General features: G+C 38.6%; 2 protein-coding genes across 2 annotated transcripts in view; both read left to right on the forward strand.

Moving 5' to 3' along the window:
• The first annotated feature begins 1,926 nt into the window (after positions 1-1,926).
• rbm20 (RNA binding motif protein 20) lies at positions 1,927-39,033 on the forward strand. The gene is made up of 15 exons (XM_066693874.1): positions 1,927-2,117; positions 18,041-19,151; positions 19,378-19,439; positions 19,912-20,009; positions 20,195-20,295; positions 29,734-29,877; positions 30,172-30,303; positions 30,385-30,464; positions 32,305-32,590; positions 32,709-33,083; positions 33,167-33,259; positions 33,554-34,181; positions 35,096-35,203; positions 35,855-35,976; positions 37,919-39,033. The coding sequence occupies exons 1-15, from the start codon at positions 1,927-1,929 to the stop codon at positions 38,030-38,032; spliced, it is 3,645 nt and encodes a 1,214-aa protein (XP_066549971.1). The 3' UTR covers positions 38,033-39,033.
• Positions 39,034-43,756: 4,723 nt separating this feature from the next.
• The window catches only part of pdcd4b (programmed cell death 4b), a 14,329-nt gene continuing 3,996 nt past the window's right edge, over positions 43,757-54,089 (forward strand). Inside the window, exons 1-6 of the mRNA XM_066692897.1 lie at positions 43,757-43,840; positions 44,630-44,725; positions 46,769-47,071; positions 49,556-49,650; positions 50,176-50,289; positions 52,807-53,028. Of these exons, the coding sequence (XP_066548994.1) occupies positions 44,683-44,725; positions 46,769-47,071; positions 49,556-49,650; positions 50,176-50,289; positions 52,807-53,028 (777 nt within the window). The 5' untranslated portion in view covers positions 43,757-43,840; positions 44,630-44,682. The remainder of the gene's footprint in view (positions 43,841-44,629; positions 44,726-46,768; positions 47,072-49,555; positions 49,651-50,175; positions 50,290-52,806; positions 53,029-54,089) is intronic.

Genomic DNA, 54,089 nt, shown 5'->3' on the forward strand with positions numbered 1-54,089 from the left:
CAGCTTTAGGCCAGACGACTTCACAAGTAAGGAAAGGTGTCCATGTTAAAGACCTAATTGAAGACAACCTGAGAATCTAAGGCAGGTAATTCTACCAAACCCTCAGAGAACCTTTACCATTGAGTAACATGCAGGATTACATTGCCAAAGTCAGGTGGGGCATACGCAGACATCACATTCAACTGCCGTGTTCTAGTGCTCCCCAGTGGATCTGGGCACAATTCTGGGACTTTTGTAATGTGTCTGTGTCACAGACTAAATTACAAAAATAATTGTGGATATGAAAGGAAAATTGGAAACACAAACAAACAGCCTTTACTGTAAAAATGACCTCACATTGAGTATTGATAACCACGCTTTCCTACTTCAAAATAGAAAACCATAGCACTTGTTTTTTCACCTCTTTTTGTGAACAGAGAACGTATGATCTGTAAACCATCATCTTACACAGGCCTTCCTCTGGACTGAAAAACTTGTGAAATGTTATCAGAATGTTTACAATGTATTTACAACTGTATATTAATTACCCAGTTGAAAAACAATGGTACACTAAAATGTCGGGATGGTTAACTCTGTATTTTCAGGACACCCAATACTTTAATCTTCCTTAATGTAGTGCTACATGTTTATTTTACTGCTGGGACAGAAAAAGTTGAGCAGTTGTCAGCTCGCGCCTTCTCCATAAAATGTGATCCCTTCTGCCTTTTTTTTATAGTCCAAACAGAGAAACATAAGCTGTCTTCTATCAAAATAACCTTAGGTGATTTAAGCCCTGTCTGCACTACGTAACAGATGATGAGAACCATGCTTGGATATGATCAAATTAATTCAGCTGAAAGTGCCCACCCAGAAGAGCAATTGTAGGTTTAGTCGGCATTCCTGCATTCACATATAGTTGGGTTTCAGTTCCTCACAGTGCAATGCTTCACTGTACAGTATCCCATCATGCACTTATGTTTACATGATGGAGTCCATGGGTCCAGAACACAGGCTTCTCATAGATTTTACCCTCAATCTGCAAGAAAGCTGAAAAGGAGAAGACAACCCCGGCATATACAGGTTTTGCGTTGGCTCCAGCAATTTACAATGATTCTCATTAGGGTGCAACTTTCATTTTTATGTAGGCCTAGTTTTCTTTCCTGTTGTACAGTATGTGCAGTGACCATGTGCCAATCATAACCGCATTTTGGGATTGTGGAGGACATGCACCAACATGAGTTCAGTATGATGTCATCCACACTTCTAATTAACTACACTACCTGATACGATCTAATTTAGAACCGGACTGCAGCCTACCCCCTGAGGTCGTCTCGAGTCTGGTTTTCAGTCACGGTATTAAATTCTCTTTAGTGTAGATGCAACCGTATTTAGAACATTTAGATCGGTTAAATGCCAACTGATACAGTTTAAATGTATAGTGAAGACGGAGCCAAAATCTAAGATGTAAACCAAGAAGCAATCAGAACATAATGTGGTAGGAAATGGAAAACTGTAAAGCACATAACAGAAAAAGTAATTGGCCTGAGAACGGACCAGTTGACAGAAAAAGTTACATTTTTATGTTTAAAGCAACTGTAGGTTAAACAAAAAATGTATACTATTGTAACTAATCAGTCAAGGGGGAGAAGATAACATACCATCACTGACTCATAAAAGCATGAGAAAAAATCTGCAGTGAGCAAGGCTATCCTGCATTTTATAGATATATTAATCCAAGGAGCATTTCAGGCTGTTTCTGAAATCCAATTAGCAGAGTGTGGCATGGATTAAGTATCGCATTTCTGTCCCTCTTCTTAACCCAGAAATAAAGTCCTCTGGAATGCTTATCAAGTGGAATTCCATGAATCTACATAGAAAGCTGCAGTTTTGGGAGGACATACACAGCATCTTTAATATTTATACTGAGGAGACGAAGTCACAGTTGCCATGCTTCGCGATAGTTTGCACATTCCTTCTGTGGTTTTCTGTGTGGACAAGGGGAACAGGGCCTGGCAGGTGCCCGGCAAGCCCAAGTTCATCGGCTGCACTAGAGTTGTTGACGGATGTGTGATTGACAGCCACAGGCCGGCGCTGCAGACAGATGGCAATATGCTGTGCTTGCTCCTGTACCCCGCTGGGTGGGAGGAGGTGGGTGAGTCACTGTGCACCCAGTACCAAGGTGGTCAATCCGGCCTACACACAGAAATAAACAAAAAAAAAACTTGGTCACTGCCTAGTGGGAAAATAGGGTCACCACACTCCAAGACCACGCCACCTCCTTTGATTTACTAGAGAGGAACTCGTACTACCCTCTCTCTCCCCGGGCAGGCTTGACAGGACCCCAAATAGTACTAAAATAATAATGAATCAATTAAGTGATATATTGCCCATCACGCCCCGCCCTTTACATCTCAAATTCAAAGGCAATGCTTTGATACCTCATGTAGGAAGAACCTTTTTGTATGTATAATTTAAATATGATCCCATTTTGCCTGATAATGGCTGATGATCCAACATTACTAGCTTGGAATGTTTAGAGATCTGTTTTTGTTTTATTTTATTTTACAACTGTAATTAAATGTATCCAAGGTAGCAAAGCTGGAGGACTCTTATGTCTTAATTTGGCTATATAGAATGACTTTATTTGAATTGAAAATTGTACATTGGTGTGCACATTATTGAAAACCAAGTATAGATCTTTAAAAGTATGTGAATATAGTATTGTTTTAATGAACTATATTGTTTTGGTAAATATTTAACTTGGTTGCATTTGTATTTGAGCTGGACAGTTCATTTTTTAGATGATTTCGAGTTGATGAAGCATTTGAACTGAAAGTTGTAAGAGACTGATTTTAGGGTGCCTTCACCCACCCTACCACTGCAAAGGTCCTGCTGTCCTCCAGGCAGAACTATAGCCGTGTCTTGTACTTGTATTTGTTCCAAGTCACACACAACTGTAATCTGTCCCTTTGGTTTCATAATACAGCCTGACAGAAACTGTCAGCAAGTTCCAGGTCATTTTGCTGCTTTTTCTAGCTTGTCACCACACCCTAGATGAATGGATTTTGAATTGTTTAAAAAAAAAAAAAAAAATGTATTTAAGTTTTCCAATGGTAGCAGATCGTTAATCATATCACAGATTATTGCACTTTGGTAGGTTATTTTGGGACATAATTTGGCAATCCCCAAATTAACAGAGCTGTCTGCATTTTGAAGTTTCTATTGACAAAATTAAATAGGGCGTTTTCTAATGGAGCACTAGGATTGACAAAATGTCCACTGTAGTCGCAGCAAAGAGAATGTCATTGGCTACTTGTTCCAGTTGACCAACAACACACACTTTATTTCTTCTTCTCCTCCTGTGAAGTTTTGGAATTGACAATCGCATGGGAGAGATGAAGACCACATGCATCCTCAGTAATGTGTGCTATCAAACAACAAGACCCTCATCAATTAAACTGAGCTAAGATGTGCCTTCACATTAGACAAACAGTGAATTCCTATGCTTGAGTTTAACCATGAACAAGAGAAAAAGAGACTATTAAAAAAAGAAATCTTTACTTTTCCAGCAAATCAGATGGATGTCCTTTCCCCAACAGAAGTTTGAAAACAACTCTATGTGTTAAATGTCATCTCTTCATAATTATGACTAACAGTTTTAATATCTGATAGGTGACGACTTACACATTCTCATTTATCATCTTTAAGTTCTACGTGGACATTTTATTCAGGTGGACTCTTTCCTTTTTATTTGACCGAGACGCTACTGTAATTGCTGATGAGCTCTGCGATTCAATTAAAATCCTGAGAAAATAGTCTATTTACAGCGATGATAAATGAGAAGCTGTGAAAAGCCCACATTTGAGTAGGTTTGAGATTGCATAACCTTTTATTATCAGTAGCCCTAACTGGATCATGCCTGAAGTACGGGATATTATATCTATGTTTAATAAGAGCAGACAGTACATTAATAATTGTACATAAGCATACCAATGAGAGACTGTAATAAAGACATTTCCTTGACCCACTTTTATATAAAAGATAAGGATCCAATGCACAATGTAAATGAAACATGTTATATGATCTGATATGCATCATTGTGCGTTTGTCCTATGTTCCTATTCACAATTAGTTCTTTATATATAAGGGTTAGCAGTATTGTGTAAGCATGGTTGTAATAAATGTGGGTTAGGAATCATGGTTACATGGATTGAAGTATTACAAATGAAGAAACAACATTGTAACAAGTATATTTACATTATACGGTACCTCTCAGATCACTGTCATCGAGAATAGCATGTATTTGTAAATCTAAATGCCCTGAAATTGATTATACTAATGACAATGTCAGTGTGCAGTGGACACATTAAAGTTGTGTCCTCTGTTTCCTCCTGGTTTTATGCTGCTGATTTGTCTGCCATATTTTTTTACCATTTACAAGGAGTTGTGCAATAGTAACGGACTAATTGCTGTTATAGTAATGAATTTTCAGCATGGCCTCAAGTGAACTTTTGGGTCAGTGTAGCAGCTGCAAACGTACAAGGTTAGTCTTCTTGCTCACATTTAGGGCAGAACTCCTGTGGCTTCCTTGAAACCATGGGAATCTAGCCACAGGCTGCTTCATCTCAGATTTAATATTTCAGTCTTACTTTTCTGGCTCTGGCAACTTTCATGGTGGTTGATGCTGAAAAGGAATGTAGCATATCGCTGCATAATTTTGGATCCTCCATTTAGAGAATTTACATGACTTAATATTTGAAGAGAGAGCTCCCCTGCCTTTTTTAATAAACTTGACTGCACTGACAGGCCTATGTGCATTAGATGTTTGTGCACACAGAATCTCTCCTGAATAATTCATATGCGTATTTGAACTGAAAGTGTGAGATTTTATTTTTACTCTTACGGTCATATCCTTGTACTGGAGTGATGGTACTTCCACAAAAATTACATTGAACCCTTATTAGTTTAATTAAAGATACACCGTTACTGCACTATAAAAAAGAATTAAGTTGACAGTTGATAAGCTGCCATTGACTTGTTAGACTGTTGCTGAATGGTTCATTCAAAATTGTTCAGTTTGCTGAGTCTTCCATAGCCATCTCTAACCCAACTGAGATTATGGACATCCATTGTTTTTTAGTTTTTTTTTTCAACATTATGTGGCTCGTTTAAGAACAGTTTATAAATATTAACTCAGGTCTCATTTTTAATGATGTCCATATTGGGGACAAGCCATTTTGCCATGAGGGCTAAGTTCACACAATTGCTCTCTTCTTTCCAAGGGGGTCCCCTAGGCTAAATCCATGAACCTGACACTGTGTGCTCTCCCAGTAATAAATCACTGACAATTTCAGCTGTGCCGGATACCATTTGGAAACCCGTCTGTGAGAAGCTGATGCAGTTTGCCGCGTCCATTGTTGACAATTGAGTAATTGCACTGAATGCATTAAATGTTTTACGATACTGGAATAAAGAGAGGCCCAGTGGCTTTGTCATGTAAAGGGTCAGTGTCCGAGAATATGAAACTAAGAGTTTTAAAATATAAAGGTTTACAATTGTGAGTGCCTTTTTCTTCATATCTGGGATAAGGTGTCTTTGTCGGTCAAGTGATTTTCAAATACATTAAATTTACCCTTCTGTTGTTTTGATTTGTAATGCATTGTCTGTTTTTCAAAGAATGCAGGATCAGTGAACCATTTCCAGATTGTCTGTACATACAGTAGTTTAAAATGCACATGTAGGGCTGGTATGGTAAAGACAAAAAGTCAATGCTGGGAGTGTGGCTATCTTGATATTAAAGTCTATAGTGCCCTCAGATGGATAAAAAATTATTTAAAATGTTATTGAGTTTAATATTCTATTAGCACCACCTAGTGGATCTCAAGGAATCTCCATCTATAAGTCAGTCATAAAATCTACCATTTAAAACGGTATATTTAATGCAGTGAAACAAGAAGCTGGATGATTTGTGAGCAGTCCTCAGTGAGTGGTGGACTGGGCTATATTGTATATTATATATCTGAACTTCAAACCTCAATTCCCTGAGAGCATTGTCCGTATCCATGTGAGATTGTATAGTGAGTGTTCAGGGGACAGGAAGACTAGTGGTAATAAATTATCTTTTAAATGGGAATAGCGCCGTGCTCTTGATCTCTTATGTACACAATCGTGCTGCCTTCCACTTCAGTGAAAATGAATAGCCCCAAGGGTCTAACCGTATAAAATGCTAAAAGCCCTGGACTGGAGGTTGACGTGTCGCAGGGCTTCGCACTGGGTTAATTGCAGCTGTCAGCTGAGGGGGAATGTGGTAATGGCGGTGGGGGGGGGGTGGACAGATCTCCGTAGCCTGTTTTCCCTTCCCTTTAATGTGGTTGTTGAATGTGTGGATTATAGCTTGAATATTGAAGTTTAATAATATGTAATACATCAGACGAGTGTGATCTGGTCAGATAGATTGTATTTATTCATTTGCCAGATGCCATGTATTCAAGGTGATTTCCAGCATTTTACATGAATACAATATATTCAGTGAGCAATGCTGTATTTACAACATGGGACAACACAAGTCACACATCATATTTGCTGGGTTTACAGTGCAGACTGGACAGAGATGTAAGTAGGTATTGCCTGGATTGTATATCACAGTAAAGTGTCACTCCAAATTTGCTGATTCTTCTGCATCCACTGATGTTTCTTAGATAGTTCAACTACATGAACTGCAATTCAATGGCAGAATTACATTGCACAGCTTGGTGTTTTTTCATGGTTTTTGTCTCACTAGGCCTCAATTGAATACAGTGTGGGTTTTGACAATATGCTCACCCTGTTACACGTCTTAGTGGACATTTGCTGTTAAGAAAGTGCTGCCCATTCACGAGACGGGCCCTCACGTTGTGTCTTTGTATCAATCAATCAGTTTTTTATTGTGTAGTGCCCATTGCAAGCTAGCCACAGAGCACTTTACAGATTGGAAATCAACAAAAACAAAATAATCCATTAGGCACTCCTTACACTTCTTGTATTCCTTAAATTCTGTAAAATATAAACATGAATTAGCCTACTTAATTAGTGACTAAGCACAAACGCAGAGATCATAGACATCCACAGCACTGAGATGTATCCGGTGTTCCATTCAAGCACAAATGAGCCACCGTCCATTTTTTATCCAGCTGATTTTGACCTACACAGCAAAAAAGCTTCTTGTGAAATATGCTGACTGACATTCAGTTTCTGTGATAATGCCCACATATTCTCTTAGACTCTGATATTTCTGTGCCACACAACATTTTATGTGGGATTGAGCTCCTGTACGGCCTTTACACCTCTTGTGATTGATCTACGTCTGCCGAAATCATATGTCACCTATTTCCGCTGTATTGGTCACGTCTTAACAGATGCCATCGAAGCTGGGAACCTAATTGTGGTCATTTCCAGTGTTAAAAGGTTTATAGCCCAGCCGTCCATGGATCTAAAAAGGGCGAGAATCTGATCACAGGTTGTTCAGTCTCCTGCCTTGAATGCCAACAGATGGGGCTGCTGTAAATCTGTCAGATTGACGCCCTGCAGGGAATTAGATGCTTGTGCACTTAGGTAGAGAGACACTTGTTTATGAGAAGTGGAAGCAGGGCTTTGGCAGTGTTAGACTGCGAATACACTACATGGCTCAGGAATGTCAGCTTGCTTTCCAAACTGTAAACCTACAATACTGGCCCAAATAAATCAGTCAAATAAAAGCATTAACCCCCCCCCCCCCCCTCCAAGTAAATATTTAGTAGTAATGTAGAAGCATTATCATTCAATAACATCTTTATTATATAACACTTGAACAAAGAGAGATTTGTAGTCATGTGATCTGTTTGATTACATGTTGATCACATGTTAACAGTTTAATACACATTTAACGTAGCAATTGAGAGCGTTGGCATTAAAGTACCGTTAAAATGCAATATGATTAAAAACAACAGACCAATTAAAAGCAGTATTAATAAGAAAACTAAAAGAACAAATGAAAAACACAGTTAAATACAGAAATGACTTTTACCACACAATATATTTACACTTTATTGACCAAACAAAACCCCCAACAGAGGACAGCTCATTTAACACACTCCAGATGGCTGCAGTGATATTCCGCAGTGAGAGAAGCTGTCCCTGCTGTCTGTACCTGATTCGCCATTCAAGTTCATTTCAGAGGTGAAAACTATTCACCTTGAAACAATATTTGACACCCTCAGCTGGGTGAGATGGTGTTATCTTGTTGGTAGATGCACAGGCCTCACCATTTGTCACCCACCAATGCTGGCAGTAGTCTGTTGTCCGGAGTATCACAATACATATTGGGGGTTGTGGTACCCTTCAAAAAACAATTAGAATTTAATTAGAAAGTATCGTGTAATAGCGCCATCTGGTGCTGTGTGTCTATAATGCATTTAACCAATATTGTTTTCATTTACCGCAGTAAGAAAAACATATTTTTCTGTTTTTAATTACAAAAAAATAACAATTAAAATAAAACAAAACAATGCAATGATGAAACTAAAATTGAGTGAATGGGTATTTTGCATCTGTCTCAAAGAAAGTACAAACGTTTAGCTACAATATCGCTAAAAGGGACATTGGTGCTATGGTATCATCCTGCAGCACAATATTATTATAAAAAAACTTTTTTTTTCTGGTAATACATATTTCATACCTAATTGTTATTTAATTATCTTATACGTGTCTCATTAAACAAACAACAACAAAAAAACGGGTATCAATGTGCTTATGCTGTTGTTGCTACTTGTGCACACTCAGTGTGTCACTTGTTAATACATGTAAAAACCAACAAACAAAAAGCAGATTTTTAAATTGACCTTGAAATTGGTTGTTTATTAATCCAATGTCGTTCTGAGACTCCACTTCTTTAATCACTCAGTTGTTGGCTGCAGCTAAATTCCAATAATAGACTAAGTATAATATTTATATGAAACTGCTCTTATATATCCTTATCCTTATTCGTATTATTTGTCTTCTGACAACGCAATACCCAATCCGTTTTGCTTTCATAAATAGACTTTGGTTGAATATATGAATTGATTGATTTATTAAAGTAATCAAACGCGACCCAACAGTGTTGACTGGTCCCCTCCTTAATTTTACTCCCCAATGTTTGCCAGACACTTCTCTGAAAATGATCGTGTCGTGCGGAGTACATTGAGAGGGCAGGGACTCGACTGGGTGGGGAAGTTGCTCAACTGTCCACAGGGGTGGGGATAAAATATCTGTAAGAACATATAATTTCCCCCATTTCAATCTGGTTTCCCCAAGGTTAAAAAAATGTCCTCCTGGGCACTTCAGATTCCTCATATTTGAGGGGAACTCCCCCAGTCTGGCAACCCTGGTTTTGACCCAAATGTCTGCAGTATGTAATGTCTGGTGCGATGTGGGTCATCCTTGCACATGTGGTCCAAACATCTCTGGGCACTAACTGGTGTGCGAGTCGGCGAGTCGGTGCGTAATGCGCTAAGAACTGGCGCTCAGAAACATGTGACTCGTCTGCTGCGGGTCTGGGACCTTTCTTTTTTTAACGTCTTCCCCCAACCGCAGCTGGGAAAGGAGTTGGACGATGTGGTGTATGTACTGTGTGATCTGTGCCCACGAAACCAAGCGCAATCATGCACACTGATGCGTTTTGTGAGAAGCGCAACGACACACAATGATGGACACTGCGCCGTTTTAGGAGACGCGCAACATTCATTTAGCGGCTTCTTAAAAAAGAGAAGGCTGAAAGGTAAGACGTTTGGCATGTGGGTTTATGACCAAGGCTGTACTCTTGACTGTTGATATAGAGTTCATTTTAGGTGTCAGGTGGAAACTTTAAATTATGATTGGTTTTAAATTAACTAAACATGCAAACACTAACCATCCTATATCCTGTATCCTTTGACGTTTAGGCGCTGTGGGGGGAATAATATGAAATCTAGCCATGACACTAAAATAAATAGGCTTCGATTCCAATTAGAATCGGGGATGATAATAATAATAATAATAATAATTACTTAATTTATTCAGCGCTTTTCTTGCTGGTGCGCAAAGGCGCTTTACAGACATTTTAACCGTAAAACAAAGTCACACTCACAAAAGAAAACACTGATAAATTAAAATAAGTTATAATAAAATTCCCAGGACAACAGTAAAATGACTTAAATTGAGTAAATGGAATAAAAATGGAAGTGGTTAATCCCAGTTAAAAGCAAGTTTATAAAAAAATCTTTTTTTTTTTAAAATAACTATAGTTGCTTTAATCTCTATTTATCAATGGTCTATAAAAATACCCCTTCTAATATATAAAAAACAACAACAAAAATATATTAAAGTATAATTTTTTCTTCTTAGTTTGATTGTTGCTCATAAAATGTAGACTACCAAACATTTAATTTAATTGTACACCATGTGAGATTGTAGTTATTCCTCTACATGTTTCTTCTATGCGAGGCCTTTTTAATTCAAAGTGCGAACAACTTTCTTGAAGTTTAAATTGATAAGTGCTATTAAGCAACGTTTTAAATGTATATATGTATTTGTTAATTTTACATTGATATGCTGTTATAAAAACAACAATAAATCACATCAGTCGACGTAGGCCTGTATTTTGGATAAACACTGATCGTTAGTTTGCTGTGTTTATCACTAATTTATACTCGTTATATTTCAATGTAATTTATTCGCAATTAATTTGCAATACTAATGCCATATTCAACTTTGACGGAGCCGGTTACGTAGTTTAGTTCTTTTGCTGAAAACGTGATCCAAATTAGCCTGTTTCCAGCAACGGGAAGATCATACCGATGACTGATTGATTTAAATGTCTTAATATGACTTATTATTATTATTATTATTATTGTTGTTATTATTGTAATAACTATTATTAACAGCTTTATTTGTATACAGCACACTGGAAAGAATTAACAGAAATATTAACTCCACGTAATCCTTACATTTATAATAATAATCATAATAAACATTGTAATTATCATAATCTTTGTTAATGCAAACATAACATGAAAATACTTGTAAATTAAGTTAAGATTAACTTTTGGAATACCATTTGATATAAGTAAATACACTTCTACAAGTTTTAATAGTGTGAACATATTCCTTGTAGCACTGGCGTCTATATATTAGGTTAGTCTTCAGGCTTCCTATACCGAATTGTAGAGGTCAACACAGTTTTTTATTTATTTATATTATATACAATTATTCCATGTTAAAATATATTAAGCTTAATTATGAAAAAAAGCTTAATTGTTTTAGGATCTGATGTAAATTATTGAATAGTCATGTGTTTGTTATCCTGATTTTATCATTCTTTCATTATAAATGTATTTAAAAGCATATATATATGTGTGTGTGTGTGTGTGTGTGTGTGTGTGTGTGTGTGTGTGTAACCATAACTATGCCAAAAGACAGCTGTCCACTATGTATTCAACAGAGTGAAGGCCCACCCTTGGCCTTAAAGACCTCTGTAGTCCTTTTAATAGATGGCTGGAGGAACACTGGCCATTCCCATCGAGCACTACTGAAGTGATAGGAGTTGGCCTCTAGCTTCACTTCTCAGTGAATTATTCCAGGGTGTTCTATGAGACTCAGATCTGGACCCAGCAGACAGGGAAATGGTTTCAGTGCATTTCTTACTGGTTGGTGACATGGAGTTTTCTAATGGTAACCATACAGCTCTCACAGTGAATTCTCTCAATGCTGCCACACACTGTTGTCCAAAAGCGGCACGTACAGACTTACTGTCGCGTTACTATTCAAAAGAATTCCCCTACGCAGCACATTACAAAGTGAATAAGTGTGTGTGTTTTTCTATTTCTACATCAATGTATAATAATTTTAACTACAGCTATATATATATACACACACACTCACACACAAACACATAAATATATATATTTATAGATAAACACACATACAAATTTAGTCAAAGGTGTTCATATACAGTATTTCATTTGAAACAGTGGTGGGTTTTACACAACCACAACAGCAGATCTCTCACTTGTTTAGGCCTGAGCACTGTGTATTTGTGAATTTTTAGAAATTGAAATTGGCCTTCCAAATGCAAATTACCTAATAAAATATAATTAATGTAAATAGCACAGAATGCACTCCAACTTGTAGAGCATGATATAGTATATTGTGCGTATAATAGACTGGGTTTGTGTACTGGATGCAGAGGGCTTGCAGTCAAAACAGTGTGAGATTTATTAATACCACTGATATAAGAAAATATTAATAATATGGTAATAATAATACATATTTTACTATTCTTTTTATTACTTTTTGTAGTAGTATATGTACAAAAACACTTGTCACTTTCTTCTCATAGTAGTGGCTATGTTAGCCTATATAAGCCCTCTGTCTATTGAAGTTTACTGGGACAGAGAGGGAATGTGTTTAACCAGTGTGCTCAAGGTGATGCTTTGACACTGTGGTGTTTTCGAATCAATGTATGATGAAGCACAACATAATAAACATGATGGCCTCTATGCCAAAGTTGTTTTTTTTTTTTACAGTTTTTTTTATAGAAATTCAGTGTGGTTAAAGTGTAAATGAGCGAGGTATATCTTTAGAACAAATTTATCACAAATGAGTAAATAGTGAAATAATGTGGACACTGGTCTGGTGAATCAGGTGAACTACAGGAGCTCCAGGACCCCATGTGTCTGACAATGTGCCAACTCTCACAACAGTGTGGGCGGTTTATGACAAGTGGCTAAAGGCATTACTGAAGTAGCATATCTTTCCAGGCTGACCATAAGTGGTAGTAAATATGTTAAAACACAAATTATCAGATTTTGATAGATTTTTTAATAGTGAGTACATAACTTCTGGGATTCATAAAACTCTGTTGGGAGGCAGTGGAGGGGAGTCGCACAAAAAAAAAAAGTTACCTATTTTTTATTACACCTTGCCCATATATCAAGTTTTGGGAGCTTTTGGCTGTGTTTTCATTTATTGAATAGTTAACATTGTGTCAATTTTATTTAGTTATCTATTTATCTACTCTAAATTCATACATATGTTTCTTTTAAATATTTGACATTGTTTTGTTGTTTTTTTAATCATGCTAACATCTCTGCACTCTAGGTTATCTCTTGAGAATAATCAATTTCAGTTCGGGACACTTTCAGATATAGATTTTAAGTGAGGAATTATAATTAATCAAAGTATTAAGTGAGCCGACTGTCAAATCAACATTCCAACCGTTTGGTGTTCGCAGTCTTCTTAACCACTTGTGACATTTCATCACTCACATCACATCTGCTGGTAAATGGACACAGGACACAGGCAGGGTGCTGGGGACTGTGGTGCCCAGTAGCCAGCCTGTTACAGTGGGCTGCACTCACCTCTGCGGCCATGTTTGTGGGTATTACAGACCAACTTCACAAAAGTTTTTTGGGGAAACAAGGTCGGTATCGGTTTCTGTTTCTACTGGCATTTTAATAACAGAAGTGAACTGTAGACTTGTCAGTGTATCTCTTTACCCCATGATGGATGGGATTTACCAGAATTTGCAGGGTCCTGCTGCAGCTCTCCCGTTGGCTAGTTGATGACAAGATCTAATGGACCCCTGCTGTATGATTGCATGGTGTTTCAAAAGCACTTGTCGCTTTCTGTTGGTTTGATATTTACCTCTGATAGCTACTTGAACATTGCCAGCTCTGGGCAAATTAGCTTAAATGTATATTTGATCATATGGTTTGATTTTAACCGGCTGATAAGTGTCTGAAATTAATTAATCTGGGTAAGATATTTTACCCATGTGGGAATCTGTTTTGTGATGTGAAAATTTATGTTAGCTAAAGCGGGAGTAGAGTAATTTGCTGAAATCAAGTGGTTGGTGCCAGATGGTATACTTTAGAAATGTTATCTTGTCATGGTATTCATGTCTGTCGAAAATAGTTGGTTTGAGAGACATTTTTAGCTATGTTTTTCAATGTGGTATCACCCGAATACAAGATTCGGTGGTGTTTATAATTGTAAAGCTATAATTCAAATTAAAAATGTAATGTAATTAAATTAATTTAATATAATTAATTAGAGACTTTTTTTGTAGAGTTTAATTCTAAAATTCTGTAATGTAAAGCATATTTATGTACATTGTATTTGCTGACTGAAATCAAAGGATAAGCATGCCAACCATTTTTTTTCATTTTAATTTAAGTACAGGACCTGGACCTGTGCCATCACTATTGCTTTTGGAAAAAAAAAAAAAATTGATATCAGTGTTCAGCAGTGAAATGTTTTCTAGAAGAGATCAGTGGCATACATAGACATAGACAACAGCAACATGATTTCACTTCCACAGAATGCTGAAATACATAAAAATAAATTATATGAGCCTTTATTAATCTGTTTAACTGTAACTTCAAATGTAAATGTATTTATTCTAATCTATTACATTTTAATTGAAACAATCAATTTACAAGGTTAGCATATTGTTTTCAGTTGCAGCAAAATATGTAAGCTGTAACTTAATGTTGGTCCTTGTTGCAGTATAGTGTAAATGCTCACTGCTGTTAAACAATCAGACCTGGGAACACAGTGTGTGTTGTATAAATGAATTATAGTAATGAATTATAGTAATCAGTTCCGTATGTCCACCAAATAATACTGAAAATAAATCGCTGTCATTTGAAGAAGATGTTCAATGTCAGGGGTTAAACCAAGAATGATTCATTTTTTTCCACATAGCTATTATTTTATGTACAGGGTGTCTGTTTTCAATTAAAATAACTTTTTCCATTCTCTGGCTGTTAGCAGATACCTATAATATTTTCTGCTGACCACACATAAGTATTCATTTTAATAACTCTGGCATACTTCCGCTCCACACAATGTATCATCTGATCATCTTCATAAAACCCACATAGAATTAGTCTTTCTTCAGCCCTGACTGTAGAAATTTCGATTTTCCATGCTTTTGATTTAAAAGAGTCCAGTCATCCATAATTTCAGTTTATATGACATCCCTGATTATTGCAGAACAGATTGTGTGTCACGGTGTTAATGTTCTGACTTATTTTTGTTGATAATATTATGACTTCAGAGACCAAACAAATCAAATTTTATTTCTCTTCATATTTCAATATTACGACTTCATATATTATGAGGTATACTGTGTTCAACATCCATGAAGATTGAAAACCTGTATATTAATATACAATATATATTATTAATTAATTGAATTAATTGAGTGAACAATCAAACTAAAACATGATTTTATGGGGATGGAAATTTTGAGACATTGCAAATGAGGCATGCTGTTGTGTATATCAGAACCAAGTTTCATTGTTAATATATGATACACTGTTTCAGATTTGCTTTTCACTAATTCGTTTGAAACTCAACTGTTCCAATTCAATTCTACTCTATTCAAATTTCACATTCAACAAACATAATTTTTTTTTTTTTTAAATGCTCAGTCCCTTACATATGCAATCACAATCTTATTTCCATTTGTTCCACCACTCTTAAAAAGTTTGGTACACCTGTTATTTTTTTTTTTCCATCAAGCTTCTTTTTAATTTTTGTTTTTCTGCACATGCGTTTTTTGTGGGTTAATCCTCATATTTGGAATATGCCGTTTAGATCACTCAAACACTTAGAGGAACATGCCACCCTCAGTATTCTGATTATTCAGCACTGGAATATTCCAATTAATATTCAGAATATACTGTTTATGTGGTGGAATATATATTTGCAATAATCAGTATTCTGCATAGTGGAATATACTTGACCATGTAAACATAGTCATTATTTTAAACATATCCCTAATGTTGCAGCTGGGTTTTCTGAAAGGTTTTATTTTAGATCATTTCTAGCAGCACTTTACTTTACCATGGCTGTCTTCACTTTTTACCGTCACACTTAAAATAAATGACAACCACCTGTCTATAAACATTCAGTCCCACATCTAATGACAAAAGATTCACATTCATCATCTATATAGTAAACTCATGCTACATATTGCTAACACATATTGCTAATGTGTGTATAAAATGTATGTTGTACTTTTATAATCTATTTTCTCCACTTATGAGTATAAAGTGAGTTGTTTAAATTGAATTTTTAGGTCTTCATTGGAACAGAACCACATGAAAAAGTTTGTATTGCTTTTTGCTGAAGAATGTGTGGTGTGATTGTGCATCAGCTAAAGTGTTCTTGAACAGTAGCCTGTAAATGCAATTACAGGGTCACATGGGCCAAGCTAATGTATTCTCACTAGCAAATTTGAGTATTACAGTAAAATACACTATACTTTAATTATATTTATACAAAGACCTGTCCCTGATTTACAGGTTGGTGCAGAAAGCTATGCAGTCTGGGTGAGGCAGATGCATAAAATAATTTTTAGCATGTTTTCACCAAAAAATCTATTAGCGTGGTGGAATCAATTTGTTGGAAGGACTTAGCACCTGAATCTACTAAATCTAGTTATATCATGGGACTCATTTCATTGGCCACAGTCAGAGCAGTCTGCCTTAAGACACATATTGTCTTTCAGAAGCCATATGTCAGTGTAGAATATTTTTAGATCAGAGTCATCCCCTTAAGATGTGACAAACCCAAGCTTTATAAGTGTGTTTACTCAGTATAGAGTTAGATATAGTGTATGGTTTGATGACTCCACAGACTCTTGATTTTAGTTTATGCAGGAACAAATTATAAAAACAAATCGATATCTCTTTTAACAATGTGTTTTAAGATGCAGTTTTTAATAATGCACAACATCACATACATATGATTATAGTGAAGACTGTACTAATCCAGTAATCCCTTCAAATTAGTACTGGGTCTTTAATCTTCTGGTGTTTACAGACCTTTTTCCCCTGTTTTATGGCCTGTGGCCATTAAAAAATACTTGTTGTCATCTGCAAGAAGAGGAAGCTCCTGTTTCCTATGTTGTGCACTCTGGCCCCTAATGTTTGATTGAGGTCTCCTAGGTTCTCTCTTTGAAGGGGACCTCCTGTCACAATTGCCATTCTTTCATTCATTCAGCTGTGGTGAACCGATAGCATTCTTTAATTCTAAATTCTTGGGGAAAATTTTGATTGTCCCTGAAAAATTGTGTATAGTGTTGAGCAAATCTAATGAAATGCCACTGTGTAAGTGCACCTTACTGGTTGTAGTATTAAAAAATGGTAATTTAAAAATGTGTGTTGGATGGCTATTACTATAGGCTTTGAACTGCAAGTGAAGAGAAGTGTCACATTTCAGTCAGCCTTAAATGTCAGTATTTTCATCACTCACTTTTGATATAACGGTGAAATAAATAAACTGCTCCAGCTGTTTACCAAAATGTTTATTGAGGTATAGCATCAATTCACATTCAATAATACAATGATGTGTGTAATTTTGAAAGTTCTGAGCATGTACTGCTGTTGGCGTAGAAATCAGCTTCTTTATTGCAAGTTTTTAAGAGTAATGCATATCTGAATTAATGATTTTATGCTCAAGAAGCACAAGAAGAACCACTAGTTTGTGTCAGCAGGGATACCATAGCAGCTAACATTCATGCTAAAGTTCATGGTAGACGTAGGTCACTTTGTACTTTGCTCTGTTCCTATGAGATGCAAGCTGGAATACCTACTTTTCACACATCTTACAGATTGTGCACAGAAAACATCCAATCATTTTTCTAAAGGTTTTCTGTTGATTGGCCATCCCTGACAACGAATGGATTTCTGTTTTGATCAGGCCCTGTGTGGACCTAGCAATCCCTTTAATAAAATGATTAAACCTCATGGCTGGATCCCCTGTGACTAAAACAACTTTCTCCTTGTTGGCTGCCACTTCTAAACTAATTGCTTTCGCAGCTTCCTCTGTGTGAGGAAAGGGTTTGAAGGGGTGGGGTGAGTGATGGCAAGCTTGATGTTTTGATTAATGGTGACAAACCCTAAATTTAGCTACCATGTGAGAGCATCCATCAGGATTGGGTACAGGCATCCCAGTGAAAAGGGTTGTAAAAACTGTTTATGCATTAGCGCCAATTTCTTTCTTTGTTTCTCCGCAGTGCCGCTTCATCGGGGCATCAGGAAAAGAAGCCCTTCCCCATTGGCAGTCAGCTTAGCGGGGGAGGCCATAACCCCCTGCTCTTGTCCCCAGCCAGCCTACAGCTTGCTCAGCTTCAAGCACAGCTCACTCTGCATCGACTGAAATTGGCCCAGACGGCTGTAAACAGCAACACGGCAGCAGCTGCCACCGTTCTGAATCAGGTTCTCTCCAAGGTGGCTATGTCTCAGCCCTTGTTTAACCAGATAACTTCATCCATGGTCAGCACTCCTCACAACCACGGTGGTGGGACGCAGCTGTGCTCCGGGATGTCAGTGGGCAGGTTCGCCTCCAGCGGACTGCCCTTCCCACATCAGAACTCGGCTCTGGGGCCTCTAGTGAGTGGAGGCCTAGGATGCAGCGGCAACCTGCAGAATCAAACACCCGGTGCCGTCGGACTGCACCCTTACGGAGGTGCTTTGTCTCAAGTGTCTGGCCAGCACACCTCAGGATACGGAAATAAAATCAGCCTATCCACTAATACCATGTTCCCTTCGGACACTGACAGGCGCGGCCAGTATGGGTTCCTGAGTGGCCCGCCCAACACAGCAGGGAAAACCGGCGAGGGGCCCTTCTTGCCTTCTGGTGCTCAGTCACAGGCAGGGAGCCAGGGTGGGTTTCAAAGAGACTTCTATGGATCTGGCACTCAGGGGCCGCAGGGCATGGGGAAACAATCTACCTTCTCTGGAGAGCAGAACATGAATGCCTTTCAACCAGGTGTCCACAATGACCAGTGGCAAAGCCAGGTCAGGTTCCCCAACCCCACTAAGCTGGAGGCATCTAATCAAGGGAGTGCGTGGGTGACCTCCAGCCAGCCATTCCACATGAGGGGCGAGCTGTACAACCCAGAGGAGCCCACCCCTGACTCCAAGTTCAACTCCACCACCGGGACGCCTTATAGCAGCAACACTCAGGGGTTTGTGGGATACCAGCAGCTGCAGCTGGGAGAGGACACCCCCTCTGGAGGCCCCATGCCTCTCCAGCCTCACCAGGTCAACGATTTCCAAGCAGTGACTCCGGCACACCTGCCACACCAATGCACCATCTGTGAAAAGAAGGTCTTTAATCTAAAGGTAGGCCAGCAGTTGTGAGTGGTAATCGTTTGGTTTGGTTTTAGTAAGCACTGCCTACTTATTAATAAGATGTTGGTTTGAGCCGATTCTTTGATAGTGTAAGGCGCCTTAGTGCCACAGTGTATTTCATCCTATTTCATCTTCAGCAGAATGTCTTCCTTTTCAGAATATCCAGATCCACTCTCAGTGACTAATTAATAACACACTTCAGTGCTTGTCTTTATAGGACTGGGACCAGCATGTGAAAGGGAAGCTTCACCTCCAGAATCGAGCTCTTTTCTCAGAAGGGTAAGTATTGCAAAATAATAATCTTATACAAAATGTTTACATTCTAGTAACAATGTCTCTAAGTTAAAAAATATCATATCAGTGGCAAAGCTGATGTAGCATTTGTGCCTTCTGCTGAGATTAGAAAGAGTGCAGAATTAAAATACCAATTTGCACTTTCATAAGATTGCTCCAGTGTTTTATTACATGCTGCTTATTCATACAGCTTTTTATGTAAAGTGGGTTGGGCCCTTATCATTATTTATAGTGGAAATAAAAGACATTTACCAGCAGGTATGCATTTTATGGAAGGATCTCTGTCAGTAATTGCTTGCACAAAGGCCGGTTTATTTCTACAAAATGCACTGGATCGGAATGACTTACTCTGGCATCCTATACACAATAACACTGGACTTAATTTAAGTGCTGACCTGTGCATTGTAAGCTGACAGTGAATGCTAAAACCAGTCTTCTCTGTGTCTGTCGTTTATAGCCCTGCACTCGTACCTGCACAGTTTTCTACATTTTCTGAAGGATGTCTAAACTCTTTAGCAAATAACTCCTTGGCATATCCATCGTCTGTAAATCAAGGTAATTAACAAAAAACAATTATTGTTTTAAGCACCAAATTTAAAAAAGTACATAGAAATTTAAAAAGGGGATAATTTTTTAGTGCTGAAGCATTTAAAACCGCTATAAACTCATTGTTATGCTTCATAACTGTGCTGTATGATTTATTAATGTTTTACTATCATTTAAAAAAACAACCAAAACAGATGTCTCCTCAGCACCCAACTCCAACTATCTACCTGCTGCACCAATGAGATCACAGCCCTTGTCAGGAATTGGATTTTCATCACCTCAGTCAGGGTCAAAGGTCAGTGAAATTTAATTATTTTGGCAACACATTAAAAACCCCTCTCATCAGGTTGGCTCAAGGCAGCCAAATGAAGCATTCTCTTCTTTTGTTGGGCTTAACATGCATCCTTTAAATCTGCACTTCTGTTCCATAAGCACAGTTTCCAGTTTCCAGATATCAGTGACAGAGTATGTGTTTTGGCTCTTGGAGAAAGCCATGGTTGTCTTTTACTCTTCATATTACTGCTTTTCTGGGTCTGTGAAATATCTAGAACATCAGCTGTAAAGAGGACTGACTCGTCCAGGGCTGTTTGTGATATTTCCATTGTTTTTGGCATGAAACATCAATGACTGCTTATGAGTATGTTGGAGGTTAATTACACCACCTATGCTTACTGCAAAAGTCTTGCTGCTCTTGAGTATGGTATTCAGTGATCCACGGTGTGTTTGTACCTACTCTAGAGGCCAAAGATCGTACGAACACACGTGTTTGGTTTCTGATTAGTACATTTTAAACAGTGTAAGATTTTAGGTAGCCAATAGCATACTTTATACTGCCCACTACCTGTGATTGACAGAGGGAGTTTTGTCAAAGTGAAATGTACAGTTAAATAGAGAACACCCTTCAAAATGTAAAAACATAATAAGAAATGTAAATGGCAAAGTGGCAAACGGGAAATAAATAAAAGTTGAAATAAATAGATAACTAAATACATGAATAAATAAATGTTGAACTTAATGAATGAACGAATATATTTTGAAATAAATAAATGCTGACATAAATACATGAATAAATGTTTAAATAAATACATTAATTAATAAATACGTTTTGTTTATTGTAAAAAAAAAAGTATACAATTGTTCTACTTGTTCAAGAATAATAGTGTTGTTATGTGTCATCAGTACATTCTGTACTGTAATAAACAACCATCTGTGTAAGAAGGAATGTGTTGTATAAATGAAAGGAGAAATGTGATTTCACTCTGATTTTCAAGATATGTATTTTTTTGTATGTGTTTTAAAAGAGAAAGATTTGTCCTTTAAAGACCTTGACAGACCATTATTGAGAGACTATGTAAGCACTCACTGTGAAATTCGAGACAGTCATAAAAGCACGGAAATATACGAGGCAGATTTAACTTTATGGTATTGGATTTATTGAATGTATATATTGTCATTTATGATACATGCTTTTATTGATAAATATAGCTGAGCAGCATATGCAGACCATTTGATGTCGGTAGATGTAAGACCTTACTTAATATATACATTAATTTGGAGCCGGGTTATTTATGAGCCCTCTTATCGCCAAGGTAAAGAGATGGTGTACATGTGCTAATGTTAGCTCCAATAAAAGGCCATCTGCTTGTACAACAGATGCTTTAGAAAAAATGTTTACTGCAAGACTTAAGTTGTGCTTCCTTTGTACCACAAGTATGGCAGTGTGGATCAGTGGTTCCCAAACTGGCCTGGCTATTTTTGGTATTGGACCACCACAATATGAACTATCGAGCCACAATACATGTTATTGCATTGAAAACATTCACACATGCAATTGTACAAAGGGAGAAAAAATGGATTATAATGGATCCTGTTGGAACATATCTCCATTTATAATGTACTGAAAAGGCAGGTCTTGACTAAATATTGTGGCTATCAATGGGGAATTACTCTGATTAAAACTGCCTTGTTTATAGCACATAGGCTATTCCTTTTAAAACGTATAGTTCTCATATTATGTGGATTTCAGATTAATGTGATAGCATGAAATATACTATGGCCCACCACCAAATATACTACGGCTGTCTTTTCATAGTTTAAATGGTAAATGTTCACACAAATTATTGCTAATTGCAAATTCTCCTTGGACAAGAGAGAGAAGATTGTGTTTTGGATGTTTCATAATGAAAAATAAAAAATACTTTTAGACACCTGTATCACTATCAGGGCATAGATATGTTTATATTGTCTGCTGTACTTTCTTTCCTTAGCTAATTGTATTACCAATTCTCTGTGCTCTGGACAGAATATTGTTGTTTCTTGGTCTGTGATTTGTATATGAATTCTAGGAAACAGGGTTATATGTACAAATGTAAAATGTATGTGCTGTATTTCAGATTACGTCCCCTGAGCCATAAACAATCTAATGAATGGTGATAAAATCAAATGGCTGATAATGTTTGCTGTGACTCAGGATCCAAAATAAACCCTAGGATTACATCTTCGTTATGGAATCTCTAGATCTTCTTAATATAGAGTTGACGCTGTTCACACATCTGCCATTCCTGGTATGCCGAGACAGGGCTCCTGTGGGAGTTTTTGTAGCCAGGATAGTTTTACGATACGGCCCTGCAAGTGTGCAGTTTCAGTTTGTCATTCATTGTTTTGGTGGCGATTCATCAGAGTTTGCCGGTTGATTGATCACCCACAACAAGTGTAATTATGTTGGACACGTAGTTTCTGGATTACGTCCTGCGCAGTGGATGACTCTTACAGTGCATCCGGAAAGTATTCACAGCGCTTCACTTTTTCCACATTTTGTTATGTTACAGCCTTATTCCAAAATGGATTAAATTCATTATTTTCCTCAAAATTCTACAAACAATACCCCATAATGAAAATGTGAAAGAAGTTTGCGGTATTGTTTGTAGAATTTTGAGGAAAATAATGAATTTAATCAATTTTGGAATAAGGCTGTAACATAACAAAATGTGGAAAAAGTGAAGCGCTGTGATTACTTTCCGGATGCACTGTACCATTGTTTGTTTTTGGTGTGCTGGAGTGCTTCTTGACCCTTGAAATACTTCTTGAATCAATCCAAATAAGGTTGATATCTACACAAACATGTCTACTGTAATTCATGTATACAGTGACCTGTATTTCATTTATCCGTTGAAACCTGTAATCTCCCTTTTCTTTCCAGAATTAATAAAGATAGCAAGAGCATTCATCAACCAACTTACTTTAAATTAAAAAAATAGACAAGGAGGGGTAAAGCGGATTATATTAAACGGCGCCTTCAAAGACAAAATGTAGACGGCTATCATGCGTTTAAATCTGAGGGGTTGACGGCAGCTCAGGAGTTAAGTTTCAAGATGCAGGGTGGTAATGCGATCTGTGGGTGAGAAGCCCTTCTCTGGACAAACAGACTGATGAACAGGGGGTTGTGGGATTAGGTGTGGAGTGTGACTGACTGTGAAACCTGCAGTCAGCACCTTCCTCCACCAACGTTCAATAAACACACAGGAATCCTTCTGGAAGGCCAGGGGTTATGGTACACCCACTGTGAACACAGGTCTTTAACCTCTCCCTCCGCAGTGCTGCCTGTGTGTAATGCTGATGTTCCCATGATGCTCTAGGACAGCCCTGTAAACCTTATTAGTCCTTTCTGTGGAGCATCTGGTTATACACTGAAATGTATAACCCCATGCCGCAGAAAGTTTGCTGCTGTGACTTTTATTTTTTCTAAACTGGTATTGAAGCTTATTTAGGTGACTGAACTGCAACACTTATACTGTATTCAAATCAGGAAGAGGGTCCGCACTCAAAAAACATTTACTTTTTTTTTTTTTTGCATTTAAAAAATACAAAAACATATTGCAGCCATTAGCAACTAGAACAATTTCTTGAAAAAATGTTTTTTGAGTGCGGACCCACTTCCTAATGTGTTATGTAGCTAAATAAAAAACAAAACAAATGAGGGCCAGTAAAATCCCAGATGGTGTAAGATTGTTTGTAGCTGTTGCACGATATTGTAGCAAGTGGAGTATCTGAGTTACATACAGTATATAATCTAACAGAATTACCAGTGACTATTGTGGCCCTGGGCAAGGTCTGTTAATAATAATTACAGAGTACTATATGCACAGAACTAATTCCCTGAATACTATATGTTGCTGTTAAGTAGTATTTCTGCTGACAACAAATGCTCTGATTTAACACACACAGTCTGCAATATGTAAATGTTGTGAAAGGAATAAGAAATGAAACATCTGTTTCACTAGATATTCATTGGTGATATTCAGGTTTCTTTCTAGATTGAAGACATCTGCACATCTTTCTTCAATTGGCAGTTAATTAGTTGTATAGTGTATTTTGTTGGGTGGATCAAATTCTGGCTTTTGGGTCACATGTTAGTCATGCCACGAAAACAGATTTATTTCACTGTAATTATATTCCTTGTTTACTACAACCCTATCTATCTGCGATAGATGTTTTCCCTGCATTTATTCCCACCCAGATTAATTATTTGAATGCGGTGTTAGCTGGCGTCTTCAATTATATTCTGGCGTAGTTACAGTAAGAGCTGTACTCTGAACTGGACAGGAGTCTCAACTCCATTGACTACCTGTGTAATGTTTAATATATTTAACATTTTCAGTACTTATATACAAAGCACTGAAGCATATGGCTGCCTCATATTTTTTTGATTTACTACTTCCATACACTGTTACTCATAATTTACAGTTGTTGGACATTGACCCATCCACCATGCCAAATGTTAAATTACATACTGTGCATGGCAGGGTCTGTGCCCCAAGACTTCTGAATGCTTTGCTCAAATCTGTCCTGGGCCGAATCTTTTAGCATTTAAAACATGTCCTTTAAGTATCGCTTAGTCCATAAATTAGACTATTTTCAGTAGCATGGCATTGATTTAAAGGCTTATATCTGGATTGTTACGTGCATTTTCTTAAATGTCATTTAATTTGTTTTACTTTGTGTCAGTTTATTGTTCAGGAATAGCGTTCAAGGATATTCTAACAATTAAAGCACTATGTACAATTTAAGGTTTTGTTTGTTCTACTTCTAAATTAGACAGTATTGACTCAGTGAAACAGCAATATTGAAGCAACAATATTTTGGGAACCCTATTAAAGCCCAATATTTGATCATTAGTTTTCACATCTCCAGCAGACAAGCAAGACAACTGCTAGGTTACCAGCTAAATTGATTTTATCCCAGCATGAAGGAAAGAATCTGAGATTCAGTTTCACACCAAATCGGCTTTACTTCTTTACAGCTGTCTTTTTGTTTTGTTTTCATACTTTAACCGGAAGAAATGTCGTTCAGGCAGGTTTGATTATTTTTCTCTGTCCGTCTCAATTACATGCTTGCATGACAAAATGTAATAGAAAAAAAACCTCAAAAATGTTCAGTGGTTTTGAAAGACAGACTTCCATCCTGTAGATGGTATGAGAGTGAAAACTATGAAGGTAGCAATGAATTGTTCGACTAATTCTCATTGGCAGATAAAAATGACAGATGGGATTTTAAATGATTGCAGTATCTGTATGAGAGGCTATTACTAAATATTAGCTGACCTTACAAGGGAGATATTTTGATACACAATCTAAATTCTGATGATGTACCATGACTGATGTGCTAACAAACACTCAATAATCATGTCACCTCCTTGCCAGTCACATATTGCTCAGGAGTTGTTCCATCAGTACATTTTTCAGTTAATTGAAAACTCAGAGACTGTTGTCATGTCTTTTTGGCAGTTAGCAGACCAGGCTTCAATTATCTGACTCAGCAATTCTCTACATCTATTTATCTATGTCGTTGTGCTGTTGTCCTTGGGACACACTGTCTCTTCTGGCTTTTGTTCATTTAAATAATGTGCTGTTTAATTGTTTCCTGGCCTTAAAGATGGTGATCTATACCTTGAATGTGTAACTTGAGCTGCCTAAGCTTAACACAATTTAAGAGTGGTCCAATTAAATAATAAGTAAATAATAAGCTCAGTTAAGTATATGAGGTGCTAGCTGGAATAAACACCACAAGGATTGAGAAATTTGACTCCAGTTGTTTTATGTATATGTATTGTATATAGATTGTACACTTGCTGGGAACCAATACATTTAAAGTGATCAGCTATTCTTTAACCATATCATATATTCATATTCATATACTTTTGTGGTCTAGAAAACACCAGGATACAGCTAATTTGATGTGGGCTTCTGCTTTCAGTTTATTGCCAGAAGATAATGAACTTTGGGGGAAATTGATATGCAGGAATTGTAGGCTTGTAATGTTGTAATTGTAATGTAATGAGTCCACAAATCGCTTTTAAAAAGGTCACTTTTAATAGGCTAACAAACGGAGTCTTATAGATTCCAATTCTTCCTAATATTTCAAGGTGACCATGGTCATAAATGGCCTGTTGCAATCTATTTCTATACCTGTTTATAGAGCCAGGCCTGTACTGACCTTTCCTGGGTATTCTTTCTCGTGAGTTACGCTAGCATAACGCCAGTAATAGAATTATCGCTTTTATATCTGAAACTGTTAAACCTGGGTCTGAGGCCAAAGGCAATAAAAGAGAGACATTGCAAGCAGGCAATTAAGTTTTGGAGGATTTCCATTATCCATTCAGAGGTTTCCCACAGTAGCACGTTAGCCCAGGATCATATTTCAGTCATATCCTTTTACATATATCTGTATGTGTATATGTGCATATTTATATTTATATTTTAGATATTTTCAGTTTTCAGTCTTTCAGCAAATACAGTACACAATGGAGTAATAAAGCTTTCAGACACCTGTTGAAACTAAACATGGACATCTTAATTGTATCTTAGGCATGACATTCCAGGAACAACTAGTGTATTTGAACAAATATGTGCCCTGAACTGATTTAAACTACAACCTCTTTCTCCTGATATGGCCGTTGACATTTACAGCATAGTGAACCATGTAAAATGTCTGAATGTTACCCTCCATAAATCAGAGCTTGGAATGGCAGTTCAAAGTAGTCTATCAGAATAGGCATTTGCACAGAAATGGGACATAAAATCCCTTAGTAAATATTCATGTCATTAATGGGGGTGTTGAGATGATTTATCTCTCCTTCGGAGCTGCCTCTCCCTCCTACCTTGTAAAACTGTTGCTGAGATATTCCAGTGCACAACCGTAGCAAAGCCAAACGTCACTCACTGGAAGCATTGAGCAGGTTTTGTGGAGCTTTGAAAGTACAGTAAACTGTACACAAGTACACAAAGACTCTCTGACTCTGACCAGAAGAATCACTGGTTCTTAACCCACTGTGTAGTTGTTTAATGGTTTCAATCAATTAGCTAGAATTTCTCAAACCCTATAGACTGTCAGACTATGGGGTTTATGGTTTCTGATGACCTCCATGATTCACAAAAAAAATATTTTTCTTTTTTTGTGATTTCCACTTCAGCCTTCCACCCTCAGCTGCTGCCTTGTCCCACATTTGTCTCGTTTAAATTAATTCCACAATCTGTCCTTCTGTCTGAGAGGGGAAATGGACACTTCATTTCTAGTGTTATCATCAGTTAAGAGGGACTCACTGAGATAAAATGCCTGGAGATCATATCTTCTTTATGTTTGCTTTTCAACGGGATGAACGGGCAAACGTTTGGAATAAAATATTAAAGCAATTAGGATATGTAGAATTTGAGAAGGATTGACCTGGGGGCTCTATATTTATTGACCGTCAGTGTAAGTTTCTTTCTCTGAAATGCTGCCAGTGTTTGTTGGTATGTGGCTGTGTCTGTGGGAGAGTGACCCCCCGTGACACTGAGCCAATATAAGCCAAACAAACTCCTTGTCAGTCACAGAACAACAATTAGAGAAGCCCCCACAATGTAGTCTAGTGTAGGCTGAGGAGAGGTTATCTCAAACTGATGAACAGATGTGAGGTCCATTCTCCCATCTTGTCAGCTATTTACTAGGGTAGACTCTTTTACCTTAGCGCAGCACGGCGGTATATGTTTTCATACTGGGAGGAGAGGAGCAGGGGTTGGGGGTGGTCATGTCACAGATCGGCAGGGATTTCTATACTTGGCGATCCGAGGGGATTAGCGACAAAGGGGGCTGGGTGTCGGCTGGAGTCCGGTAACACATTTTCATATCCAAAAGGGATGACCCTTATTATCACTGTCATGTCTCTGAGCTCCGTCATCTTCTCACAAGGGTACATATTTATAGATTTGTGCCATAAATTACATACAAAAGTACATGCTGAAGCAGAAACACTTTCAGACAGCTGGATTGGCGTATTCCCCAGCTAACTGCAATACTGTCTGTCAGGCTATAGGAGTATCCATGTGCTGAACACAAACCTCACAGGACCGTGTCAGACATAGTATCAGACCATTTTGTCAATATGGGGCTGAAGATTTCGATGAGGCAGTGCCATGTGAAGTTAAAATTGAGAAACACAAGTGTGGAATATGGCCACCTGCAATATTCCTACCTCTTACTGGCAGGTTTTGTTCATGTCAGTTTTTCCAAGGGTTTTAATTTTATGCACCTTATGGAAATTATGGAGTCTTAATTTATATAATTTAAAGGTAGAAAACTGACATAGCACAGTTATACTTCATGCCAACCTGAGGAATCAATCCAGTACAAGTATAAAGTGCTTCATTGTACGTTTCTGCTCTAGTGTTTCATAGACGCAAAAGAATAGGAGCTGGACATTGTGAGATCTGTGTGAGGTTGTTGAATAAGGATTTTTTGGATAGCCTTCAGCCTGTCCTAATTTCCAAATAAATCACTAGTTGTCATCACTATGCACAGTGCCTGTTTGGTGGATTTCTTTGAATACTTCATAATGTTTGATGCTGCATAGTGTTGATGGCTTTTTGCACCTTATGAGAAAACGAAAAGCTTGGGAGGACAACAAATGAAGCTGCCAAAGCATCTATTACACAAAGGGATATTCATTTCCAGGCCTTTAGTATATTGTTTTGGTCAAAATGATAAGACACCAATAGAAATAATATAAATCCACCTACCGTTATTAGATAATAACCATCATGGAGAGAATATTTCTACAGTTCAGAAAAGGTTTTCTTTACATACGAGTTATATTTTGAAAGTTTAAATTGGATTACAATTCTTTTTTCAACGGGCCCCTCTGACTCTTTTCAGGTTTAAAACTGCTACATATTAAACACACATGTAAATGTTTCATTGTGCATATAAAAATCCCCCAATGGCTACACTATGTTGTTGTCTACTCAGCACCAGTTGTAACAAGTCAGTTACTGTATCCTGCCAAATAATTCCCCATCCTTGGGGTGTATACAGTTACAGACAGTTACAGTGGAGCCTACATTATAAGGATAAGGATTGAAAATCCTCTCCCATGCTCAGTGTTACTCTCTGTTATGTCACAGTGCTTGTCGTTATTTTAGGTAGTAAAGAAATGTCAAGGCCTACCTTAGGAAAACAACTACGCAAGTCCCCTCCTTCCCAAGAGAAACATGTGCAAATTATAATCTAAAAACATCTTACTTGATCAATTTAGCCCAAACAATTTGGAATTGTATGGCTTAACAGACAGAGACAGACAGACAGACACACATTTATAGACATGTTAATCATATGTCTTGCTGTTGCAAATAATATTTTCTCCGCATTTCTTGATTCTTATTGACCTGCTCTGAATGTAACAAGAAAGCCTTCTGTTTTTAAGTTCCCTCAGAGGAAGTCCCCCCCAGGCCGAGTTGTGCATATCTGCAATCTCCCAGAAGGCAGCTGCACTGAGAATGATGTCATCAACCTAGGCCTTCCCTTCGGGAAAGTCACCAACTACATCCTCATGCGGTCCACTCACCAGGTATGGGAAGCCATCCCAAGCAGGACATACAGTGTCACCGAATGTGTTTTTCACCGTGCTGTCAATGGCAGCAAAAACTGTCAAGGATTATGGTGTACCTGTCAAATGTGTTAATTAGTGCTCCCCATTTTAGCCCTTATGAGTTTACTTACCCAGAGAGATTAATAAAATGTTGTGAATCTTTTTCTGAATTCGCTACTTAGATTGTTAGATATGCTGCAACAGTACAGTCGCCTACAAGGACATATTTTGCATCAAAACGAAATAACAAGTTTTTTTTTTTTTTCTGAACAGGCCTTTTTGGAAATGGCTTATGTTGAAGCAGCTCAGGCAATGGTGCAATACTACCAACAGACTCCCGCCACAATTAATGATCAAAAGCTGCTGATCAGAATGTCAAAACGTTACAAGGAGTTGCAGCTGAAGGTAAACGCGCAAGCTCTCTCCTCACATGATTATAGTTTGAATGCACTTTTTCTAAAACTGTATGCCCTTGTATTTTTATAGAAACCAGGAAAGGATGTAGATACTATTATCCAAGATATCAACTCTCAGAGGGAAAGAGATGGGATGCAGGAAGTAGACCGGTAAGTCCCCGATTATTGTTTTTATTTGTTTCTGTCCTTGACTGCTGCTAGGTTACATTTCTGATCCTTAAAGAGCAATATCTAGCTACCTAATACCCGAGCAGTGTGATAAATACCTTCTGAAAGTGTGAACTAGAGACGTAACACTTCCCTTATCATTTTCTTATTAGTATATGTGTAACTTTATCAATATACCCTGAACTGAAGCAAGCTAACTACAAAAAAAAAATACTTACAGCGCTTTTCCACCGACATGGTGCCGGTGCTCGGCCTGGGAACCAGCTGATGTTTTTGTGAACCGGCCCGCTTTTCCACCAGTTTTGGAACTGAACGCTGACATCACTGGATGTGGGCGTTCCCAAGCACAGAGTAGAAGTGGAGAAACACTCGGCAATAATAATCAGCACCGAGGCAGACTGCGTCTTTAAACCCTATTTAACCATCACAATCAAACTCATTCAGCGTCTACACACAGCACAGATATACTCTAAAAAACAAAACAAAAAAACGCGAGATCACACATGTAGCAGAAACGAAAATACAACTATACGAATATGCTAAGATAACTCAGCCTTTTATTTGTATTTATTTGTATTGATGCATTAAGGGATTTACACCGATTCGCTATTTCAGACACTTCTACTGTTTTGAAAAAAATACAAGTTAGAGTTAACATGCATTCGTCACCGTGCACACAGTTCACATTTTCATTCATTTTGTGGCATATTTTTAGTTTTATTCTTGTTTAAAAAACAATGACTATAGGCTAGCCTATTGATTATGGATGCGGCTGTTTTGGGGGTATTTGCGGCGCAGTCGTGGGCAAATCAATAACCTGTTGGACGATCTCAGGTGATGTTCATGGTTTGATGGGAAATTGTGCTTATTAATGAAATCTGGGATGATGGTCCCAAATCACTGTTACATTGTCCCTGTTGCCAGACACCACATCAATGCTCTTATGTTCAGAAAGTCGCCCTGGATAAGATCGTCTGCTAATAAATACACAATAATAATAATAATAATAATCCATTGTCAGCACTGCTGGCGTGTAATTCGCCCTGTGCTAAGAAAATGAATTTATTCATAAATTATTAATCATGCGCAAACCAACCAGGGACACATGACTCGTAGGGGCACTGGATTCGGCGTAACACCAGACCAGTTAATGACCAGTTCATTAAAACAACATTTCTGTCCAATCTATATCGTCGCATTAACTCTCCATCATCATAATATCGCTGTAACACGTCTTTCCTTTCACAGAAGGTGCGCTCAGTCGTCTCTCATTGCTGCCATTTGCCAACTCCTAACTAGTTAGTTGACCTGGTGAGACCATATTGTTACTGTAGTGTCTCTCTCCTCGACAGACCACTGTTTGATGCTGATTGCTCGCGTCTCTGCTGGCATTTTAAACATGGCGGCTGAACTCCAGCAAATAACTTTTGGTGGAGATGTCTTTACCCCGCTCCCCGGCCCCTGACGTCACTGGTTCTTAGGTTCCAGACCAGCAAGTTTTTGATGCCGGCACGGAGCAAGTTCTTTTGCGGTGGAAAAGCAAAAAATGGTTCCAAATTAGGCATCGGCTCCTTGTTGGTGGAAAATCACTATTAGCGAGAGAGAATTAATCACTGCAGCATAAAATCTACAATGTCATTTGGTGTTTGGTTTTCATGCATCAGAGTGTCTCCTTTCAGTCTGATCTGACATCAGAGGAATGTGTGGGACGGCAGCCAGAGTGTCAGTGCAGTTCAGTTCAGTTCAGGGTGTGTTGTTGTTATGTGACCAGAGCTTTCACAGAGATCTGGGTGAGTGCGTGACATGCTGTTTGGGCTCTCAGATACCCCCCAGAACGCACCAGGTCCAGGAGCCCCATTAGCCGCTCCCTGAGCCCGCGCTCCCACAGCCCCAGCTTTACCTCCTGTAGCTCCACGCACAGCCCCCTGGGACCCTCACGGGCAGAGTGGAGCAACGGCATGGGTGAGAGAAGGGCATCCTGGGACTGGTCCCCTCACACTCGAAGGGAGGAGGAGAGGGATGAGGCCTGCTGGAGGAACGGGGACGAGGAAAGGCAGGACAGCTGGATACAGGACAGGAGGAAGCCCTACCTGAAGATGGTGGACAGGGTGCGTGAGTTTTTCACATGGGCTACCAGAAATTGGTGCTGCCTGCCTGATGTCAGTACTGATACAGTGGTAGCTTTTTTTGATATCTTGTATTGTTTATACTTGTATTGTCCTGCAGGTGAGCCCCAGGTCTGCAGAGGAGAGGGGGGTAGCGCTGAGGGGGAGCAGGGAGAGGTACACACGAAGCAGCCCCCAGAACCCGTCCTACTCTTTGTACCGCTGCAAAGAGGACGACTTCTGCAAGAAGGAGCTCAAGCACAAGTCTGACCGCCCCCCCAGGCCGCCGCACCAGCGCCACGAAGCCAAGACGAAGAAAAGGGATCCGGAGGAACATCACAGGCCGAGATACTCGGATGGCGAAACACAGGAGGACACCAGCGGAGCCGCCAGGACGCCAGAGGACAGGAGGCAGGCCAGCACAGAGAGGGGGCGGAATAAGAAGCCACACAGGAAGTTGGCCACAGAGAAGGAGGAACAAGTATCAGAGAGCCAGGTATAAAGAGCAGATTAAAAGGGACAAAATAATATAAACTTTCAGAGTTTAATAGTATACATTAAAAGTATTTGTATTTGTAGGTAGAGCAGCAGCTACAGGGTCAGGCATTGTCCCCTAACCGGAAAGGCAAGCGAACTGATGAAGCAGATGAGGATACAGGCAAAGAAAATCAGGTACACTTTTATTGTGAGGAAAGATTATATTTAGCAGTGACATAGGCCTCTAACTGTTTTCAAGTATTTCTACATAAGCTGTTTTTGTCTTTTATTTGAATCCTTTTTCTTAGAATACTTAAGCTGTAACCCTACAATACAAAATTGTATAATGAAATGTCTTCAGAATGTTCATCAAGGCAAAGCTGAAACTGTATAACATTAGTAATAAATGTATGCTCATGATATTGTCACAATCTTTTGATAGTATGCTATGGTGAGTATCCTACCATGTTGCTTTCTCTCTGTGTGCAGACGGAGGATGGGGAGAGCGGGAACGAGACGGAGGGAGAGTCGTGGTACCCCCGCAACATGGAGGAGCTGGTGACGGTGGACGAGGTGGGTGAGGAGGAGGATTACATCATTGAACCCGACCTCCCCGAACTGCAGGAGGCCGTCGAGGCTGAGTATGAGTCCAGTGAGGCATCCAAGACTGCAGCCGGTGAGAAAGCCACCCAGGCCCACAGTGACGTATGTCAGGTGGCGAAGGGCACTGAGATAGAAGTGGAGCTGACTCCAGAGGAGCACACAGCTGTCAGGTCTTCCTCGGTGGCCTCCAACACAAGCCCTAAAGACCCAGCTCCCAGCTCACCTCCTCACGAGGAAACAACAGCCCGGCCCGCCTCCCACCTTAGGGACTTCCCCAGCCAGGAGTTCCAGGCGGTGTTTGCGGAGGTCTGCTCCTGCACAGATGAGGGAGGGGCAGGAGGGAACAGCCCCCATCCTGAGGAGGCCCGACGGGGAGGTCGGGACCTGGGTGATGGCAGCAAGCCTCTAGATATTCTTAGTAGCTGTGAGACGGGGAAGTTTGCGATGATCGCGAAAGCTGTCGCCCAAGAAATGGAAAGCGAAGAGGAACGCTTGAGAGAAGCACAGACGAAAGGTATGGGTCATGTTTTTCCCTTTGGTCGCACTGGTCTCCAGCAACCGAGTTAGACTTTAAACAAGTTAACTCTAATACCATTCTGTACTGCGTATATAATATTGTATTCTGTCAGTATTGGTGCCGCCTTTTACTCATGATTTAAGGTACTGTGAAAAATTAACCAGTTTGATGCTAAGTTTGTTGATGGGTGCTTTCATTACTTCATATGATTAAGTAAATGACATCACACAAACGTAACATATAGTAGTGGTTACTGCTTAACAGTAAGACTGCAATTCTAGTTGTACATCTGTGTACTGTATTTATTTGTTTTAAACTTATTTTAACACATTTACAAGGAGCTACTTTAAATACCAGTAGGTCTGTTGTTCTTGTAGGTGGGTTTTATGGTTAGTTTGTTTGTGTTTTTGGTTTGTGGGTGAAACACCAGTAATTAATTTTCCTTTTCACAAGACAAAAATGCTTTATGTTAGTTAATTTAATCTGCAACAGAACGAAACTAAACAAATTGTCAAAGACTTAATGCAAAACACACACTCTCCTCGGGCCTTGGGTGCCTTCAAGTGTCTGGGTGCAGATCAGTGGTTCTAACTGCAAGGCATTAAATTATCTCCAAATTAAATAAATTAGGACATACCTCAGGTTACATATCTCATTAATTTAAACTCCTAAATTATTATTATAATGTTAATAATTCAAAAGAACAAGGCATGTCAAAATAACAGCACCTTGACATCAAACTATTGATGTCATTGAGCCAATCAATTCCAGGCTAGCCCCGCCCCTCTCCAGGGATTGGTTGGTGAGCAGTGAGCCAATCATGGAGAGACATCCTGCATTTTGACATCCGCAGATTGAACACTTCCCTCCAGAAAGGTGTTAAAAATGTGCTTTTCATGTCTTTGACTAAGACACCCAGCTTAAGTCTCCCAGACACTCTGAAGCAGAAACCAGAAAGGCCCCGTCACCAGCCCTCTGGGATCAAGAGAATGTGTTTAGTGAGCACAGCATCCCTTTAGGTGAGTCCCCTGCTTTGGTGTGCTGGTGTACAGGAAGGATATATTTATGTTTCTCACCTCCCTGCATGAACTGAACATGGGTGTTAACTTAACCCCAGCGCAACGTATCCTGCCTTGAAGTGGGCTTGCAAGGGCCCTATTTTTAAGCTGGTAGGCATTGCATGGCAGACTATATTGCAAATTAACAGTGATTTAATCCTGATGCTATACATGGGGAGACACGATACTTCCCACTAATGATAGCTAAACAGTTTTGGTTTGGTACTTGTTTGCAGTGAATCCTAGAAGTATTTGTGTCATCTAGTAGGCACGGTCCTTGAAACCTATCTATATATTTTTTTTAAGTGTGAATGATTTTTATTTGCAAACAATACCTTCGATTTTGAATTGTGTCTTTGCAGTATAAGGTAATAATGCGAGAGTTTAAAAGTTCTAATATGCTCTAATACTCTTAACAGACTCACAAAATACAACAGCAGCCAGTAATGCTTTTTGGAGAACCTTATGAATTGATGTTTTGTGTTTGGACGTTGAGACATAGTTAAGAATTATACTACTGATGGATGTGTGGTAGGCATTTTGTGGGTTTGCTTGAAGAGGCCTTGTGTTTTAATTGTTTTAATTGTTTAATCTGTCTGTTCATGCTTCCAGGGGTGGAGTTTGTTGTGCCCAGGAGTGGGTTTTACTGCAAGCTGTGTGGATTGTTCTACACCAGTGAGGAAACAGCTAAAACATCCCATTGTCGGAGCAGCGTGCACTACAGGAATCTCCAGGTGAGCGCACTTTAAAATCAGGTGTCTGGAATTGAGTACTGCTGTACAGGAAATACAAATGAAGTTAAATATAATAAGTAAAATACAGTGAAGACTGATGAGTTAAACAAGAGGAGCTGTAGAACTCATATTAGTTGCTTGTTTGTTTATCTCTCTTAAGTGAACATGTGTTTTTGGAAGGTGACATAGTTATTTTTGGAGCCAGCCTAGATATAAATGGGACATTTATTAGTTGTGACAAGCCAGCTTATCACTGCTGTAATGTTAACAGATAAAAAAAAATCTCCCATGAGTTATGTTATTACTTGTTACCCAATCCTGAAACAAAGCGCTAGATAGAGAGGTCACTCAATGATCCATTAGCTGAAATGGGGTATGAAATAACAGCTCTTGGCTCCCACTCATTTTACACTAAACACTAAGCATAGCTGTTGACATAACTGTAACGTACAGAGGCTCAAGCTATATCAAACATCTTCATTCACGCAGGGGAGGGGGTTGTGTAGCACAAGCCCTAACAACTGGAAGATACCTAGGAGAGATTAATCACAGAAAAAGAGTTTCCTGCCGATTCCGATGAGCGAGGGGGACGGTGGGTGTTCTTCTGTAAGTCGGAGAATGCACACAGAGTCACGAAAAGTCCCTCCTGCCAGCCTGGATGAAAGCATTGGAACATATTCAGCTGGCTTTGCAGATACACGGTGGGGTGGGGCCTTGCCGGGCCTGGCAGTCGAGGAGACCCGGGGCCCTTCAGACCCTGGGCCGTATTAAGTTGCTCATTACTGCACAGGCTGCATTACTCCTTCGACTAAAGTCTCGACACAGCTGAAAACCTCGGGAAGAAAGACTCCCTGACATTTGTTTGCTTGCATTCCAGAGCGAAAAGCTCCAGAACAGTTGTGCTGTCCGTCAAAGTGGGTAAACCTCTTGTCGGAACAACGTGTTCCACATTATGGCCATGTTACGGAAGGAGGACTGTGCTTTGCGCCCTGTAAGGAAAAAGCGAGTGCCAATGAAGGATGTTTACTTTAAAGCAGGCCTCTGGGAAAACAGCTCCTTACATACAGACTGGAGTGTTGATGTTTTAAGACGCACAGACAGGAAGCACCTGCCTTTTTTTGTTTTTTGTCACTTGTTTCACATTTGAAAGCCGATCTGCCCAAAACATTTTTGACATTGTAGATTCACCAATTTCCAAATAAATAATATTTTAAACACGAGCAAGACAACTGTTCTTCTCAGTCATATTATCTACAAAAAGGAAATTTTATTATGAATTGTTTATTTTAACATTGTACTTTGCTTTTTCATGTTATTTTATTGTTTTGATTTGTTTCTTTTGTGCTTTTTTGTAATCATTAATATTTCTGTTAAAAAAAATGAAGTGCAGGATAAACAATGCTTTTAAAGGTTCCCATAACAATATATGTTAAACAATTCCATATAAAAGTTGTCTGACAAGGATATTGCACATTGGATTCGTTATATAACAAACACATTTTTGTTGTTCTCTGTATTTAACCACTTTTTTCATTGGTCAATGTAATTTATAAGGCATGTAAAATCAAATAGTTCTCGATTCAATTCCAAAAATGACGCATCACTGTTGTTCGACAATTAGTGCAAGCTCGGATAGGGAATGCACACAATTTTCATGCACATACAAAAAAAATGGATGCATCATCGGATCCAGTGTGCAAAGGCTAGAGAGGGTTAACTCAAGTCCCTAACAGTAATGTGATGATTTCTTTTACATAATCTTTCAATTAATTTCCTGAATCATTTGTATATTTTAATGGACAATTTATTTTTCTTATTAAGACATTCTAACCTTTAAATGTGAACTGGATTTATGAAGCAGCTCTAGTGTGTTGCTTTGGTTGTCGCTATTAATATTTGCTGCTAAACTCAGATTAATAGAATTCATCTCATTTCCTTGCAGAAATATCTGTCGCAGTTAGCTGAGGAGAGCTTGCACAGCACACACAACAACACCACAAGCACCGAGGAGCCGGGGATTGTCCCACTGTTTGAAGGAGTGAACAAACCCTGTTGATGATGGATTGAGCTGTAAGCCAGTTACTGGAAACCCTGGAAGCCTTAAAAGCAGATGGATGTAAGCCTGAAAAATATGAGGAGCTAATCCGGCTCTCCATACAGAGTGCAGATGAATTCTGGTAAAAGATCCTATTAAAAGGGACAACTTCTGTAAAATCTCTCTGAAGCTTGAACTGAAATGTAACTTTCAAATACAGTATTCTTTATCCAAATGTTAACCTGTAATATATATTTTATTGTTACATAGGCAGGTCATCAAACAAATATCAAAATGCATCTAGTGACTTTGATGCTACCCTCAGGAAGTTTTGTAACGGTTTCAGTAGCACTAGAGATTTTGCCGCATGTGGTCTGTAGTACACTCTAACCTGACTGCATTTACCTGCTGCCGTTTAACAACACTTTCCGAGTTCGAAACTGTTGAACTGAGACCATACAATATTCCATTCTCCAGAGAACTGTTTCTTATTCATTTTCAGGAATTTACATGTTTGCACAATGAACATTCTACTTTTGTTTTTGTTTTGTCTGTCTTTCTTTTTTGAAACCACATTTCTCTGTTCTGCAGTTTCTGTTACATTACAATCACGAAGACCTGCAGGGAATTATACAAAGTGTGGATTAATAGAGGTGTATGAGAGTAATCCACCTCTGACCACAGGCCAAACGTAGCAGCTAGCAGCAAGTGTGTATAAACTGAATTTGTACTAATGTCGCTTCTTGTCTTCCAAAAAGTATAAGGAAAATGATCAAGCAATACAGTTGATCAGTGAGCGCAAAGGAGAACTAGAATCGCCAAAGCAAGCCTGTTGTGTCTTCTTAAATACTGTAATAACCCAGAGACCTGCAGCTTAGTGATGAGAAATAGGGACAGAAAAATGCATGGTCTAAATGCATGGGTTTTCAAACCAGTCCTGGAGTACCCCCTGTCCTGCTGGTTTTTGTTCCAACCAAGGTCTTAATTACTTAATTGAATGGTATATTGCTTTGTTAGGTCAATTAAGGAATCAATTAAGCAATTAAGACCTCAGTTGGAACAGAATCCAGCAGGGCAAGGGGTACTCCAGGACCGGTTTGAAAACTACTGGTCTAATGGAAACAAAATATTTAATCAAAATATTGTGTTTTCTATTTTTAAGTTAATTTTCTAATATTTTGTTTTATTTATTTTTACATGTTTTGTATGCACTTCTTGGGTGCCATAAGAAAGGCTTTGCTTAATAATAGCATTTCTGTAATGATAAGTGATTGTATCTCACCTTTGTTATTATTGCACAATCCCTATTTATATGAGTCTCAGTACGTTGAACCACATGTATTTGCCTCAGGAATCAATCAAAGGATGGTTAACAAAAATGTCAACTTTCTGAAATGATGTACTCAAGCTGAAAATATTTTGAGATAAAAAATATGGACTATTATGCTCTGTATCTCATAATAATTTGAAGTATTCTGTAATTGAAGAAAACTAAGTATATTTTGAAGTATATTGTCTATGTAATGAACTTAATATTTAGTGATGAGAGTCACAAGATTCTGAAACAAATAAATCCTAATTTGACTGACTATTGTATCCATACACAACCCATGACAATTAAAATACACATTTAATTGTGTTTAACCATTATATTGACCCATCCCATCAAATGTTTTTTTTTTTTTTTTTGGCCTTAATCTCTCTCCTCACTGTTTTAACCCTGGGCTTTGGAGACGGCTCTAAATGTTTGTTCTTCTGATTTCTTAAAATGATAATAGAATGGTATTTAGATGCCACATGTCATCATCTTTGTCTAGTCATTTTGAACATCTGTTGTCAGGAAGGATAGTAAAATAGCTAATCATGTTAAACTTAAGACGGTGATCACAATCCATCAATGGTTTTGATGTGGTTAATTTCTCAGTTTAACAAGGTAAATTTGGAAGAATTTCAACCTTCAGCTGAGCTCTGGCTTTAATGTCCCAAGATCCAGTAGAATACACACCCCGGGGCTGCAAACAGCCAAGCCCAACTCATGTATTATGACACTTATGTCTGCTTTTGTTGGCTCATCTGTGAATCTCTGTCTGTAGCACAGAAGGGGCTTCTTACCATAAATGACAGTTTTTTTTCAAATCATTGAACAATGTGAGAGAGATTGATTTATCCCAAAACTTCGTATTTTAAATTTTATTTTGAATAATGAAACATATTCAGGGAATAATCATATATATATAACTGGTGAAATACTTGAACTGGACCATTTGTGTGATTATATATTGTGAAATATAAAGGAGTTTTGAATAGTGGGGGTTTTTTTGGAGAGGAGTGAGCAGTAGTGGGGGGCGTGAGGGGGTGTAAAAACTGGATTTAGATTTTTCAATTTTCTGTACTGTGAATTCTATTGCACCAGGAACTATCTGTGGATTTTTAATTCTCCATGGAGATTTTTAATTGAAATTCTTTAACAAATGGTTTCAATAAACATTTTAAAAAATATGTATTGTTTTTTTTATTTGAGTTTTAATGCCATTTGTGTGTTTACAAAAAAATACAGTCAAGGCTAAAATTAGCATTAATACATTATTATTATTGTTATTAGTATTGGTGACATTATCAGCTAAAAATGTAAATATTTACAATATTTAATATTGTAATTTAATACATTTCTTATATATAATGTGTGAGACAGAGAGAGGCAATTGTGGGGGGATATGTAAGTAACATTTGCAGTTGAAATTAAAACGCGCCCTCTAGTGGATAGATTGACCATCTCTTTTTTTTCTCCAATTTGTAAAACCCTTTGTTACATTACCATATTTGTGTAAGTGTTTATAATTTGTGTGCATGTATTTCAGGATACCTAAATTCATACTATGTAATAGATCATCATTTTCTGCACAATTTCTCCCTGATCAGAGACCTAGAGATCAGTGTCACTTACTAGATGGGAGTATAATCTGTGCTTTAGTAGAAACTACACATATTATATAGGCCTGCACACGACACTACAGTCATAATATTTGCTAATTGTTAGTTACATCATCGTTCACCTTGGTTATGATACGTTTCTTCAGTCCTAAATGTGTAGTGAATCACTGGTACACCTGTCTGTGTGTTTGTTTAGGCATGATGCTTTGTACAACTCATTATATATTCCTCTGCTTATTCAGTCATGTGGTGAAGGATCCTCAAAGCCCATCCACAGTACATGTTTGTCTTCTGCTGGAATAAGATGCAAAGTGGGAGTATTTATTCAGCATAGGTCAAGAGCATCTCCCAGGTAAACACACACATGCAGGTATGCCTGTAGGAATTTGCTGAACATAATAACATGCTGAAAAACAAGACAGAACCATTTTATATAGGGTTTAAGAAAACATAATTAACTATTTTTTGTCTATACAGTATGTAATTTCCTTGCATTTTGAGACGTATAATGGGAAACTCAGTGTCAGTGATGTTGTAAAATAGCCAGTGTGCTTAGTATCCATTCCAACTAGTGATACACATGCAATGTGGGCCGTCGGTAGAATACAATACTGGAATCCAAAGGTATGAAAACAAACCACACACTCTTGTGTAACTGCCGCTCATGGTGTAGGCTGTTAATACATAACAGCGTGTCAAAGCACCATACAAAGGCCGCATTATATAAAAGATTAAACTGTCTTGTCTTAATATCTAGTTTGATATGAAGGAGTTTTTTTCCCCCCTCTTTGAAAGCATGCACTGAATCGTCTGGCCATTATTTTGAAAGGCAGCGCTTTCTTTCAAAGCTGCATATTAGAAGTCTGACTAGCGGACAGGCAGCAGACCATACAGGAGACTAATAGCCTCGGGCAAGAGCATTTTTAATAATGAATCAGCTTGTTGTTGTAGGAGCCTAATACTTTATCCTTTATCAGCAGGGCAATTGTAATACGGTCCCTTGCTGTGGAGACCAGCAGTGTAAGACAAGGGTTTGTGTAGTTTGAAGACTTGTTGAATCTCTCTCCATTATTATTATTGAAACATCATGTGGAAAGCAGAAGACACTTTTAAATTCTTGATGTTTTTCATTCTCTTCGTATTAGGTTAGCATTGGCTTTTTAGTATAGCAAGTAATGGCTTTGTTTTTGTAATGCAAAGTGGGACTGTCTTGCGGTTTTGTATAAATACATGAGCAACTGTCATCCTCCTTCACAAGAAAGGAGACAAAGATCTGAAATACTATAGGCCCATTAGTCTATTTCCCATCATATACAAAGTATTCATGAAGGTACTGACACATCGCCTTCAGGACACCCTGGACTTCACCCAACCAAGAGAACAAGCAGGATGTGGCTGTAACACAATGGATCATATTCGTCATCTGAGAAGTATTAGAACGATGTAGAGGATATGAGCTTCCTTTCTGCCTGGGCTTTATCCACTACGAGAAAACGTTTGCCTCAATACAATCTCAGTCATCCAGGCTCTAAGAAATCAAAACATTGAGGAAACCTACATAAATCTTATTAAGTATATCTACAACAATGCCACATCAACAATCCAACTGCACCAAAATACTGACAAGATCAAAATCTGCAAATGAGTGTGTCAAAGACACAATCCAAAACTCATTGGAATACCTGAAGAAGTGCTCAGGACTGGACTATGTAGAAAGAGGTGTGTGTGTTGCACAAGGCTGTGGCATAAAATGCTGGATGACTAATTATTTGTCTGAAATGGTATCCATAATTTCTAGGAAAACATAACTCTTAGATGAATGTCACCATGGAAACAAGTAGCTCCTGATCTAATCATGCATGAGTATTAACAAAGCCAGTACAAGGAAGTATACACAACCTTTAAGACTTAAGTGCTATGCTTTTAATGTTTTCCTTGTGTTGAGTTTTTCCTGATTTTGGAAATTTAAAAAAAACTAGAATACCCTTTTCTGTATTTGGAAAATGTTATAAAATTCAAAGACAAGGATGGCAGATGGTAGATACTAAAGAGGATTAAAATCAGCAATGATGACTGCTTGTGTTCCATGGAAGAAAACCAAACATTTCTGGACTGAACATTGTCTTTTGAAAAATAGTCAGGGAATGAAATTTCTTTAGAAATTATCGATAAAGTTGTTAACCAGTGGCATATTAAATCAATGGCAGACTTTGGAAACCAAATAAAAAACATGAAACTTAACTGACAACTGCAAGTTCAAGATTAAATCTTAACATAACTTTATAAATTATGAATAGCTGTAATATTTGAGAGATTAAATATGAATACAGTTTGATTGGTTTCACTTATGAAAATAACTTATTGTAGGTCCATGGCTCTATCAAAACCATATGAATAAAAAAAAAATACAAATTTCATTTTTATTTGACATTTTTTATTGAGCAGTTTGAACAAATACAATGAAAACACTCAGACCTGGATAATAAAATGAACTGCAGAATGCACTCATTTAAAAACCTGTAGATTCAAGTCCTCCACGATAGGCGGCAGCACTTTCGTTTCTTCTCATCAAAAGACCGAATACGAACAAATCATGTAGCGCAGATTTCCTCTGTTGTGTGCAGATCTGCAGAATCCCACCGATCCCATTGGCGGAGCAGCGCAGACCGGCGCAGAACTGTGGAAATCTGCGCCACACAAACGCAGCCACAGATTGTTTTTTCGAAAGAAACAGCTGGGCTCGTCGCTCAGATTGGCCTTTTTCCCGCTCCGCCTACAATCCTCCGACCAATGAGATCCGCACAGAGTGAGTCACATGACCGTGTTGCTGGGTAGAGAAAACAAAAACAACACACAAGTTAAACTTGCAGTTGGGATCAGGGATTGAAGGGACGTCAGGTTAGTAGAGGTTTCTTGTCATTTTACCATTAAATTAGAAGTTGCAAAGTACAGGTGTTTTTGCTTTAATTTTGTAAAATACACAAGACAGTGAGTTGCAGTGCGCTATAATATTGATCATCATGTTTGATTCAGTCTCGGTAACTACCGCACATTATTATTATCTTAATAAACTTAGTTTTTAGTTGCTGTACTTGGTGGAAAACAGACGTGTTCGTTGATCAATCTACGACTACGTGTGAAAAGACATCAGATTTGTACTGCGATGCAACTAGAACTTCTATATTCTCAGTATTGTGCATCGCCATTTCACATTAACATAAAACCCGTTTTGGTTTTGCATGCTTTTCTACAATATTTCTCCACCCAGAAGTATGCATATAGGTTTCTTCTAAGAAATGCATGTTCTAGTTTAAGTGTTTGTTTGATACTGTAGGCTTTGACTGTGTAGTACTACTACTGCTACTACTACTAGAGTCCATGGAAATTTCCAGAAAGAATACGGGAGAAAGAAACGGTATCGTCTTCTAACTAGGATATACAGAGTGTTTTTAAACCTCTTAACCAGTTACTGTGCACAGTCTTGTTTTGCACAGGGTGTAGAAAATGAGTGTTTGTTGAGGGTAAGGCAGCAGTATAGATGAGGGTGGTGGTGGTGGGGGCATGTAGGGAAGTTTGATCCCAGTAACTTTGTTGCACCAGCATTGTGGTTGAAATCGTTAATACTGCCCAATGTGGATGTAAACATATTGCCACATTTAATGAACTGCATTGTATCCCGTGTTTTAGGTAACGAGAAGTTTGTCTGCATTGCACGCCGTTTGCAGATCACTTGTTAAAACATGGCAACTGAATGCGAGGCATGGCTTAATGCTAACCCTGTTGGTAAGTTCACAGTACACGAATCATTACAAATACATACGTGTGTGTGTGTGTATTCTGCTTCATTTGAATTGTGATTGTTTGCTTTGGTTTCTGCATGCTGCTCTTGTGCATTTAATGATCGTTCAGTCTAGTATTTAAATGACTGGCATGAATTAAAGAGTCGTCCCCGAGCCCTGCAATATTAAACACCTGCTTTTAAAACTCACAGGGGGAAATGACGTCACTGCTTTGAAGAATTCCCCTGAAATGATGGATGCAACTAATGCGTTTTATTTGACAGTGTAGTGTAATACATCTTTTAAATCTGATTGATGCATCTTCTTTAGAAGCAGATGCTGTGATTACTGTGCTTCCTGTTTTGATTTCCCTTCTCACATCAGGACAAAGCTGAATTCAATATTCACTAAGAAAGTCGGCGTGTTTGGCATTTTAATGTTACTGTAAAACGTAATGCAAACATCTTTAACACGTTTCTATTTTGGATGCAAGTTACTGCATGTGGTGTTTTCACTGTGCTACACCTTGAAGTTTATTTACTGCAGTTTACTGCCAGAGATACAGTGCAGAAGCTCCCATGTGCGTCAGAACCTAATAACACCTTGTCTCCATGTTGCAAGTCTGACAGTTTACATAACCCTAGCATGCTGGTTCCTGCATTAAAACCAGTAGATTATGGATTTTAAGCTTAATTACTATCCAGTAACAGCCTTTCAAGTCTTTAATTCTGCACCCCTCCCTGCTGTGGGATGTTAAATACCTGAATCAGTAGGCCTTTGTTAATTTACGGTCATTTTACGCATGTAGTAACAATGATTTTAAGGTTATCACTTCATGATCTACTGGTATTTGAAATCTCAATCTCATTTTTTGCACCCACTAATCTGAGGTTTGTGTGTGGCCTTTTTAAATGTTGAGTTTATACAGTACTAAGTATGATACTGTGTGTGGCTGGCAAATGAGTACATGTGTATTTCCACAATGACTGACTTATGCATCACAAAATAGTCTTTACTTATCATTCTTTCCCCATTTATATTGCCTTCTGCTGTTAACCTAGATGTTTTTCTTGGTAAGTGAACTAGTAACGCACACCGCAGTGCCCAGTGCAATTTGGGCAAACTATATTCAAATGTTCCTGAGCTATTGGAGTATTTAATAAGATGGTAATGTAGAAATATGTCCCTGTGTCCTGAGAGTGGAGAATGGGGAAGGTAATATCCAGCACAGTCATATCCAATAGTGTAAAACGGTTTCCAGTCTTTAATCATCACATTGAAGGTCACGGTGGGCAATGTTGGTTAATCTACTTGCTGTCAGCATTTTGGTAGACCATTTATAATGGTACAAATCTGTCTTGGCCACCATAAAGAGTACATTTGCATTTTAAAGGTCTTGTATAATGGGAGCACCGAATGAACTAAAAACATACCCACAGGTATATATGTGGATTATACTTACGTTGGCCTTCTTTAGAAACGGAACAACTTTACATATCTTGAGAACATGAACAATGAAATAATGCATGACACCATTTCTTTCTTTATTTATTTATTTTCCCCTCTCGAGTCACAGCTCGGAAATGAGCCAAATGGGGAATTAACCCCACATGTGTACAACTGTATCCATCTTCCCCAGTACAACAACCGCAGTAGGTGGCAGCACTAGCAACAAGCATCTGAATTCTTGAAAAGTATCGGATAAGCTCAGGGAATTCTTATAATGACGGGAGCATGAAATCAGGAGGCATTAAAACCGATTTACAACACAAAAATAATGAATTCAACTTACGTGACTGTGACAACAAATAGAAAATGTTTATATCCATATTTCTCTGCCTTTAAACTAAAAAGCCTTTGGGAGAATAATGAGATGCCAAAGTAAATTGAAAACCATAGACCATGATTATCATACTTATGCAAAATCCTCAAGGCCTTCACTCAAGGCAAAACTCTTTCTTTTGATGTGAAATATAGTAATAATAATACATTCTTGGCCCATGCCTTTGTCCAAGGCTACTCACGCCGAGTTTATCCTCTTCCACAGAGGCCGAGGCTCTCCGCGATTCCTTCTTGTCCGGCGATGACGAGAAAGTCGTGTCCACCAAGATCGACAATGAGATCAATGGAAACTGGATTGCTTCCACCTCCACCCTCCACGAGGCGCGCGTCAAGGCCAAGGCCAAGAGGCGGCTGAGGAAGAACTCCTCCCGAGACTCCGGCCGAGGAGACTCCCTGAGCGACAATGGGGAGAGCGTCCGAGGCCCGCAGGCCACGCCCACCAGCCCCAAGAGCAAACTGCTGGACAGGAAGTCCCGATCAGGAAAGGGGAGGGGCTTGCCAAAGAAAGGTAAAATCACTGACTGGTGCTTTGAAGGGAACCTCCTATTTTTATTAAAAAAAATAATAATATTTGCATTTGTTTTCATACTTCAGTAATTATCTCACACTTCAAATAAGAAAATGATGCATATGAACACAAGAGTGGTATTTAAAAGGGAATGTTATTTTTACTTCTGCTTCTCCTAAAACCGACTGTTCATACACTTTGCGGAAAATGTTTGAGCAAACCTGCACTAGAGCTCGTGAAAGATTCTGAATCGACAGTTCCTTGATGTGAGTTATGACAGAGCTACTCTCCGACCCAGTCCCCTGAACCCTGAACCCTGAATCTTGCTAATCCAAATAACTGAGATTACACGGTTGAATACTTTTCTAAAGCTGCTTTTTTTGTCTTTTCATTCCCTCTTCTGATGGCACGTGCTTAATAATGTGTACAATGGCACTAGTGCTTCAAAACGGAAAGAGCATGTGATAACTCAGGGATGGCACACACTGCCACCGCTCGTCATACCATGGCTTAAGAAGGTTCAGACTTGGCAGCTTTCCTTCCCCTTTTTTAATTTTAGTTTTTCTGTACAGTAGATTGCGGGTGCATGGTTACTGCATAAAACTTTCCACTTCTTTTGTTGCTGATAAAAGCAGAGTTGCTCTGTAGTTTTCTGGAATAGATTTAAATGGAATCAGAACAGGTGAAACTTTGAAAACTTAAATGGCGAGGCATCCTGTTTATGGTGGATTTCTGTAAGGGCATAGCATGAGAAAAGGAAGCACATTTCTAGCCTTTTACTTCAACACATCAAAATATAGTCTAACCTTTAAGTGGTGTAGGTTACATAATAAAACAGCCTATAGATTTCTGGGGTCAGGTCACTTTGAGTGTATCTTGGTATTTTATGAAGTCTTGTACATGACAAACTTGTGTGAACATCTTGATATTATATGTAACTATTATACTCTTGGTTGTTAGTGTGAAACCCCATAGTGATTAACCAGGTGTTAGTAGGTTGGTGTTGAACTGTACTTCCTGAGAAATGGAGCAATGGGACCCCTTACTCTACATCTCGGCAGCAACCTCCCTTGTTCAGCAATCCCCCCTGTAATGCCTGCAATTGAGGGGGAGAAATTGGTGCTCTCTCAATATTGGCCGGGGGGCGCGGGGGTCTATTATAGTGTTTAGGTAGTCAATTTTTAAAAGCATTTTTTGTAGCTCTTAATGCAGAAAACTCATTTTAAAGAAATCTGAATCTTGACAGAACATTCTGGACCCTCAGAGAATGAAAACTGATGATGCAAGTGATCACAAATTGAACAGATCTATCTACAGACAGAGATGTTTGTCAGGGGTATTGAAGGAGAATTATTAACAATATTAACATTCTGCTTTGTGAATGTACCTCTTAAACGGCAAGCAATCTGTTTCTGCCACTTCAGCAGATGCTGCTGTGAGGATTGGAGCTCTGTCTCTGACCTAGATTGTGTGTTTCTTATTTACTTTTTCTCTCGAAGTATCTTGTATGCTAATCTTTTCTATTAAATATACAGGAAAACAACAAACCATGGTTACAGCAGTGATTAATATTGGTCTTCCATCAAAACCCTTGTGCCTCTTCAACTTTTTCATGTCTGCCAATTATCATGAAAAATTACAGAAACAATGATTTGCATTTTTTGCATTAATTTTTTTTTTTTTTTTTTTTTTTTTTTTTTTTTGGAGAAAACAACTGATTTGCTTCTCAGCACTTATTTCTTTGGTATCTTATGCTCCCAATATTAAGCTGTAACAGATGGTCTGCATCAGTCTTTCACAAGCACTCAAAAAAAAAAAAAAAAAAAAAAAAAAAATGCTTTGTCGGAGAAACGAGAAACCGGCAATCGCTGTGTCGGCCCCTGTGTCCAAGAGGAAATTGGTTGCCCAGCGTGGGTTCCTGCTGTTTCCCATGCATTCTGAACAGTTTCTGAAGAATGCTGTATCCTGTAAAGCCAACATATTTTATGGCACTGTGGAGGGACTCTGACCCCCTCTGCAGCTAGCAAGTCACGTTTCTCGGGCATGGAACCCTAAGGTAAAGCAAACGCATTTGTGTGCTTTATTAATAATGGATGTACAATTTATTTACAATGAATGCCAATGGAGCCATCGCTGGTTTCTCATTTCTCAGACAAAACATTTTTCTTGCCAGCAGTGTGGAGTAACGCATAGGTCTCTGGATAGTCGTGGGTTCAGTCCCAGGTGGGGGACACTGCTGTTGTACCCTTGAGCAAGATACTGTACCTAGATTGCTCCAGTAACAACCCAGTGGTATAAATGGGTGATTGTATGTGAAAGTAATGTGATTTATTGTTGCCCTGGATAAGGGTGTCTACCAAGAAATGTAATGCTAATAATAAAATAAACTCTATTGGCAGGGAAGGGGTTGGCTGGCATTGGTGTATAAGATGCCAGTTGAAGTTTTTCCAAATGGATACATGCATTTTTTTCCTGTTCATGTAGGTGGTGCTGGAGGTAAAGGTGTGTGGGGCCCTCCTGGTGAGGTGTATGATCTTGAAGAAGTGGATGTCAAAGACCCCAATTATGATGATGATCAGGTAGTCCTATTGCCCTGTATTCCATTCTCTATTCAGAATGTGTACATTTTTCTGAAACTTCAACAACCCATGATTAAGCGTCATTTGAGATGGGGATTTAGGTTAATACCTATTTATTTGTTGGATTATTAGCTGTTATGACTTATTCAACATTCGATACACGATCATATGAAATCTGTTGCAATCAAATTTGATCGCTTCACATCTTGGTGGGAAATGCAAACTTAATAGCCCCGAGTCACAATGGGCAGAGTAAATCCCTCAGAGTTGGCACAAAATGAGAGCACCTTCAAAGGCATCACTCTGCAGGCTCAAAGAGGTTCAGACGGGGAGGAGCCTAAGCAGACAGGACTATGGGCAAGTTGTTCCTGGAGCTGATCCTTTATTCTAGTTAATTTTAAACCAGTTTACAAAAAAATGCAATACGGTTACATTTCTTTGCCCACCTTACTGAGGTTATAAACTAGATATCTAAGATTTAATTGCATTTTTTGAATCCTTTTCTGAATGCGTTTGATTTCACAGGAAAGCTGCGTTTATGAAACAGTGGTCCTGCCCCTGGATGAAGGGGACTTTGAGAAGACCGTGACTCCCATTGTGCAGGAGTATTTTGAGCACGGGGATACGAATGAAGTGGCGGTAAGCTTTGCATCTGGCATCACACCTGGGCTGACTGGTTTCTGGTAGGGCTGGGTGGTATACCATAAACTATATACCGGTTTTCATTTACGGACCGGTTTGGACTTTTACTATACCTTCAAATCGGTATTTTAAAGTTTTCTATGCTAAATTGAATAATTTACTAATTACAGTGTCATTCAGTCATAGCATTCAGCTACCAATATACTTGATCGCGTTCGCGTATCCCACAACTTACTGCACCGGCTGCTCGAGACTGTGCTGTCTGACGTGAGACGCATCTGATCAAAGAACGCCGATAGTGTTCGTGTAACGCAAAGTTCTGAAGATCTGCACAGAACTGCGCAAATCTGCGCTACAAGAATGCGACCACCTTTCTTCACAAACCCTGCAGAAATCGATGTAATTGGATGACTTAATTTATATAAAAAAAAATGAATTGGCAGTAATTTAAGTAACAAGTTAATTATTGTACATTATAGATTTACATTATATTTTTAAAAATACTTGATGTCATTATTTAATAAAGCATTGACAATGTTAAAATGTCGATATAGAATTCTATATCTATGGTTTTGACAGTAACTGTTAACCGCTTCATTGTGTAATGAAAGTTGACATTCGCTTCCGTTTAACAAGGGGGCAGTAGTAGTTTTCATACAGCTTAACACGTCCTTCTTGATTTCAGCATAATCTTTTGTCTCGCAGCCACAGCTCGCCTCTCGCAGCAGCATCTCAGCTGCGCAGATTTCTGTGGGCGGGGCTTAGTGGCGTCAAGCAGAAACACTCCAAGAACACGCATCTCTGAATCTCTGCGCAGATATGCGCTTCTTGAACGCGACGCTTGTTTTGGAATGAATGCTGCCTCAGCCAAATATCAAAAATAATTTCCATGTGTATTGCTGATTGACATAAACAAATGTGATCAATGCACAATGAATGAAGACGAGATGGAGGAGAGTAGTATGGGTGAGACTTCACAGGAAAGTGACCCCAGTGAATCTGTCCCGAACAAAGGTGCGTCGTTGATAGTGTGGACATGATTTGGTTTCAAGACAACTGACACAGAACAGGGGAATGTAATTCAATGTCAGTTGTGTCCTATTATTTTTGCTTTACGAACAGTATATATAAATAATTAATACCATCATACCGTCAAAAATGTGAAAAATACCGTGATACTGTATTTTGGCCATATCGCCCAGCCCTAGTTTCTGGTGCCTTCCACAGCACCTCTTTGGAAATTCAACATTTGTAAATGACTGACTATAGCATATTTATTTATTCAGATTTATTCAGCACAATTTATTCATTTCCACAATACACCATGCCACTTTCTTAAAATCCCACACAGTTAATCTATTGTTATCGCTACTGACTAATATTCATAAACCTGTGGATTTAATTAATCAAGGTATTGAGGCTAACTTAATTATGATGCTGTATATGAGGGGATTCTTTAGTACAAGTTTTTCATATGGTAAAGTGTCAGGGGGCTGAATGAGTATTTTGCAAATGTAAGGATTATTACAGGCTCCAGAAAATTAACTACCTTTGGTTGGCTCTAAAACAAGGTTTAAAACAATTATTTTGAAAAGTTTCCCTGAAATCATAAATATCTTCGTGGTACTCGTTTCTCTTTGATATACTTGCTCCTCATCTAAAAATGTTCCTTTGAAGAGGGTGTGTGAAGAGGTCTGTAATTATGAATTGAACACCTATGGTGATCATAGCAGTGCAGTAAACGGAAAACTAGGTTATAATGCAGGCTGTTTTGAACAACAATCCAATTTTGATTTTTAAAGTTTACATTGAATGTAACTTTAAAGGATTTATTTTGTCCTCATTAATGGGTTGAATTGAAAAATTGCTTTGGTGTGATTTTTACATTGTATAGCAAGACCTACATCCTTGTGTGTTATGTAATCTATCAGCAGCAGCCTTTAATGATTCACTGGTAGGACTCCCCCAGATATTTCATCTTGTTTTGATGTATAGTGTCTTTTCCATGTCACACCAGTAGATCTTTTTTTAATGTTCCCATCTTTTATATGGTCTTCTAGGTATTTTTTTTTCCATCTCTTGGGATCCATTCTATACTTGCTTTTGTCCATCTTTGGTCTGTTCTTCTAGCAGGCCCATTGCCATTTTAATTTTACTTTATCGTTTCCAGTTTCTCAAATTTTTCAGTTTAGTGACCAAGTGAGCACTGCTTGTATGCATTGATCAAATTTTGTTCTCTTTAAGCAAATGGGTAATTATTTCAATAGCGTTCAGTTACTTCCAAATGCACTCCATCCCATTTCCACTTAGATAAGACCTCCATTGCATTTACTACATTCATTTGCTATCCAAAATGGGCTCAAAGCGTTTCCTCAATGTTTTGAGCCTGGACGATTGAGCTTGTATATACTCGCTCAAATGCTTTCTCATAGTGGAGCTGTTTCCCATTGCTAGACCAATCCTTGGGTTGTCAGATTTGGTTTCTTGAGCATGGCTTGTTCTGCGTCCCTGTAGGAGCTGCTCAGTGAGCTTAACCTGGGCGATATGAAGAGTGGGGTTCCCATGCTGGCAGTTGCCCTGGCCCTGGAGGCGAAAGCCAGCCACAGGGAGCTGACCTCCCGGCTGCTGACCGACCTGTGTGGGAGGGTTCTGAGCCCTGACGATGTGGAGAAGTCTTTTGATAAGCTGCTGAGGGATCTGCCAGATCTGGTCCTGGACACCCCTGGGGCTCCTCAGGTAAACCCCACTGACTGGTAGCTTCTCTGCTGGATCTGAGTAGAGGAAGGGAGCTTGACTGAAATCAGTGTTCACGTTTTTCTTCAGTTTGTGAAATGGCAGCTTGATGGGAAGGAAGTATTGCTTTTAAAACCTTCTCATAAACATTGGACATTTGTACCTGGTTCATTTGTGTTTTGGTCTTGGTACAATTTTGACTTTTTACAGGAATTGATATTGCTGGATAAGTCTGAGAGAAAAGAAAGTCCTCGGCGGTTTATATCGAATGCCATTAATACCCATCACTCCCTTGTCTTCCGATACAAACTTCAGCATCAATGTGTACAATATATTGCCTATAGTCTTTCATACCCTAAGTTGACTCTTGAGAAGGAGTTGGTCAAAACAATGTATCTATGTGATCTAAATGTAGCTCAAACATCCCAAAAATAGAATCCTCAAAATGGTGTCCATAACAGATTTAGCACAAGATTTCATCTTAAAACAAAATGATTTAAAATGATGATGTTTAGATTTCATTTTTTTCTGCTCTTTATGCAGAGTACATCTGCTGTGAGCTAATCTCGATCAGGAAGCTCTGTGGTATGGACTTGCACTGAGCACATTTGATGTTGCTATGCTACTGCTTGTTAGAGATGAATTTCAGCTTTTTTCTTTCACCCGCAGAGACATGAGATCTCTTGCTATTGTTTTTACATGAGCCAACTGCTAGCTCAGCGTAGGAAGAGTTTAAAGGGTTCCCTCCCCACCCCCCATCACTTTCGCAAACACTGTTAGCTTAGTTGTGGTTAGGTGAACAGAAGTTCATTACTTTTACAGAATCTGCACAGAAACAATAGCTGTTGAGTACATGCATTGTCCTTAGCAAAATGACCAGGACAGCTTTTTCTTCTCTGTGAGTCAGGACATGAGCATCGCACAGGGTAAACAAACCTGTGGAGCTGGAAAAAGGACCAAAATAACTCCTTTTATGGTACAACATGGTGCAACACCAGTTGAGCTCCAGAAAGATATCCTGACATTGAGTTAAATGGGCATTTTGAAAAGCTGTGTATCTTTTC

The sequence above is a fragment of the Amia ocellicauda genome, chromosome 20 (assembly GCF_036373705.1).
Source record: "Amia ocellicauda isolate fAmiCal2 chromosome 20, fAmiCal2.hap1, whole genome shotgun sequence".
In the NCBI taxonomy this organism is placed as follows: domain Eukaryota; kingdom Metazoa; phylum Chordata; class Actinopteri; order Amiiformes; family Amiidae; genus Amia; species Amia ocellicauda.

Excerpts from the sequence above, each read along its gene's own strand:
- rbm20 (XM_066693874.1), top strand. The coding sequence starts at position 1,927 with ATGCTTCGCGATAGTTTGCACATTCCTTCTGTGGTTTTCTGTGTGGAC. Across the intron at positions 29,878-30,171 it reads TCATGCGGTCCACTCACCAG|GCCTTTTTGGAAATGGCTTA; the intron begins GTATGGGAAGCC and ends TTTTCTGAACAG. Across the intron at positions 30,304-30,384 it reads ACAAGGAGTTGCAGCTGAAG|AAACCAGGAAAGGATGTAGA; the intron begins GTAAACGCGCAA and ends GTATTTTTATAG.